We start from the raw sequence: 72089 nt of genomic DNA, 5'->3' as shown, positions 1-72089 counted from the left end.
AATATAGTAAGGTTGAATCAAATAAAGAATGAAGAAAAATTCGGATTTTAACATTACACTTCAATTAGGGGACGGATTAGTGCTTAATATTACTGGGACTGTCTAGACTCGGTTGTTATGGGAATAATTTGGCTACGGTGTCCCGCTGACCAGACATACTATATAGTGCGTGCAAAAAACTGAGGCGCTCCACAGGAAATGATGAAACATGACTCAGGAAACGACTTAATAAACAAACTCTCCTACTGCAGAATTCAGTCACACGCCAGTTATAACAAAAGGTCATATAGGTAGGCGTCTTAAAACATATACATGAGTGGTAAAATATACGTTAATTTGAATTTCTTTACCAAGTATAAGTGAACTAAATAATTAATATTAGTTTCAACACAGAGAAGTATATAGATCGACATTCATCCACGCAGTACTTATGATTTACCATACACTTGAAAATAATGAACAATATCAAGTTGATATTTCACATAAGAACCGAATATATTGAAGAACCGAATATATATTGAACATTATGACGATACAAGTTGAAATTAATAATGCAAGTTGATTAAAAAAGAACAGGTTAATAAAGTAATTAAACATTATATAACGAAGCTGGACGGAACAAGCTTTCAAGAATATTCATGTACCAAACTCTATTGTTAAAAGCAATATCGATTTCGCAAAATAATCAAATTAAAAAATTTCATTCAAATGAAGTACATAAAACCAAAAAGAAACGTCACATGCAAAAAACAAATATAACTCAGTACTCACTGCAGTAGGTGACAGAGAGCGCATTTTCTAGTCGACGAAAACGTGAAGTCACGGACAGACGGACGGTCAGGCAGACGGACATGACGAACACAATAGGGCATTTTTTTCAATAAATGAGAAAGTGCGCTAAAAATGTCTTCGTACTTAAAGAAAAAGAGATACACACAATTTAAAGCTGTAAAATAAGAAAACTCACCTGGTCCAATAACAGCAAGTTTAGGCTTGTTGCCGGGGCTGTTTTTCGATGACGCGGACGATGAGTTGACGTAACCGATTCTACTGGGGGACAGGGTGAAGTTAGGCCGGTCTCTCTGCGACACGGCTGACCGGCTCCGCAGAAGTTGCACGCAACGTTTGAAGGCACCACCTACGGTCCCTTGACTCGGCTGGTCAGTAGCTGTGATACCAGCATCAGCACCTCCCCTAATATTCTTTGGCTCCATAGAAGATTTCAGACGAGGGCCGTCGGACTCCGTCACGCATGTAAATTTCACGTGACTGCGAGGAGTCACCGAGATGGAATTACGATGGCGTCTGTCAGTCATGTCGGGAGTGACATTCGAGTTGCTGAGGATTCTTGCTGAATTGGGTTTAGGCCGCGTTAACGAGTGGTCGCTCTCAGATGTATCACTAGAGTTCGGTGCTGTGCTTGCTTCGCTGTCGACGTATTCTTTCCGTGCGATAGAATTTCTTCTGGTAGCTTCATAATTATTACTCGGGAAACAATCGGCTAGGCCATGGATGTTATTGAGAGGTGTGCATTCGATCACAAATGCATTAAGACTGTCTCCGTTTAAAATATTCTGTCGGGGGACAGATAAACTTGAACGCCTAAGAGCCTTGGGAGGTATACCTGGTTTTTTGTCAGGAGATTTTTCTGGAACATCGTATTTCTCATTCTCATCGCCAGGCAAACGCTCACTTCTACACGACTCTCGTTCTCGGTCAGCAATATATTTGTTTGTTTCTATATTTGTCTCGGACTTATTTTCATATGGGTGACCCACGGAATCAATAGAATTACAAGGAGCTCCTCTTGGGCCGGCAAAAGTTTTGCTTCGTTTTGTTATCTGGCCAAACTTCCTTAAATCTGGCCTAATTTTGATACCAAAAATCTGCCCATCGTTGCGGGATTTGGAACGGCGAACTTTGTCATTTGAATGAGCGAGGTCAACATTGCTGACGGGAGACACTCGACGAGGTGGTGTACAAGGGGAATGATTGATCGGAAGTTGAATGTCAGACTTTGAGTGGCGAATACGATGAACTGGGTTGGGCGATGACAGCTTGGAAAATTTTGAAGACGATTCCATTATTTGCGGCGAATAAGGGTCGTAAAAGGCTGGTGGCATGTTACTTGATTGATTTCGACACGAGCCAAGTAGGTTTTCGTTCGAATTGTTAATATTTTCGATGATTGTATCAAGACATGAAGAGGAAGACATGGATCCTTCAAGGCACGATGACACTTCCTGAAATCCCTCAGGTACTTGAGATTTCCGAGGAGACCTTAGAAAATTTTTGACTTCACATCTTCCAATATTTTCTGGTTTCAGGTCCGCACAACTTGCCCGCATTCGATCATCAGTAATTTTCTGCACACCAGTAGTGTAAATTTTAATTGTATTGGGTTCCAGGTTAAGTGATTTTGATTTTTTGAGTGGCGATTTGGAGGGAAGAATAGGAGAAACGTTAGGGCTGTTTATAATTATTCGAGCTGAATTCCCTTTCGTTGGAGAAGCAAAGTCGATAATTTTTCTGTTGTCTCTTTGAGATAAGTTTGAGGGCTTTTCAACCTCATTGTGGATATTTTTAACAGGCTCGCGGTAGTTAATGATTTGCAAAGTGACGCCATCGCTGTCATTAGAATCTGTCACTTCGCTCTCAGCATCACTGCCACTGTCGTAACATTGTACACTCTTATTTATTTTTTCTATACTTACATTTGTACGCGGAGTCATACTACCTCTGATTTGCTCAATTCCATTACGGATATTGAGAGACCTGACATGACTCGCACTTCGTTGGTTACCATCCATGTACACATCGTCAGCAAAACCTTGTTGTTTAACATCAAGCACGACATCCTTGTCCGTAATGTCACAACTACGCGAGTTTCTGTGCGTAGCAAAGTAGTTTCTCAGGTTACGTTCCCTATCAGTTAGAGCAGACACATCTTGTGAAATATCAACAACTTTACATTCACTGCTGGTGTCCGCGTACTTTTTCAGACATTCTGGTTTAGTGTCGCTGTTGAAGCTGGGTCGGTGCGAAAGAAGGACTGGCTTTTCGCAGTCACTTGCCACTTCTTTGCACCGGTTATTGTTGCCGGCAATGCGCCTCATGGATTTAAGTTTCAAGCGACGCTCCATGTCAGGATTATTTACCACCTCGTGCATTGACCCAAACAAAGTTCTAGCATATCACAGGAGTGTTCTGATTCACACCTGCTCAGTTAGTTCATTTCACAACCATTTCATGGCAGCAACATAGTTTGAAGTTATATTATTCAGTACAATACTTGAAAAATCTCACAGCACAATTGATCAATGTCTCCTGTAAAATATACGCATAGATAAAAAATTTACAAGCCTACAAAACAATGAAAAATTATTCTTATTTCAGAAATCATTCCACCACATTTCAAAACGATACTCGAGGCATTCACGTAGCAACATAAGATATGTATGGTCGAACGCATTTCATGGGTATTGTGAGCATATATTCAATATTATACAGGGTTATTATTAATAATGGACCCAATGTAATAAATTCGTATTTATTTCGGTTCAAATTCAAAATTTATTATTTATATTTATTTATTATTATAATTTATAGACCAGTGGAAAGAAAAAGTTTCGATTTTTTACTTTTATGTATATATAAATGGTCAACATGTCCCCTTATGCTACACGGCAAACATCAAAGCGGCTGCCTATAACTCGTCCCACACACAGGAAAGCATATCTTCTGAATATATCCCTAACGATCAGCAACTTAGGAAGTGACTGATTCAAAAATTGTTTGAGACAAAATACATTTCGCGTTTGAATAGGTGAAAAAAACTTCGAATCTTTCAATTTCAATTGGCGTATAAATTGTTAATTGTGAATTTACACTTATATAAATACGAATTTATTAAATTGGGTCCATCATTTAGAATAACCCAGTAGTTCTGCTCTCAACAGTGAATATACAAACGTATGTGCAGTACGTCTTTCAAGAATTCAAAAAGTACAAATGGTTATTATTAATAATGGACCCAATGTAATAAATTCGTATTTATTTAGGTTCAAATTTAAAATTTATTATTTATATTTATTTATTATTATAATTTGTAGACCAGTGGAAAGAAAAAGTTTCGATTTTTTACTTTTATGTATATAAATGGTCAATATGCCCCCTTGTGCTGCACGGCAAACATCAAAACGGCTGCCTATAACTCGTCCCACGAACGAGAAAGCATATCTTCTGCATATATCCCCAACGCTCAGAAACTTAGGAAGTGACAGATTCAAAAATGTTGAGACAAAATACAAATGAGACGCCGCCAAATTTCGCGTTTGAATAGGTTAAAAAACTTTGAATCTTTCTATTTCAATTGGAGTATAAATTGGTAATTGTGAATTTACACCTAAATGAATACGAATTTATTAAATTGGGTCCGTCATTTAGAATAACCCTGTAGTTCTGCTCTAAACAGTGAATATACAAACGTATGTGCAGTACGTCTTGTAAGAATTCAAAATGCACAAACGAAAGTACTCCAAAGGTCGCACGGATTTCTTAATTGGCGTTCCTGAATGTTATCCACAAAAACCAGCACTGTTATCGATCGTCCTTCAAATTAAATATCAATGGCGTAAAACAAAGCTGGTGATTAAGAGTTCTAATAGTTTATACTGAATGATTGAGGTATCGTTGACACGGACTGATAAGTGATAAATTATAAGACAATCGAGCACACGCGCATGCAGTAATGGTCGTTTGATTACGACCTTTAACATGAGACGATTACTTGCGGCTTATCAAGTATTTTGTTAACTTTGCCCTCACCGTTCGGTAAAAATAATTCCAACGATAAAATTTACGAGTAAACTTTCAAATCTTATTCCTCGCAAAGTAAGGGTCGAATGATAATAAATCAACTTCAAAGATTCACGATAAAATATAACAAATTAAATTTCTGCATGAAATACTAACGAATTCTACGGACTACTCCATTAGTACTCCAAGAAAACTACTTCTTCTTAAATTACATGAAAAAGTTTAATCCGGGAATCAGTGGGCAATTATAAGAATCTTTCTTGATATGATAACGGGAGTAAAATATGATTTATATAATTATTTATATTACAATATAATATGATTATTACCTACATTCTTATATATAATATGATTATAAACCGTTCCTCTAACACTGACTGATGAAGAAACTACGAACCGAATTTCAGCTTTCTAGCGCATCAGACTCGAACAAAGATTAAAGCATTGTCAAAATATATTTTTAGATAAAATATAATTTTCAGAATAATTGTCAAAAAAATAAATGGCATTATTAAACAGAAAAAATGTTTCGAAACGTTCCAAGAAAAACACACACGAAGTTGGATAACGATCTGCACAGCATTGAAGTCCGTACAACTTGGTACAAATTATCCGCATTTATTCATCTATCCTTCTGAAGTTGAAAATTAAGGACTAGGTCCCAAACAAATTGAAAAACATTTATGTCAATAAACCAGTTTCAAACTTGCGTCTCCAATGCAACGAAGATACCTAAGAGAATTCAACTTCCTCAAATTGAAAATGAAGAAAACACGAATCCAGAGTACTGCTTCTGAAGAGAAAGAGGGCAAGCTGTTTCACATTAAATTCAATGATAGAAAGCCGCTCAATTTTGTTCATTAAACTGAGGATGTAATAATGAAATGACGGTGCAAGGCGTCTGAAAATTGTTAATGAGTTCATCACATCCTGTCGAGACGATCCACAAATAAGATTACTGGGCCAAGTTCATTTTAAACTTGGCATCCGCGTATAAAAAAAATATAAACTTAAGGCATCCGCGTATAAAAAAATATAAACTTAATTGGCATCCGGACGTAAATTACGCTGCGAAATAATCATTGAATTTTTATAGCTGTGAAGATTCTATTATAAGATAATTTTTTACAGTACAATTGTACCCTGAACAAGCATGACATTCGTCAAAGCTTTGTGTTCATAAATTAAATCAATTTCACTGCATCGCACAATACTGATCAATTCAAACGGGAGTTAGAGAATGAATTAAGCTAGCCGTTGACGGCTGATTCTATTATAACACCAATAATAAATACAATAGAAGAGACCAATGGAAAAACGCGAGTAAACCAAATCAGTAATATTCAATTTATTTGGCAAATACATACATCGTTTAAAGAAATTAGTGAGACTCTATAATAAAGATGATCTTTTACACATGCGGGTCATCCTGATTCAGTTCGGCCCGGCACAATTACGTATCAGTGCTACTTGCAGAAATTGTGTCACTATTTGGACAATACGACCCATTCTTTTTCTGTGGAACATTTTTCGCTTCAAGACAAGCACAGAAATTCGCCTTAGGCTAAGTGTCTGGGAATGCTGACAAACAACTTGAATTTCTATCATTCAACCGAGACTCAATAAATAAATATTAAAATAAAATAAAAAAAAACGTTTCGGGAAGTGGGATCAGCAGAATGAGCAGCACACCCAGAAAAATGAGCATGTCATATTGTCCTAATAGTGACACAATTTCTGCAACTAGCACTGATACACCGTTATCCCAGGTCAAACTGCGTCAAGAAGAACCAAAAGTGAATCGCTATTTGGACAAGTCTCCCTCATTTCACTGGGTGCATGGATGCGGTACATATAAGGCGGGGACAGTTATGCCGAGGTCACGATGCAGGTTAACAGCCAGTCATTCGACTGCCGCTCTTTCATTGATTTACGACTGAAGGGCAGCAGTTGAACAGCTGCACACATGCTCGAGAGAGAAAGCCTACAGCTTTAGAGAAGTTCCCGACTTGAGGCTCGCACGCCAAAGATTCACGAGATGCGCCTGTACAATGCAGCTGCTCACGGCATGCATTGAAAGTTAGTCCGTATCATCTTTCATTACGTGCATTTCTGTGGTGCTTTGGTACACATAGAAGATTGTTTATTTTAAATGGCAGGATTTACTTGTTAACACACGTGCGATCGATGACCAGAGAATCAATCAATGCTTCTTTAACTTGAAAATGAATGTTTGTTGCATTCGAAACGTCGTTAATAAATAAGAATTACTTCCTGAAACTTGCCTTTTGATCTACCGTTCAACTGAAGAAAAGTTCCATTCACTGATAATAGAAATCAACGAATTCTCTGGTCATCGATCGCACGATAGAAGATTGTGTAGATGTATATTGAAGCAGGAGCTAGGTACTGATGCATTCAATTCATTTGAATGAGCTTATTCTGTAAAGAAGACAGCCAAATTGAATGAATCGAGAAATTTCTTACAGTACGTCGCTAAATGGTTTTTGAGGCCGATAATGACAGAGACAACATGTATTGATGATTTTATAATGTGAGATGCCGATGCAAAGGCAGTTACTTATCAAATCATACGAATGACTTGTTCTCCAAACTTGGTTGAAATATTGTTAAATACTTAGACGCTATAATGAGAAAGAAAATCATACTGAAAAATTTACAATTGAAAACTCAAACTTGTAGCGTATCTGGAGCCTCACGCTTTGAATAATCCGTGTATCAAGAGTCTCACGCTTTGAATAATACGCGTATCAAGCGTAACTCAAAATTCACATTGAATTGATGAAATTTAAGATGTACAATAAATAGTTCGAAATTTCCAAAACATGGATGCCATATGCATGTGCACCAATAATAGTAGGTCGTCTAGTAATGCAAATTCCTCTGCGAGTTAGTTAATTAGTTTCAGAATCATTCAACGCAACAATTTTTTCTACTTCAGCGCAGCGTCAGAGCGTACTACACAACCACGGTAATGGGAATCGAAAGGTAAAAACTAGGCGGCAATAATTGGGCACATAGAGGACTATGACTGACATCCATCAGAGTACCAAGGACAATGTCATCCATCAGACCACCTCAAGGGTAGCAGACACTTGAAGTGAACAGCCGTGATGAATTGAGAGACCCTGCGCATGAGATGGTGAGTTTAAAATGATCAGCGACGTCAGCGCGTGAGTCATTACGGTACTCAATTTTAGGAAGTCATCTGTACAGTGTATACATATACAGGTCGAGTACTGGACTGCAAATCAAGCGATGGGTTAATTGGTGCCGAAGCATAATTGAGAATTCAATCAACCCACACCTCATCAAGATCGAAAGAAACACAACAATTATTTATGAGTCTGCATAATGCTATCATACATATTCAGGTGTGTATCAATGATAATTTTTACTGCAACAGCAATGCATTGCGCACGATAATTTGATAGGAATAATGATAAGAATGTAAAACAACTCAATCAAATCAGATAAACTGTACATTGTCTCCACTCACTTAGAACATCATGACTTATTATTGAACTTGATACCATACATTTACATGCAACACCTAGCCTAAAATTATCTTTCATGTTAACACCTAGGAATGATATCAGAAATCTATTCACCAAATTAATGCTGCTGTATCGTAACGTTTTTTTACCTATTAACCGTAAACTATGAATGAAACCTTCGATATTTTAGAATTATTCGTAGCAAATCGTAGATTCATACACTTATCCGTCTCCAACTGAGATGAATTGAATACGAAGAACGTTAAAGAGATTCTCAGCGTCAATAAATCGTCACGATATAATGTGTTGGAGAAGAAAGCGTTTACGTGACGACCAGGCAGGCGTCAACCACCAGAGTACCGGCATTAAATGACTTTCCAACAGCTAGTGCAGTTGTCCAAACAAGTTAGAATCAAGGAAAATAGTTATGTACGAAGTTTCATCACTGGACGATCATCACGACAAGTTTTTATAAATATTTTAATTTTCTCTAGATAATACTCAATTGCACAAACCGTACAACCGTAAAAAGTGTAATCTGTTATTTTTTATAGTTGGACATATTCTTGGAGATGAATAATAACTTTGTTAATAATACATTTGCAATAATCCAAAAGAAAGAATCTAAACTATAATAATTAATAATTCTTCCGTTTACGTTGCTAATCGCATGACAAGCAAAAAGAAATTGTTACAGAGCCTCACATCGCACATGCACCAGTTCACGTCATATATCAGACAGCGTAATACAATTACTAAAGAGGAATCATGCATTACAATTACAAAAAAGAAATCGTGCATTACTTTTCCGCTACATGTACTAATGCGAGTTTTGATAATACGCCGCATGCCAGAAAGGAAATCGCCTTGCAGTGCGCAGCTCAAGACCAACGAAGACCATCGAGGATGAGAGCGCAAGACGTGTCAAACGCGTGCTTCTAGAGAGAAAATCTGGCGACAATTAAGTGATTTTGATGTGAAATTAATGAGGCGCTCATGTCAATTGGTGACCAGTATAATATCAGTGAAGGGGATATTGTGCACGCATGCATGCAAGCAACATTGAGGTTATCCACGCAACTCTCCAAAATCTGTGGAAAAAGTTCGACGGCGCATGTTTTTTTATTAACACCGCAGCAGGGAGCATCCGCCATATATGAGCACGAAGCGGGGCAAAAATTTATAAAAAAAAGTATTTAAGGCAAAAGGTGAAAAGATAATCTTCCATTAAATTTTGATACCGGTACTCGGATTGAAGCAATCAATAATGATGTACCTATCTAAATAGGCGAGACGGCAAGTATACTTACATGTCGGATAATTAAAAATTTTTGGATTATTTTCTAGTAAATTAATTTAAATCTCAACAAATGATAGTTATAATTTTTACTATAATAAAATATTTTAATTATAGTGATGCTAATATATATACGTGTATAATATATATGATAGCTAGCTATAAAATTCCCAGTTAAGTCATTCGCATAGAAGCAAAACGTAAACTCTGGCTTTAGATAAAGAGCTCAATGACTGGGATTTTTCTCCTCTGGCAAACTGAGACAAATGCACTTTCAGCTCCGCTGCGGCCACAGTGAAACAAAGAGCACTCGCAACATTCCAAAGAATCAATTGAAGAACAAAATGCAATGCAAACCACAGATCTCTTGTTCAACAACAAATGTCGACCAAACTTACATCATGACGTCGCAAAAAGTGGGCGAAACGTGCACACAGCACATCAACAGGGAGTCCTCTGCTTATATTGAAATGAGCTGCGTTCTTCAAAAATTGTATAATGGATTAATCGACAGAAAGGTGAAAGGCAACGTTTTCAATTTGATTAACCGCACCCACAAAGAACTTCTGAAAAGGCAGGTATTTGCAGTGGCAGGTACAATGAAGCACATGTTGACTTTCGAAGAGCAAATGAATCACTATGTCATTAATTGAAAGCTTTCTAGACAGAATATGCAATGGAAAGTTTCTGTTGACAATAATTGTGTGTTCTACAACAATTTCTAGAATTGTTTACATAAGTAGTAACGAAGATAAATGTGTCGAACTTGTAAAGAGGCTTTTTAAACACCAGTACAGGGAGTGCCCTTGCTCCTCACTCCAGAATTGCTTCCACTTTGCACAGGCCATGAACTAATTGTACATTAATTAGTTTTTCACTCTAGCCAAAGCAGCCCTTAAACGTTAGAAAAGTTTGCTAGGGGGAACAAAGGTAGCCACGTCGATTTGTTTCGGCGAGAAGGTGAACTTCTTGAAAGTGATCAGTAACTGACACGAGCTTTGCATTATAGCAAGAAAAAAATTGATGGATACGACGAGGTTCATCGCGAAGGCGGCTGATGAGAGGCTCATGTGGAGGTTCGGCCATCTAGGCCCATACTTTCAAAAAAAGTTAAGAGATCGTAAATTCATCAGCCAATCATTGACGGCCTTTCAAGCAAAATCCACCAATCATAGACAAGAAAATAGAGCGTAAGTACTTATATACGTTCACTTAGCGAGTTATGAAAGTACGGCCCCTGGGCACAAAATCGCTCACACGTACAAGGCATACTTGTCGTGAACATTATTAGCATTTCGAGTAAATAGACTTTTTGTTATCAGATCCACGCCAAAATGAAATGATATCGACTTAATAGGTATGATATGACTAAGACACGTAATAGTGCGAGTTGAACTGTAATTTTCTACCTGCTAGCTTAATTTCAAGACGTGAAGCGATTCATAGCGTAACGTGAAAAATAGCAGGTAAATACTGTTAAAAGAGGAACTATAATTGACAAACGTATATAATATATAAAAGTTTAGGTCTAATAGAAATAGGCCAAACAAGTTCTTGATCTAGCGCCATAGAAGGAAAGATAGACGGGAAACCGTCGTGATCGCAGCGCCAGTAAGGGAAACTCGAATTAAGGTCGACCGCGATCAATTTCCTGAATCGGAAAAATACGAGACTTCGAGCGCCAGGAAAACGTACAGCGATCCCAATCATGATCCAGCGTACGTATCAGCCATGCGATGCTCGCAGCGGCATTTTCAAGATAAGAACGGCAGTATTAAGAAACAGCGACCAGCATTAATGCGGCCACTGAGCACAGACACACCAACACCAGAACTTAGGAGCTGATTACTGTCATGCAATCACCGCCAAAACTGACCGCTATTCACGGCTCCACGGAAACTGTGTCGCGCATACAGGTCGCGTCTTCTCCGTGCTCGACTGCGCTGGCTACAACGGGCTGATGTTCAAAATTCATTGCTACTATTTCAGCCAAATAGCTACTATAGACACTCAGAATTTGAACTCAACGATTTGAACTCGGTAACTTTCAATACGAGAGTCTTCCTGTAATAACAATTAAGCTCATTTATTTATCGTCCATTTCGCCATCACAGGCAGAGATTGGCAGGGAGTTATCCGATAAAAACGATCGTAGCAGAAAAATTCAAGTAATATTACTTAATCATGTAACTGTGAAAACAAAAATAACAATAAGTTAGCAAATACCTCGCATCAAAACGAGTTTCGAAGCAAAATCGTCACGTATTTGTGTACAGGAACTACAAAAATCTGTAAAGTTTCGCTGCGCAATAAAGGAATTCAAGCGTCGAAAAATCTGCACAAGCTTAATCGGAGTCATCAGCCGACGAACGTTTATCGCGCCAGAGCTCACGAACTCAGTGCGAACTCGCGTATTATGCACCAACTGATAATAGCCTCGCTGAGCGCCGCTGTGGGGCTGTGCAGAGACTGTGATGAGCACAGCGATGAAGCGGTGATCATACAGAGACTGTGATGAGCACAGCAATGAAGCTGTGATAAAGAGTGACTGTGATGAGCTAGAGATTGACCAAAGATAATGCAGTGACTGTGATGAGCACAGCAATGAAGCTGTGATCAAACAGTGACTGTGATGAGCACAGAGTTGGAGCTGTGACCAGACAGTGACTGTGAGGAGAACAGCAATGGAGCTGTGATCAAACAGTGACTGTGGTGAGCACAACAATGAAGCTGTGATCAAACAGTGACTGTGATGAGCACAGCAATGAAGCTGTGATCATACAGTGACTGTGATGATCACAGCAATGGAGCTGTGATCAAACAGTGACTGTGATGAGCACAGCGTTGCAGCTGTGATCAGACAGTGACTGTGATGAGCACAGCAATGGAGCTGTGATCATACAGAGACTGTGATGAGCACAGCAATGAAGCTGTGATCAGACAGTGACTGTGATGAGCATAGCAATGAAGCTGTGATCAGACAGTGACTGTGATGAGCACAGCAATGAAGCTGTGATCAAACAGTGACTGTGATGAGCACAGCAATGGAGCTGTGATCAAACAGTGACTGTGATGAGCACAGCAATGGAGCTGTGATCAAACAGTGACTGTGATGAGCACAGCAATGGAGCTGTGATAAACAGTGACTGTGATGAGCTAGAGATTGACCAGAGATAATGCAGTGACTATGATGCGCTAGAGATGGGCAGTGACTAATAATTAGCTAGTGATTAGGCTCTAATATCGCGGAGACTTATAAACTAGAGAAGAGACTGTGATCACGAAGTGACTGTGATGTGAAGATGAGAAGTCTCTTCACATGGGGTAATTAAGAGGCATGGAAATGTAAAGGACTGTGTGAAGCACCAAATCTTTTGATCACTATTACAATCAAAGTTAATAGATATCTCAATCATTATAAAATCCAACGGAATGAATACATTAACGGAAATATGGAAAATTTCTAGGCAATTTTTACAGAACCTGAGACAGTGGCAAATCTTTCCATAACTATGATTGAGAAATAATTATAATTAAGCAGATATGGATCCTCAACGTCACGAGAAAAAGCCTGCACAAGACACTGAACTGGCGAGCAATGCGTAATATCAATTGATTATATAAAAGAATATACGATAAGGAACCCAAGGTGATAGAGCTATCAAATTGCCCTTATAATCAAACGTCATTAGATAATATCCAATTCCAAGAAGTTAGGTACGTACGGTGGTGGGCTCATTGTTTCCAACATAATTACATGGCTAAGTGATATTTTCGAAATTTTTTATGGTAAATAGCGTTCTCGCATTTCCAGTTAAGCCACACATTTTATAGGACGTTGCACAAAGAGATGCCCATTACAAGCGAACGTAACTCGCGTCGCCGGTACACACGGTGGCAGCGTCAACTTTTCCTTGCATAAAGTAATGCTAAATACATTGCGAACGAAACTCACTGCACCATTGCACACGGTCGGGAAGTTGACTCTTCATTGCATAAAGCGATGCTAAATACATCGAGACCTATGGCGTCATTGCACACGGTCGGGAAGTTAACTCTTCATTGCACAAAGCGATGCTAAATACATTGCGAACGTGACTCACTGCTTCATTACACAAGGTCGGGACGTTAACTCTTCATATTGCACTAAGCGATGCTAGATACATCGTGACTTATGGCGTCATTACACACGGTCGGGAAGTTGACTCTTCATTGCACAAAGCGATGCATAATACATTACGAACGTGACTCACTGCACCATTTCACCATTGCCAACGTGAGCCACTGCACCATTACACACGGTCGGGACGATGATCACCGATGCTTCACAGGTATGATGAGAGTGGGGATGACCCGGGCGTGGAGCAGAGCTTACCCAACACTTCGCAATATGCGGGATTCTTTGGAGCGCCGCACCACCACATCATGATATCGGCTTGACCCACTTAGAGGTTCAGTTTTGACTCATCGTCGTATCGGATAGCTCAAGAAAAACCTAACAAATCTCTGAATAATTTTTAAAAATCTCTAAATAAGAAATTTATACAAAATACGCATGAGCAATGAATAATTCCCGAGACTGCTCAAAAATGATCAGAGATTTAGAATTGATTTTTTAAACTTAATGCCCTACCTGGCTTTCAGTAACATCTGCTGGTGATTGATCGTATTCTTAGAAATCCTTACTATCTGCGTTAAGCTTATAGCACTATAGGTAATCATCCTGAACTTGAAAAGTGAAGGCATTATAGCACTGTTGACGTCCTCAACTGCATATTCTCTTTGTGTTCGATAGTATAGCCAGGGCATATGAATGCGCATTTTGTCCACCACCTATAAAACGACTAAAATATTCAGGAGGTACGTACGTACCCAAACGCGCATTCCGGAGACAGTGAGAGTTTGTGGAAAAATTCTAACGAGCCTATTATAGGTCGGCCTTGAGCTTCTGTGCCGCGACCCTAGCACCTGAGGGCCGCAGGGTTATCCGATTAACTAAGACATTATTCATGCGGTGAACTTCACAATAGCTTGGGATCATTAGAAAAAAATATCGGCTAACTAAACGGCATCAGTAATTAAAACGCACGTTTTGGCAATTAATGGAATGTTTACATAATTCCTTACTGCAAGTAAATTAGATGGAATAAAACACACCATTAGATAATTGATCGAATGTTCATAGATTTCCTTACTAGTAAAATGGATGGAATACGAGATAAAGTGTGTCATTAAAATAATAAAAGAAAAGTTTGTCAAAGATCAGTAGTAATTTGATTATAGGTATGCATCAAATAATATTTATCATAATTATTTTAGTGCTCAACATTAGGAGTTGAAGAAAAAAATCCCCAAATTAACAAAATGAAAAAAAAATTTGTTCGAACAAAGAAAATCTATAATTTAATCCCTAGTGGAGCCGACGGTTTCGTTTACTTAAATTGTAGGAAATATGAGGTAAGGAGCCATAATTTCTCGAACAAAAATACATTCAGAAAGACGTATTTTTGAAGCCCAAAAACCACAAATGGCAGCAAAAAAGACATGAGTTGTGGTTACTTGTAGATCGCACGAGGTCAGGAGCACGGTGGTGAGAATGGCTTAGGAAGGTTAATGCTAACGAAGCGATTATTGCCAAGATAACAAACTGAAAACAACACTTGTTAAAATAAAGCACCCATCACTGCATGCATCCAAGTGTGGGAGCGGCGCGTGTTATCTTTCGATTCTTGACACGCGATTGCACATATGCGCAGCGTGAACGAAGATAGAACACTCGCGCTTCATTTGCGTTCGGGGTCACATGAAAGTTTGTGATTAAAATTTTACGTATATTTTCAGGAGCACAAACAAGTGGGCCGACAGAGTATAAAATTTTACGTATATTTTCAGGAGCTCACTTAAGTGGGCCGACAGAGTAGGAGTATTTACTAGTTATAAAAAAAGCATAACTACGAAACACTAAAGTTTGAAATTTATAGTCGATTCCAGGCTTACAATTGTTTTGAAGTATACACTCGTTCTATTATTATTTAGCTTGCACTCCACTTGTAAAAAATTTAATAAAATTAAACTCATTAATTGTGCGGTGAGCACGCAAGTTAGCAGCAAGCGTCCGCAAGTTGGTAGCGAGCTCACATAAATTGGTAGCAAGCTCACATTAATTGGTACCCGTAGCAAGGATAAGCAAGTTGGTAGCAAGCTCACGTAAATTGGTAGCAAGGCTGAGCAAGTTGGTAGCAAGACGCCCGTAAGCTGGTAGCAAGCGCACGCAAGTTGGTAGCAATCGCACGCAAGTTGGTAGCAAGCGCACGCAAGTTGGCAACAAGCTCACATTAATTAGTAGCAAGCTCACATGAATTGTTAGCAAGCTCACATAAATTGGTAGCAAGGATAGCAAGTTGGTAGCAAGCTCACATAAATTAGTAGCAAGCCCATATAAATAGGTAGCAAGCTCAGATAAATTGGTAGCAAGCTCACATAAATTGGCAGCAAGCTCACATTAATTGGTAGCAAGGATAAGCAAGTTGCAGCAAGCGACGCTAGAGTGTGCCGGAGATCTCGAGCTGAGGAGTTACGCAAACGTCGATCAGTGGCGCTTGAGTCGCTATTATAGCTACTCGAGCGTCGCGCTCCGTTTAATCGCGCGACCTGCTGTTGCTCAGTATTTTCCTTCACTTCGATAAGAAAAGCACCATAAAGGTCACTGCGCAGGTATCAAATGATTTTTTGGGAGACTAAATATCACAAATGCAGTCCTTTTAACAAATAATAATTTAGATGAATTTTGGCTAAATGTTTGACTTTGGAATTACATTTGACTCACTACAACTACAATTAAATAAATTGAGTTATTTCGAAACAAATTTTGATATTAATGCATTTTTATACAAATTTTTATATCATAAAATACCTCTTACTTCCGACAGTTAGTAAATGTCAATAAATAAGAGGAAAAGACGCCTTGAAATGAGCCCATCGCAGGGAAGTGCGCTCGAAATGTTCTGTGCCGAACAGAACGCACATTAATCATCAGAGTAACTATACAACGGAGATACGAACACTCATAAATATTTATATTTTAAACTAAAATGTCGTTCAAAATGTGACCGGCTTCAAGTCCATTATAATGAAGTCAACATAGACGTTAAATAATATATATGCTGCTTATTTATCACATTAACCTCATTTTCAGCAAAACCACTTGAATATCACTAGGCCTCGCTAATTAATGTTCCTTGCTAATTACTTACATTTAACACTATTTGATCATCACCGGACCCCGCACAAATCTATCCCTAATTAAAATAAGAATAAAAGACACTAATATCACGAAGATAGTGAGTAGTTAACGGTAGGACCGAGTGCGCTAATTACTGGATCACTTATCCTTTCTTCTCAGGCCTCTGTTTCCGCGTCTGCTTTTCAGATCCACACGCAAATATCGGTGTAGCTGTATCTCCCTTAGTACTTCAGCACTAGGATTTCCGAAAAATTATTAACAATATCAACCATAAATAAAAATCGACCCCTATAATACAACGAAACCAATAGTTAATTAACTTACCAATTATTGCGCGCATCATCAAGCATTAATAAATCGGAAAGAATTGTCCCATGATTGAAAATGGGTTCCAATGAGTCATAATTAATTGTACTCCTCAATGTCATCAACAGCGATCGATCGTCATCGGCATTCCCGGAATGTCCACCACAAAGTCGTTATAACTGTTTCCTCTGTTGTATTGTGAGATAGCATCTAAACAACGAACATTTGCATGATCTTTCGCCGGCTTAATTACAGTATCTATTTTCGTGTGAATTTTATTTAGATGCATCTAAATGGGAGATATTTGTCAATAGGTAAAGTTTATATGAGCACATAGGGATAAATTATGTTGAAGGAGTTACAGTACGTCTTACTTCGTGTCTCGCAGCTTCTTTTTATTAGACAAATAATAAAAAAAAACTTCGATGAATAAAGTAAAATTTTTATTTCAATACGTAAAAAAGTTCAAATCATCCGCCAAGTAGTTGTTCTTAATGTATGAAGACATACCGTAATTAAAATAATATTTTTATGATGAAATACTATCGATAGTCGACACATTAATAATGATTAGAATATGATACATGTGCACACACCTAATTAATGCACTATTTAACCAATGAGGAATATTTATAAAAGATGTATATCGAAAATAAAGGAAGTGACGACATTGTCTTCAGCATAGAAGGAACGCCTATGAGCAAATTTCAATTGAGGGCCACACGAGACAGCCTCCCCAAAAGGTGCCAATTATAAGCCATAGCGATTGTTCAAGGGAAATGAGCGCGAGGTGTCAAAATTTCGAGAGCTTGAACGTGGCAATTAGAGCGAGAGGCGAGAGAGTGTTTAGCCTATTAACTTTGCGGTGAGGAATAATGAGCTGGTGCCACCCTTAATTTAATTGAGACCTAAAAACTCGTGACTCGTAGAGACAGGAACAGGATCTTGCGTTGAATATCATTGAAACCGTAGTGACCAACTGCTTCCATGGGCTCATTATATTCTTCTTCACAGTTAATGGCATTCAAGTTAAAAGAAACATTTGCAGAGATACAGAAGTTAAATCTGGATCGTTTAATCATATTTTGATTCATGTTAAGAGAAAGGCAGAGATACAGAATTTAAATGTTCCAACGTTTCATCATATTTTGACGCCACATTCTCAGGGTTGGAATTTTTGAACATCAACAGCAGTCGATGATTACAGAACATTCACAGCATTTGAACCAGTTTAACGCGGCACTCCACAACGACGCGGTTTCAGAGCGCGCTGAACCGCGCAGTACCTAGTTCCCTAGAACCACGTACATGCAGAAAAACTTGCGTCTGGCGTTAATTTGAACGCATAACCAGACACGTTCTACTGTCGAGAAAAACTTAGCTTCCTCTTCAAGATTCAGTGCAAGTAAAATGTTTCAGTAACTTGGAACGTAATAGTAAAAAACACAATTTCGTGAGCTTTTTTACAACAAAATTCTCACAATAATAGTTGATTAGGTTCGAAGTATCCCAAAAATTTCCTAAAATATTTAATTATGCATAAACTTTCAAAGCAGTCACGAGATATTTTGGTTGACGGGCAGAAAGTTGAAACAAATACATTTAATTTAGAAAAGTATGTTTTGTTCAAGTATGTTTTGTTATCAAAATTATGTTTTGTAATCAAGGCTTTAACGCTAATAAATTGACTGCCTTGCCAAGTCAAATTTTGAGCATGTATATATTAAATCTATTGCAATAAAAATTGCATTCATTTTCCACCAATAGACAATGATGACCAAACATTAATAAAATTCACAATTATAACTTGCACCATCATAATCGGAAATTAGATCCAACTCATCGTCAGCCAACATCCTACCATTTCATCGGTCACATAAATCCTGCACTTGATTTGTAAATAAGAGGAACATAGGGCAAACATTCAAGATTATACATAGAATTATTTGAAGTAAATCGATAACATTATTACATCACTAACATTAAAAAAATTTAAAGGGGATATGAATGTCCAGCAAAAAGAAACATCGCTGACGAGTAAGAATAAGAAGTAGTGCAGAGACATGCGTGGTCAATTGGACCTAGAATTACAGATTAGCTGCACTCAATTTAATGCTTTTTAAGAAGACGGACACACTCAGGTTACGCATGGATTGTTATGTTATCAATAATTTGAAATGAACTTTTTGCGGCTAATTAATTGGCTACTCTAGTGAAATGAATGCGAAAAAAATATAACTCAGTACTCACTGCAGTGAGTGACAGAGGTCGCATTTTCTCGTCGACGAAAACATGAAGTGACGGACGGACAGAAAGACGGACAGACGGACGTACATGGCGAGCACAATAGTGCATTTTTTTCATAAATGAGAAAATGCGCTAAAAAGCAAAAAAATGTAAATGATTAATAGACATGTTTATCATACACACAATTCGAAATGGAGGGAAAACAGAGCCGCCATCCACACACAACACAAATTTCAATTATATATACTGAAAATGGATAGTTCATGTTATCATACACACAATTCGAAATGGAGGGAAAACAGAGCCGCCATCCACACACAACACAAATTTTAAATTATACATACTGAAAATGGAGACTCAATGTCGATCATAATTCAATATATCTATTTGGTATCATAAAATTCAGCATTCGCAAGCCTGGAAGACACCAGATTTATGATTGAATATGAAAATTAAGTTAAAATAAAATGAATACGTACATAGTATCAAACAGCAATCGTTTCTGTAAAGTAAATCTGATCACCACAGAAATTACCTCTTAAAAGTCGACCTGAACCACGAGCTCAGGAAATCACCTCCAAAATGCAGGAAATAAAGCAAAACGGCCAGAGAATTGAACTTAAGTAGCAGCCATCGCGCCGCGCAAAGCAGCACGGTGGCGGTCAAACTTAGGCCGCAGTCGGCAGTTTTAGAGCGATCATAGCCGGCACCGCGGTCACTAATGCCGTGTTCAATATCCCGCAAACCTGAGGCCGCGATTTACAGAACATGTATAAACAAGGGGCTAGTTGATGCACAGCCGGTGTGCATCATAGAAAGCAACTCGCAGGTGATTCCTGAATAAAACGAGAGTAAACCATAGAACATATAGCTTCTATTGATTAAGGATTACGATTTTTAAGCACTCTGCATCAACTTGGATTTCCTATCTCTGTCTACGTCTACATTTAACGCAAACAATGTCAAGTCTCTTTGATTTTAGCAAACACGACATGTTCACAATGCTTTAAAGCGCGGCGATTCGTTTACTTTTTCAGCTACCATGTGCTGACGCAGCTTATTTTTGACAAAATTGCAGTAATAAAACTTTACACATTTCAAGATCTGAACGGTAGAATCATAATGAAAAAATATTTCCCTGCTAATACAGTCACGTTGAAACGTACCTGGTATTCATATAGTGTCAAAACATCGATGATAATAATAAAATGAAAAACTTTTTGTTCCAATAGAAATCATTTACTGGATAAGTTCGCAAATTAAACTCCGCATGTATGCTACATATGTATAAGGATATAATTCTTTCTATTCGCGATTTAAATTTACCTCTAAAAATGATATGAGCCTATGTCCGAATAATGTATTACTAGTCTTTAACCATAAGTCTCATTATAAAGTTGGACCGATAACTCGTTTAAAAGCAAGGAATGGGTATACCGGAGTAATGCATTCCCATTCATTTATCATTTATCCCAGTTTTGAAGTAGGAGCACGACTTTCCGCCCTGAGTAACGTTGAGGAGTATCGACTTCTGGCAATCATGGTAGGCCACATCAATCGAACAGGTATTGGTTTCCAATTGAACATGGCTTCGCATTTCAATACAATGTTAGCATTACCGGAAAGTAGCTGGATCATTTGAAAGTAGTCTATATTGAATGGCAAAAATAGTTCAGAGGAAGGACGAAGTACTAATGCTAATAGGTACATGAAAATTGTAATTAAACGGAAGAACATTTACCGAGCTTAATTTAATTTAACAAAATGAATAAATTTGAACCGAATTTTTAGCAAGAGAGTTGAATGGATGTTAAATAAATCAAGGCTGTGCAGCAGTGAAGGAAATAATTATATAATGTCTGGCGATACTGTATCAGTACACATTATTACTATATCGCTTAGCTATTGAAGCCAAAAAACATTTTTGGCTCAAAATTCAGGATAAATGAGTTGGGATATGAGTAATCTGGACCATATTATACGCGTAGAATAATAATTAACGGAGCTCGTTCACCCTTACAACTCGAGGTTGACTATATCATATTGGAGGTAAACCAATGAAAGTGAAAAAAATTTTGAACCAGTGTATCTCACACTAATAGACATAAGCACATCACATACACTCAAGGATGGAAGCAATCTATCATCAAAATAAATAATGACAACTAAGAAAAAGCAGCATTTATGATGTAATTTTATACAGAAATATTGTGCATTAAATAGGTTAATTAGGCCGAACGGTCAAGACCCACTTTCGGCAGTTCGGGATGAGATCGAACGCGATTTTTCTCACCCTACAAAGCATTTAGTTTCAATGACTGGAAGAATCAGAAGGCAGGCGTGATTGAGTGGCTTCAGTGCATAAGCATAGCATTGGAGACATGAGGGCTGCAGCAAGTCAATTGCACGTGAACACTTGAGCAAAGCATAACAGGTTCTCTCGATAATGGCAGGTAACATGGCTACTTACGTCGCGTACAGAAATTGTTTAGTCATGAACAAAAGCATTATTTCTACTAAGATTGATGCATGTCAGCAGGAAGCTGTCGATTTATACTCGGCAACAGCGCAAGCGTTTCCTGAATGATTGTGTTTGACTTCTCGAACAAAGAAGGTGATGGAAATGCATTGGTCGGTGCAAGTTGGTGCAGTGACAGAAGAATTGCAAGAAGTAATATCGTTAATGCAGTTACGCTTCAGCATCAAGATTTGAAAATCAATTCACGAGTTAAGGCTTAAAGTAACTGCAAACTCCAACTCAACAAACCGATACAACCGGTAAATTGCATACTATAACCACTGGCTTTATTACGGTCATATTTTCGGTATAGTCATATAGACTCCCAGATCCTAAAACACACCCGGTAGGAACAGTAGGTTATTACTGGTTAAACAACAATTAAATTGCGTTACATTCATCTTTAATAATTAACAAAGCTATTATTTGCATGGTTTTCAGCAGGAGAAATTTTTATTTAAAAGACATACGAGAAAAGCTACTTGGAAAAATGAAGATTTTTCGCTGGGGTACACGACCATCTTAATCAATTACGGTCATGAACTAAAAATTGGCCGCCCCAACAAGATCACGGGTTTACGATGCAAGATAAAGCAAGGCAGCTAGAAAAATGCCATGCATTTTACACCGCGATGAAGCCGGCGACGGTTAGGCTGCCCCAGCACAAAATTGAAGCGAGACGCGGATAACGTCACCGAGGCCACGACTATGAGCAACGTCGACTCGCTTCATAAAGAGGGGAAACTATAGAGAATTTGGATGAATTCATATTATAGATTCTGCGAAAATTTAGTTACATATTTTAAAATGTTATGGAAAGAAATTTGGCTTATAAAAGTTCATACCAGTCTATGCTATGGAATCTTACTTGGATCAATCTTCAGGGATTTCATTTAGGCGAGGCTAGGGAGAGATCATTTAGACTAGTATAGAAAATAACACAAACTTTGTCGTTATTTTATCACAGTATGTGTGTAGAATTAAAATGGTTTTACCGAAACAAAACAATAGAAAGATGATCCATGCTGGGTCAACCAATAATTATAATCCTAGATGGATTCGACTTAAGCATATCTTCGCTATAATCTCTACAGCGCAATTTTAAGTTAAAATACATGATTCTGCTGAGGTCAAATTTTACAGGGATGCTAAATTTAGTCACTAGCGCTGGGTGTACTACCAAATATATTTCGCATTATTTACTCCCTGCACAAATTCCATTGAGACGAGATGTTGGAGGTAGATAGATACAGAGAGACACGAAAATTTACTGAACATCATTGTAATGGGGTGAAAAATTCCTTAAATATTAAGGCGGTAATTGTTTGCCACCAATGCTTTGTGTGAACATTCTTAATCTGAGAAAAAGTGACACACGTCAAAGTCTGAGCCCTTCACAAAACCCACAAAGGTCAGGGTACAGCGTGGCTTAGCCTCATACCACATGAAAATCAAAGGAAAAATATGGTGACTGACATACAAATGTCAGGCGGCCATTGGTAACACGGACTTAGTTTCGATACTTGAGTTAGGTTCCGAGAGCGCAGTAGCACCTTATTAGCTCTACGGAGTAAGTGAGAAAATCACGATGCAAATGTGAACGAAACTCATTTTACAAGATTTACGATTGAGGTATATAGTAATAAATCTATGTACAATACAGTATTAGCATCCAATAACCATGCAGAGCAACGATCGAAGCCAGAACTGTGCTTACAGAGCCTGACAAAAGACAGCTGCCATTTTTCCTTCTTATCTCGTTTTCTCCGAGAGTTAATCCAATATTTGTCATATATCTCATCTAGGACTAGAAGTTCCCCAAATTTCTAGGATTACCCGAAAATTCCGGTAACGTTTCGTTTTTGGAACTTCGCTCGTAAATGAAAAAAATTTCATCACTTTTTTTTACTTTTTATAGATACTTATAATAAAATTGTATATATATTTAGTAAAATTAATAAATTATTGCAAAAATTTGCTAACTGAACAAGTTGAAACGTTACAACAGCATATGAATTCTAAAGCGGAAACGCATGTCTGGGGCGAGTCTTGCTTTTTACGGCTGGCCGAGACATATGGGGTGTAGGAGTTGGTCTAGGTCTCTGGGAGTTTGAGTTGCCTTTGTGCGGTTAAAAGTACGGCGGCATTCAGAGTCTAATGCGTGACAAGTGGTGTTGCCTCCAATAGGCCCAAGACATCCCTAAGAAATTAACCAAACAAGTAGGAGTAGCTCAGGCGGCGAGATTTACCGGCTTGAAAAATTGAGGCTCGCATTATTATTTTTTTTGTATCGCTACTTTAAATCCAGAAGCTGGATTTAAAGTAATGCCTAGGTCGTCTTAATTTATGTACACGATCTAGTAAATTTGATTCCACTGGGATCTAGAGTAGGGAAATAATATGAAGCCAACACTAAAAACAAAAGAAAACGTGTAAAGCTCAGAACGCACAGAGAGAACGAATCTTTAAACACTCAAGATAGGAATGGCAAACGAATTACTTGCAAAATATGGAATGGATTTACATCCTACCTACTCTTTAGTTTCTGGAGCCCCAGTGAAAATGATCAAATTCAATGAATTTGAGATTTACTTGATTATTAATGCCGAGTTAGAAATACTAGGCATAAATTAATGAGATAGAAATAGAAGCAAGCGTGAGCGATATGTTCGCTAAAAACCTAATTCGATCCTTTGTCTAGCGACGGCCACTCGCGTTACTATACCTACGGTACTTTTTGGCACGAATAACACTGACCAAGATTTCCGTATCTCAATACAAAGACTTAAATTATAGCCGCTGAGTATTCATAAATGAACACAAGGTAATAAAGGAACGTTAAACAACCAGGAGATTAGGTTAAGACAGCTACGATACACATCATTAGCTGTTGACTCACCACTTAACTTGAAATACTCTGCTAATGCTCACAACAAGTCACAACTTGATAACGAATCGAAACAACGGGATTGCGTGAATATATTTTAACTCACCCGAATTCAAATCAAGAGAAGTTAACAGAAATTCACAGAGACATGACTGTAATATAAACACGATCAATTACTGTCCATTAGCACCAAAGAGTTATGGTGTTAGGAAGAGGCAGCATTCCTGCTCATTGCTCACAGGTAGACAAATGTAACTAACACTATACTGAAACCGTTGTAAGAAAATGGAAACGCCACCTGTACTGGCATCGTAAAGCTATAAGACCAAGAACATAAAATGCTATATTATTTTGCTAGCTTTAACAGCTCACGTCGCGTAATCTAAGTTGAGCTCATAATAAAAAAAAATTAATATCGCCTTGTTAAAACGTGCATATATTGTAGTCGGGCATTCGAATAATGTCATTTAGGACGATGCGATGGCACCAGCAACGTGAAATCTGCTATGGAGTACCAATAGAAGTTAATGTTTAATAATTAATAACACAAACGCAGGAACGTCAGGAAGGCAGAGACTAGAATAAATTTGCGTACTAGGTAAAAAAATACTTGATTCGAGCTGGACACCAGGTTTAATTCAATATTTAATAATGAATGATCTTCAACACAGATCAACACACAACATTCAGTGAACCAAGAACACAAATGATGGAGAGCAAACAAGGTTTTACGGAGATACACTCATATACTTATTGTAGCCGCAGTTCGTATGAGTTGGTAACTTAATTCACAGAGCAACCTCTGCACTTCCGACTAGTACTCTGCCATTTTAGTAATAATTCTAAGATAGTTCGTCTTTATCCCTAGTCAACGGGATTGCGTGAATATATTTCAACTCACCCGAATTCAAATCAAGAGAAGTTAACAGAAATTCACAGAGACATGGCTGTAATATAAACACGAACAATCACTGTCCATTACGAGAAATACATCGCAATAACACCAATGAGTTATGGTGTTGGGAAGAGAAAGCATTCCTGCTCATCGCTCACACGTAGACAAGACGTAACAGTATCCTGAATCCTTAGTAAGGAAATGGAAACGCCACCCGTACTGGCACCGTAAAGCTAGTAAACTGAGAACATATAATGTCGTATTATTTTGCTGGCCAGCTTACAGCTCACGTCTATTAATCTAAGTTAATTAAGCTTATAAGAAAAAACTTGATATCGCCTTGTTAAAGCATGCATATATTGTAGGTGAGGCATTCGAATAATGTCATTTAGGTCAATGCGATGGCATCCGCCACGTGAAATACGTGATGGGTACCAAAAACAGTGATTATACATTGGCCGTGACACGATCGCAATAACGTCCCGAAGGCAGAGACTAGAATAATTTTGCAGGCTAGGTCGCAAAAAATACTTTATTCGAGCAAGTCAACGCGTTTAATTCCATATTTAACAATAAATTAGCTTCAACACCGATCAGCACACAACATTCAGTGAATAAAGAACACCAATGATGGAGAGCAAACGAGGTTTAAAGGAGATAAAACTCAAATAATTATTGTAGCCGCAGTTCGTATGAGTTGGTAATTTCATTCACAGAGCAACCTCTGCACTTCCGACTAGTACTCTGCCATTTTAGTAATAATTCTAAGATAGTTCGTCTTTATCATGAGACATTAATTTTGTTTAATTAATACTTTTATTCAAAGATAAACCCGGTAAATATACGATAATACGAATACTTACAACTTCTAGGCTACGTTTGAGAATCCAAACCATAACCGCATAATTGTCTGGGGTATTTTTCAGATGCACGACTGAGAGAGCGCTTGTATCCCACACTCATTAACGACGCTCTGCGCTAATTAGAGGACAAACAAGCTCATGAAATGAGTAACGACCGTGGCAAGAGAGATGATGTAGTATAAAGCCTACTCAGGCCTTCGTAACCCATGCGCAACGGGTTCAGAAGTTAAACTAGTAAATTAGCTCAAAGTTACTACATGTGTTGGTGACAAGCATGGCTTAATATACGAATTATTTCTAAACCGACTAATTAATCAGCTTCAGCGTCTTTGATACCACTAAAACCCAACAAAATCTTGAATTTCTATTTAAAAGACAATCACAATTGACTTAGTTTATTTCCACCACTTAATGTACAGACAGTAATTGACAATTGTCAACTTTTAATGCATCTTACATGTTCAATATTAGAATTATGGAACTGGAAATGACGCTCGATTAAATAAGTGGTATTTCTGACAACTTCGAAACGTTATAAAGAAAATCAAGTATCTACGTATTTTATACAATGGATTTAGCATCATGTACACTTACATAAACCGCCTAGGTATATAAATGTCCGCACAATAAGACGGTATCGTTGAGTGCGGAAGTTTGTTTTAATTGATAGGTGTTATTGTGCCACATACGGAACCAACTTGTGTGACATATTTGTAATATAGGTAACGAATGGCTATATGTACAGCAAGCAGCGCCAGGGCTCACGTGTACACAACAAAGCGTTATTGTGTATACATGAGTTACTAGACTCGCGTATGCTCCTACACACCAGTTCTACATCTGAGGAACCTAACGACCGACAAATTTTAATTTCATGCCTTGTGAGCTTACTCATATAAACCTATAATCAAACTGAGAGCAATATTGATAACTCGCGACAGCGCTACGGTATAATTTGTATGAATTGCCGGATCCCTCAAATTTGATAAGCCAAATTAAAAATTGTTGCAAATCTCTTGAATAAGTACCTAGCAAGAATAGTTGATGAATTCAAAATCTATAGGCAGCATACCTCGAAATTTCATTTAGAATAAAGAAATACAAGAATATTAAAAATATACTTTACCTTTCATCTAAAATTCAATTTATGTTTTAAAATAAATAATAATGATAAGTAGATTATCAATTGAGTAAATATAATTGTAAGAACATATGTTTCTCTCAATTTCGTAAATGAGAACATTTATACAATATCCTTGTTTTTAAGTACGAAATTTTCATCCAAGCTCCATAAATTAACACGACCTAGTATCCCGAATTCCCGGTTGAATAAATAAAATGCTCAATTAATCACCAATGCAGTAGTTGAACAGCCCGTGCAAACAGCAACTGATAAGAGCAGTCAATAAAAACATTTTTAAATCTAACTCACACAACCACAACTCATACCACGTGGTCCTAACTCACTAAATTATCATATAATTACCAGGTATGTACCAAACACTACGTACTATGGTTAGTCTAAAAGTACCACACGAGCCAAAAGGTACCACGGTAGTCAAAATATAACCACTAGTCAGAGCAAAACCGAACAATGTTAGTCAGAACATACCAAATTAGTAAGAATTTACACCACTAGTCAGAGCTGAACCATACAACGTTAGTCAGAACATACCAAGTTAGTCAGAATTTACACCACTAGTCAGAGCTGAACCGTACCGTACAACGTTAGTCAGAACATACCAAGTTAACTCGCGACAGCGCTACGGTATAATTTGTATGAATTGCCGGATCCCTCAAATTTAATAAGCCAAATTAAAAATTGTTGCAAATCTCTTGAATAAACAGCAACAATAGTTAACAAATTCAAAATCTAAAAGCAGATAGCATATCTCGAAATTTTGTTTAGAATCTAATTAAATACAGGAATACTAGAAATAAACTTTGCGTTTCAATCAAAATTCGCTTTATGTTTTAAAATCAATAATAATGATATGTATACTTACAGCAGTCGAATAGATTTCGTGTATCATTCCTACAATATCCTTGTATCGCAAACAGGAAATTTTCATCTAAACTCCACAAATTAACGCTACCTAGTAGGTAACTAGAATTCCCGGTTGAATAAATCAAATGCCGAATTCATCACCAATGCAGCAGTTGAACAGCCCGCGCACACAGCAACTGATTAAAGCAGTCAATAAAAATATGTTTAAATCCAACTCGCTAAACCACAACTCATACCATGTGGTCATAAGTCACCTAATTATCATATAATTACCAGATTTGTACCGAACTTCACATAAGGTACTATCGTTTTAGGGTTAGTCTAAAAGTACCACACGAGCCAAAGATATTACACGGTAGTCAAAATACTACCACCAGTCAGAGCAAAAGCGTACAACGTTTGTCAGAAAATACCAAATTAGTCAGAATTTACACCACTAGTCAAAATTGAACCGTACAACGTAAGTCAGAAAATACCAAATTAGTCAGAATTTACAACGTTAGTCAGAATTTACCACGTTAGTCAAACGTATCAAATTATTCAAAATGTACCACGCTAGTCGGACGTACCAAATTATTCAAAATGTACCACGCTAGTCAGACGTATCAAATTATTCAAAATGCACCACGCTAGTCAGACGTATGAAATTATTTAAAATGTACCACGCTAGTCAGAACGTCACATGTAAGATAAAACGTCACATGTTAGCTCCGGGTTCTGCTCCTTGATCTCATCGAGCCGGCTAGTAACAACACATAAAATGACAGAATCAGACGTTAGCCACGCCAGGCGCGGCTTCATCAAACAATACAGAAGAATCTCGCCTCTTTTGTCAAGCGAAGTATTTACAAGGGCTCTGCATCCAGCAGTTTATACTCGGTTATAACGATTGTTTAGACGCTGAGTGTTTGTGTAACCTCCATGTTTTAGCGTCATTTGATGCAAAATTATTGTTCTTTGAAACCTATATAAGTGCACAAGGAATTTAAAAACAAAGAAAACACTAAGCAAATCACCATATCGATATTGAAAATGTTTCGGAGTCCAGCTCCATTAGCAGTTTTAATAGCACTATAGCAGATTGATAATATAACTCATATAAGTACTAGGTACCTATATAAGTGCAACACATGGATAAACAATAAGTGTGTTATACGTACAATTATTGAATGGTTAATGGTTGGCATTTGAGAAACGATTTTTGGGATAATAGCTACTAACGCAAACGCTAACTGATGCGCTTACGAAGTCCAGTTTTCGTACAATATGGTAGAACAATGCACGCATAATTTCGACTAAATCTAAAAAAAAAACTGTCAGAAAACATAAGTCAGAAATGTGTGCCACGAACTGCACTCATTTGTTCTGAACTGTAGGACTTGTCTTAATTTCGATTGCGAACATACAAGTCTCAAATTATGACAGATGAACAAGTACAGCTAATTCGATACATGGAAGCGACGCAGTTCACCACAAGTTGAAATGACAATCACGTCACCAAGCAGCAGATGCATAGCATATCAATGCATAGGAATGAAAAAAAAGAACGACAAAATGAATACTAACATTCACGTTTTGAATTGTGACACTCACTAGCCTCCACAACAAAGCTAAACCAGTTGGTTGATCGAACATTTGCGAGACTCCAGCGGCTTTGCTTAGGGCACTACTTCCTGTGCCTAATCGACTCAGAAATAAACACCCGTCAAATATCACGAGCTTGAGAGTACTCGTTCAATCTTCACTCCAGGCTCGTCATGGCTTACAAACAAGATTTCATCCTGAACTGTATAAGCATCCTACACTCCACACCGAGAATAATTTCATGTGATAATTCAACAAATACACGACGATGATTCACAGCAATAAATAGGGAAGGGCAAACTCAAGGAAATCCCTGGGCAGGTAAGGCTACTCAGGGCTGCTACTACAGCTGCGCACATCAGACACAACCTCACACCTTAACAGCTCGAGCGACACTGACTGAAGCAGACTTTTTACTTTTATTCAGCGCACTGAAGCAGACTTTTATTCAGGGGTCCCGTCTGTCGTCACTCCCGCGGCGGCGTTCATAGTTGTGCTTGGTTGGCCCAAACAAGCGTGTCATTCATAAGCAGAATTTGTAGGAATAATCTGATGAAGTCAGCAGTATACACTTCCGTTTCGCGTTATTCGTTGAAGGTGCCATGCTAAACGTGCTTGCTTTGCTCCACAATGTCGGGTTGTTGTCCAGGTATGGCTATTATACGACACTCCCGTGACTTGCGTGATGATTGAGCTGATGTACTTAGAACTGGTTCTGGGGACCTTGATTTCATCTTGAAAAACAAAGGAAGGGCACCTGATTGTTGCGTTCAACAAGACTTAATGAATTATTGTTTTATAAAAAGCATCATATTTACCTAACGACTCTCCGCACATAAAATTAATGTTTTTTCTCATACTCGACAAGAATAGTTTAAACTGTTTAAACAATATAAATATTCAAGCAATTTCCGGCGCAATTAGCCATATTTTACTAAAAAATAAAAACTCACGTGAACCACATAAGATGTTGTAATTAGCGTCAAGAACAACACTTCCATAAATGAGCGTAGGTCCCAATATTGTTAAAGACATTTCCCTGAAGCAGAGAAAAAAATATATAAAATCAAAATTTGTAAATGATAACCGGAAATAATTGAAAAATTGGAAATCATTCCTTGATTTCAAGCACAATTCACGCGGATTAAAAACGGCCACTTCACAAATAGATTCTATAACAGAGTGACTGAAGCATAAATGCGATACAATAGAATGAAATATTTACAAGCAATTAAGTAACCGTGATAGTGCACTATTTATGAGCACGCCGTTATACCATACACACAACTTACATCATGTAAATAACTTGCAAAGACAATTCAAGGGGGAAGCTATGAATATTCAGCATATATACAGGAACGCTTAGCCAAATAAATTAATATAAAATGTATTGAATTACAACTTCTGCCAAATTATGCGTGCCATCGCGCACGAAATAATCAAAGAAAAGCGAAAAAATTAATAAAAGTGAGCGTTACAATGAAAAGAAGGGCAATTAAAGCATTGACGTGGATATAGTAATGAATATTTCGTTTAGTAATAGAATGCATGTATGTTATTATGATTCTAATTTTTTTTAAAGCATTTGCATGGTAGGTTTGGAGGACGAACAGTCTGATCCAAGTGACGTCATAGGCTAGCGATTTGACGTCCCTAAAATGAGTTACGTCTGAAACTTTAAGGCCGAAAATAGGTCAGAATGACCCACAAAAGGGCAAATTAGTCGAATAAGTGCATCGCTTTTTGGACAAGCGCTTGACTCGTCTAAGAGGGTCATTCAGACCCACATATTTCTCTCAGTGGCAGGAAGGAGGTAACTAAGGAGTATGACCTCCTGCATGGACGTACAAATAATTAGCTTAAATATAATGATTAGGCAAGAATAGATTGAGAAAATACACAGCAGAATTGCAGCACGAAAATGAGCCAGCAAGTTCATGCTCAACTCAAATGTGTAACTTAATACAACTGTGATACCTTATACACATTGTACTGCTTAGATATCCGAGCGAACGGATCGGACATAGTATTATATGTTGTTGAACATAATTTTATGAGTTAAGGTGAATAATACTATTCAAGGTCGTTTAAGGTACGCGATCATATTAAACCGAGGCAGCTTTCCAATACTTTTTCAATAAAAAATCACGAAACCACGATCGAGGACTTCACTAAGTCATCACTTGAACTATAAAAAGCTAGCAAATGTATATACGTAATGAAAACACCAATCTAATTAATTTGCAAGAACTGACTTTTCAGAAAAAAATAAACAACAAATTTCAGAATGTGGACAGTTCTCTCCTGCTCAGTAACGTTGTTCCGGGATGGGCATCCGGTTGCACATGGCTTTTTGTTATCACGGATACGAAGCTGACCTCGGCGAACAAAATTTTATTCACATGAATGCCATAGAATATGACACTGAAAGTAATTTACATCATCACCGAAGTTTAAAAAATAATTAAAATAATAATAATAAGTTTCTTTCATAAAACAAAAGGGAACTAAAGTGCTTTTGTCACCGACGAGATCAGATGTGGCGTCATAATCATGGCCAGAAAGCTTCTGACAATGGACGAGCTTCATGAGAAGAATTATGAGTCATCGCATGCATCAATGACGTCATGGAAGCGTGCGAGAGCGACGTGACCTCTCACAAGCGAGACTCGAGTAGTTATCTGTAGATATATTTAATCGCATTGTTTTAGCTTTTCAATGTTTAAGTTTAATTTTTGTGCATGTATCACGTTACAACATTCAATTTCAATGCATATCTCAATTTATATAAAGGTTATAGTTCATCTGGAATGACTGACGGTTGATCGTGCATATAACTTTCAAAAAATTTAAATGCCATGAATATTATTCACGGGGCGACCGTACTTAGCGAATTACAAATTTCGATGGTAAAAATAACTTAGTCTAGGTCCGTAACAAAGACGTCCCTAAAACATAAGGTGGACTCAACGAAGTGAAAAATAGTTACTAGTTTTTACAACTGCTGTATACTTTACAGTTGATGTGATTGAATGAGTCTTTTATCTTATAAAGAGCTATCAGTTTACTAAAAAACAACGGTCACGGTGGCACTAAGGCATAAAATCTTCACAACTCCAAGAAAATAAATCAAAAAGAAAAAATTCAAAAAATAAACAGCCAAAAACCAAGGTACTCCGACTGCTGGAATTCAGGATAAGTTTTCACCATAACCATTGCTCAAATATTCCATAGAAGAGATTAGTTGTAGTTGGAAGTGGTGATTGCGCCATGCAATTTATGTAGTACGAAGCAGACAGAGACATGAGCACAATGACAAGAAGGCTACTAATTGCTACCCTGCATTATAAAGTTATTGTTAAAAAGAATTTAAAGCCAGCAAAAGTTGCAAGGCTTTATTTTACAGTCAATATAAATTCTAAGATATTGGAGTCAATTAAATGCGCAACCAACGTCAACTTGAGGATCTATTTTCCATGTTTAACATTTCACTCAGCAGATGAAGCAGATCCAGAAAGTAACATCGGGCTGCATATATTCAGATATAGAATTATAGAAAAAAAGCAGAAAACTCGATTTCTCAACTACATCGCCTCGTTATTTGACATTCATCAGTTTAATACTCAGAAACTCGTTTGCATGATGACATGAATTTTTTCGACTAGCAGTTGAGTAGCAGCATCACTCTCACTGCAGCGAACAAAGAATTTCTCTGAAGTCGGCAGCAAAAAAAAAACACGGCCTTCTGAGGCCGAGGTGTTGAAGGAGAACGAGACGGCCGATATCTGGAGCAAACTTCGTTCAAGATGTGGGGAAAAAATGAGCAGACTCGATGCGCTGGGAGCCGGCAGAGAAGCTTCTGAATTCTCAGCTGGTCATATATACATGACCTTCTCTACGATCAGAGCAGTAATGGTTCCAACGATTAGTTGTACATAATTTCAATGGGAATGATCTCATACAACATTCCATTAACTTATTTCCAAGAATAACATTTAGGCAACTAATTTCTACGATCAGGATTATAGTTGCACATAACTTCAAATTTCAATGAAACGTCTATTCATGAAAAATAACAGTACCAGTTCCCAGCATTGTTATAATGCCTTACTACTGTTCTCCGCCTCATCGAGCCTCATCTAATCCATACAATTTTCCCCTACATTCGTAATATTATGGCCTTGAAGTCAGAAAAATTTACCTATCAAAATTTAGAATTTTAAATTAATTGTACAAGGCAGCCAAGACCAATAAAGTGAATTCGAAACAATGAGTTAGGAGTAACGACATCAATTCTATCACCGTTAAAACTTGTAAATTAAAGTTTCAATCAATTCTATCACCGTTAAAACTTGCAAAGTTTCATAAAATAAACGATCAAGGCATGTGGATTGTGGATACGGGCACGCAGCAAAGCTAGCAAGCACATTCAAGCAGTAGCGGAAATACTGCATGCATGGCGCCGTACAGTTCAACACAAAAATTCAGAGGTTGTCTGAATTCATGCAGCCTGTCCTTACAATATTAAACTATGTCAGCGTAAACTCGAAAATCTTTTATTCAAGCAGTGACATTGTATAGTCTTGAATCACGAAGTAAACACATCTTTTCAACAGCTACATGATTAAATAAAAATTCTAACAATTCAATTTCCCGATGAATCATTCTGAATTTCGTTAAATTGCCAAAAAAATCACTTATTTATGATAACGTGGAGGAATGATAACGCTATACAATTGACTACGAGTGATCAAATTTTATACACATTAATCAAACATGAGCAAAATGGTTTAGGATGAGTATCAAATTCAAGCAAATGCGTGTTATAATGTCGTGTGGTCTTAGAACTCGTTGTATAATTGAAATTACTAGAAGCAGATAGAAAAATATTTTAAAAATATCAACAAAGTCAAATAATTAGTTCCTGCAAGCAGGTTTTATTTTACCAACGAGTACCGGTATACAAATTGCAACGACTATCTCACTGAATAACTATCATAAAAATTATTTACAGTCATAAAATTAATATATTCGAATATTACATAAATCACGCATAATTTTATACATTTATAATATCGGCCTACAAATGATTCGAATATTTTTATATATTTATAATATCGGCCTAGCAACTAAAAGAGAATGCAGAAGAAATTCGAATATAGGAGAATGTGGCGTTAGTGTAAAGGGCAAGCCCCCTGCTGAGGGAAGATATACGAGGTAATCTTCATCCCCTAAGGTCAGAGGGGCGCTGACTATATTGGCAGGTTATCAGTTCTTATCAGGCTGCAGGCAAACTAATCAGCAGACGGTAAAGACAGCCAGGCGAGTATCATGCAAGCAAGCAAACTTCATGCAGGCAGTCTGGCTTCATGCAGACAGGAGGCAGAGTTTCATACAGACAGACGAGTTTCATGCAGACAGTCTGGCTTCATGCAGACATGGTTTCATGAAGACAGACAAGTTCGTATAGACATGCGGCAGAGTTTCATACAGACAGACGAGTTTCATGCAGACAGTCTGGCTTCATGCAGACTGGTTTCATGAAGACAGACAAGTTTCATGCGGGCAGGAGGCAGAGTTTCTTCCAGACAGACGAGTTTCATGCAACCAGTCTGGCTTCATGCAGACTGCGGTTTCATGAAGACTGACGAGTTTCATGCAGACTGGAGGCTAAGTTTCTTACAGACAGACGAGTTTAATGCAGACAGTCTGACTTCATGCAGACTTGTTTCATGAAGACAGACAAGTTTCATGCTGACTGGAGGCAGAGTTTCATACAGACAGACGAGTTTCATGCAGACAGTCTGACTTCATGCAGACTGGTTTCATGAAGACAGACAAGTTTCATGCAGACTGGAGGCGGTGTTTCATACAGACAGACGAGCTTCATGCAAACGGAAGAATTTTATGTTTTACGATGCCCGGAAAATGGTCCTCTGAGGCACGTTCGATAATAGTATGATCCACGCACGATATTACAACTTAATATAGGCTGTATTTATGCGACTGAGAGATAATCACTATTGTGTGATTCTAAAGTTCCTCTACTCGTTTGCCTACTAAACCTTTGCCTAAACCTTTTCAAAGATTAATACGGTTGGGTGGTGCATCTTCCATTGTACGATATTACAACTTAATATAGGCTTTATTTATGCGACTGAAAGATAATCACTATTGTGTGATTCTAAAGTTCCCCTACTCGTTTGCTTACTAAACCTTATTCCAAGATTAATACGGTTGTGTGGTGCACCTTCCATTGTTAATACCAGCTTTAACTATGTCTAGAAGCAAAGCCTTGCATCCGGTGACAATTCCGTAGCCAGACCATAAAACAAAAATTTGTTCCTATTTTTTATTATAAGCAAATTTACCTGAATTTATCTGAAATTCTTCTCCAGATTTACTCAAAATCTGTTATTTAAATGAACGCCGCTACTAATCCAAGTCGTGAATCGATCATCAAGATTGCGCTAATAACCAAAAACGGCAGACTATAACCACGGTATTCATCAATCATAGGTTACTAAATACACATTGATTTAAATTAAAAAACTATAGTTAATTATGGATGAATTGCGGGCTAGTTTAGCGATTCATATAATAACTAACGGGAAGATCATACATGATAGAATAAATGATGCAGCTAAAAAAATAAACGATGCTAAAGCAGTAAGAATGATGACACAATTATTTATTGAGAACGAGTTTATTGTATTGAAAACTTTTTCATGCATATGCCCGGCGACCTTGACACGGTCGACCCTTGCTGGGTTATTCTCAGCTCCGCTCGGTCGGCAGGGCTTGGTCCCGGACATATAAATCTACGACACATAGTAAAAAATATATAACTCAGTACTCACTGCAGTGAGTGACAGAAAGCGCATTTTCTCGTCGACGAAAACTTGAAGTCACGGACAGACGGACGGTCAGACGGACAGACGGACAGACGGACAGACAGACAGACGGACGGACGGACGGACATGGCGAGCACAATAGTGCATTTTTTCCATAAATGAGAAAATGCGCTAATAATCTCAATAACAGGGTAAACAAAAAACACATTAACGTGATAATACTATCTGATAAAGTAAGTACAAATTATAATGATTCTCACAGTACAACGGAATTAAATTAAATTCTTGTAATAATTTGAGTCACATATGCGCTGGTTAGATAGGGTGCATTAACCTTTTTTCACGTACATCAGAAATGTTATAATTTGGCAGGCGATTTATAGGTAAATGATAACGTAAAACTTTGCTACCATAATTGATAAATAATCTTTAAAGCGATATGAACATGAAAACAGAATATGAGATAAGTCGTATCATAACTACAATAAACAACGAAATAAAAGATAGCATCTAGCAGAAATGTAGCGTAGGAAATTTTTTATATTATAAAATGATAGGAAGATAAATAGAATTTAATCCGGAACATAATAGAACACCTACATGACACGACCGATACATTTTTATGATCACTAACAAATCGAATTTCAGAAACGAAATTTTTATCAAACTTCATTCAAACAACAGTTGAAATAGTTAGCATGGAGCGGTGTGGAATCATCAAGCATGCAGTGCAGCGCGCATTCGTGAGCAGCAAAAAGCCTGCTGGCTTGCAACGCTTCACAGAACAGGCATCTGAGGCATGGCACGATGAGGCAGCCTTGCAGCAGGATGTATAAACCCAGCGTCATTCAGGAATAATGTAAAGAAAATATTGTTGCGCATTAAATTTTTCACTGAAGAATGCGCAACAATATTTTTTCACTTTCACTTCGTCACTGAGAAAATGACGAAAAATGATGGTACGATTGACGCCATGAAACGAACTTTGTTTTTAGTGGAACTGCTGACGATAGAGACTGGCTGTTTATTCACGTGTATTTTGACAAGCTATACAGAAATCTATTTGGTTTAAGATCACATTTTCAGCCTTGTACCATAGAAGCGATGATTTACTTAATGAATATCCAAATTGATGTCATAATCTTATCTTGATAAATCACCTCGCAGTGTGGAACCGATGTCATAAAATTTTCATTACAAATGTTGCTTTAACCGCGAGAACGGAAATCCTGCATCATTGCACACTGGACAGTTACAGCGAAGAACATCAAGGCCCTCAGCTTGCATATAAATTATGATGTATTACGAAACATCTTGTGACAACAACTGGAAAATTATCTCGTTTATTACATGTTATGGAATTAATGAGACCAATTAAATTTTAATATTGAATAAGAAAACCAGAAGATTCAAGGCCTTTAATGTCAGATGCTACTCAAATTATTCCTATCAATGACATGTATATTGAAATACTTGGCATTTTCTGTTGGGAAACAAGTCGGCTAAGAGAAGAATGCCACGCTCCAATGCAGGTTCGCGACGCCCAGTGAATACGCAGTGTTGGAATCAATTAAAAAGAAGCTTGTTTTCTATGCACTCATCATGGAACTGATTCAGAAAAACACGAACGATGACTTCAATCTTTGCACATCCCTACAGGAGGCCATTATNGAACGCACATTAAAGGTTCGGATATAAACATAATACAGGGAGTATCAAGTTCGATTCCATTTGCACAATGAAACTTTCATAGCACATGGATAAGAAATAGCCAGCATGTTTGAGAATCATGTATGGAGAGACAGATTATTTTGTGATCCTTACGTTTACTGCACAAGATTAGCGCAGTCGCTTTGATCATAAAAGTCGAACTTTTACTAAACCATTTTTCTTCAATCACTTTGCCATGTACGAAAAAATTTTAGACAAAAGGTTTTTTAACCACCTCATAAATTATCGAGGCGCTTGGTTGAGTTCAGTGAATGACCTTTATATTTACAGAACATCAGTGTTGTAGGGCTATTGATAGTATCGATAGACTATTTCTATTGATGGTAGAATAACATTAAACATATAAGCAGAAACAGATGCATGAACGCTAGGTACGACGCCCCATGAAAGGATAATTACCGAGAATATATTTTAATTTAAATAACATTAAGTATGTTAGTCCTTTAGTTGACTAAACTGCATAACTAGAACTTGGATTTCAATTTGGAAAAGGGTAACAGAGAGGAAAAGAAAATTTCAGTGCAACGTACTCTAAGAAAACTAGAAAAATAGAGTCGCTGTTTATTATAAAAGTGACAACGATCTAGAGATAGACAAAAGAATTAGACTTATTGTGTGTTTCCACCAGAAACCTGTCACTTATAGTATACCTTTGTACTCATTGTAATCTTTAAAAAAATCATTGCTTCATTTTTAGTTAAAAACCCTTGTATGATTTATGAATTAATTGAGCAACAAAATTTAAAATTACTGTGAAAGCTAAAGCGCATAGTACAGTTCAAAAGCCAACCATACAATTCAACTCAATTGAAATTTGTACATTGAAGATACTCACCGAAGTATTATGGTTTTCAGCAGTTAGCGCGCCTTACCTGTAACGAAGAAAAGTTTGTACATAAAAAATATGAATAAATCAAGAGCAGAAAATTAGTATCAGGTTAAAGGGTTGAATTCATAGATGAACATAAAATGTGATTCTTTTATATATCAACAAATCATCAAATATGACGAAAAAAGTGAAAACAAACATGAAATTTAGATAACGCAAAGAACAGGAGCAAATACTTAATTCGGATCAGAAAAACTGAGAAAGAAAAAAATTGGAACACATAAGAGGGTGGAACACATTCAGTAATTTATGAAGAAATTTTCTCAGTGATTAATGTGGAGTTCTCGGTAATCAATTTTAAAATATATTAATTTGTTTATGCAGGTATAAAAATTTTGAGAAAAGAAACAATAGTCTCCCTTCGTACAGAAGAAGAAAATTGATGGAAAGCATGATCAAAGAAAATATGAACTTTTCATGTGTGACAATTTTATTCCGCATCGCAGGACTATAATCTGAAAATGAATTGAACGAATTACAGAGCATCAACACATAAATGTAACAAATTGGGTCAAGTTTTAGAGTAAAATATCATTTAATATCAGCAAGTTGTTTTAGATGCAAAAATAGCAGGAGCTACTTTTTCTAACAGTGATATAATATTGAAAAATATTTCTAAATATAATGTTGAGCTAGCAAAAAAGGCACAGAAAGCAATAATACAATTAGACCCATCTATTCCAACTAAAAACTACAAATTTATATACGCACTCATCCGATACAATGATCAGTATAGTGGGTAAATTGATAGCAATATTGAAGTTAATGTCCAGCGTAATAATGCATTAATGATTATTTATTAGTGTAAATAAGTCAATTAATATTTTTCGTGAGTCTTTGAAGTTAAAGAGGGTCGAATGGAAATGTTCCCTTAAATACACAATTTTATATTGAATCAGAGGCACAATGGTCAGGAAAATGAACTAAGAATCGTATAAATTAAATAAACGGGGTGCCGTGTGCACAAAATCAGCTTCATTACAATCATAATTGTCAATACGCTTTTCTGAGTCTTTATAGTGCGTTATAGACCAACACTTATTCAATATTCAAGATTTTAACAGTTTAATCACTAAATATACAGTTACACTAAACATTCAAAAAGCTGTTTAAATCTAACACACGAAAATATTAAAACCTAAGTAACGGTAAAACGACAACGGAGAATAAGAAAGAAAATTGATTTGGAATATCAATGGGAAAATAACAGATCTTATCCCACAACAGATTGAACATTCTTCGTGTGTTTTGATTTTTACTGCTGATTGTATTCAAATTCTCTAATATTTATTAAACAAATAATGGAGCTCGCCTGAGAAACGTTTTAAAGAAGATTTGATGTATTTACTTGGCGTTTTCTTTGCTTTAAAATTCTTAATGAACTCGCGATTGAAGCAAACTAATGATATAATTACTTATATACAAAGTAAATTCAAGTGGATATAGCTGATAATTTCTTTTCATCCCTTAAACTCCCGCCCAGTTGAGCCTCGGGGGTCCGGGGTGCAGGCTTCAAACCTGTAGCTGACTCGCGTCAGAGTGGTTCGACTCCACCTACTGGGCGGCCGTCTCAATGAATGCTACCGCATAATGGTGTCAAGAAATGAATTTTAGAAGACCTGATATGGACGTAAATAACGTAAAAATTAACTTTAGTTTTTGACACTTACACTGTTATCGGGATGATAGTGGCGCCATGTGTTCGAATCCTGTATAAATATGTCTGCTTTTTTCATAAGTATTAGAAACTTCATGACTGGATAAATCGAGTCTTGTGAATGAGTATTTCTTGGTTAAATTCGTTCTCCGTTTCCACGAGGCGTGAACACGCTAAATTCTTGGAACGGTTTACTTTCACGTTTAGTTTAGTTAGCTCAATAAATTTTCTGCGACGATGCGTTTCGTCACTGTCAGAAAACTACAATAGCAGGCTAACTGTTCTAAATGGCCGTTGTGTGACTGCTCAACAATTAATGCAAAGAATTGGGACCAGTATTATATATTTTTAATCTGCTTGTCAATGCATTTTAGTCGCATTCAAAACCTACGAGATTATATTCTCTACAATCATTCAATATTTGGATTTCCCCTTCACGGCTGCACAAGTTAAATTCAAGGCTTATTAATTATACTTATCGTATGACGCTGATTTCTATTTCATTCTTTGTGTTCTAAACCTGAAAAACATCAAAATGATTGGGCAATTTTGTTTATTACTTCATAAATAGTTTTTTCATGCTCAGATTTACAGTTTTTCCAACCAATATTTTCCCCCAAATCATATAAATAAAATGTACAATATGGTTTCTTAATTTGGGTCTTACTTTGTGTAGAATTCAGAATCCCACAAAATATTTCCTTAGAGACAAATAAAAATTCCAATAATATCCCTCACACTCAAAGTATACATACAACCACAATGAAATATAAATATTTAAATCTTTTGATAATGTCCAGACGCAATGTCTTTTTTTGCCCACTTTATAAATAAAGCCATCCTCTTATATTCACTCTGCACCATTGACGCACAAATTGTAGCAGCTTCTTGAACCTATCAGCTACTGTGGCCAGAGTTGAGGTATCTTTTCATATGCATAGGAGAAGCAAAAGCGTTGATAATAAATGAATAGCTTCAACTCGACCAATTTTTGTGACAAAATAAATAAATACATATTCCAGACATCGAAAGAAAGCAGCACCGAGTTAGTGGAGGCTAAATTCTGTAAAATTAATTATATTAATCTCTAAAACTTCACAAAGTATTTTTCATTTGAGCGGAATATCCTAGAGCTCAACAGAAAAGTATTACAAGGCCCGTTGTGCACACCAAACTCAAACGGTCTGATAAAGAATCTGTATCATAAACATGGAACGCTGACGCCCAAATGAACCGAAACATGTCGTGGGAAAATATCTTGCATAATTTCACGACTAACTACCTAGAGTGAGGGAAGTCATTCACAATGCAGCTTATTACTGTGTCTTAAGTTGTAGTCTTTGTTTTGTTTTTTACTCATTTATTTCAATGAAAAAATGAATCTAACAAAAAACTTTGGATAACCGATGGCAACAGCATAAACGAACGATGTGTAAAGGAAGGTGTGAGCTTTTTAGAATGCAAAGGCCTGCAAAGGTCTTAATTGAAAGGCCTGGGAAACTGCAAAATAATCAAAACATTTACTTTCAACTGAGAGGGTTTAGCCAGATAGAGAACATCGAAATCTAGGAACTGCACGACACAATTGGAATCTTGTTCTCTTGAGTGTCATGTTTGTAGGTGTGGTCATTTTATTAATTCTTAATCTTCAAAGTTAAAAAAACAATTCTAAATTATAATGTACAAAATTGAAGAAACAATACTAAATGATAATCTAAAATGTTCCAAATGAGGAGTATAAATACAATGTTGTAGACAAACCTCCATAAACTACTACCCACCTTGCCAGCTGTGCGGGAAGCAGTAGTCCTCTCTGAGCGAGCGTGTCTCAGCAAAGCTCATGTTGTCGCCATCACCGTCGTAGGGCGCGGAGTATGGGTCCTCCAGATCCTCTCCGCACTCACTAACCTCCTCCAGGAGGGTAGGTGGCTGGTGCGGTGCGTCGTAGCCACAATGACGGCGGAACGCGCGGGCGCCGCCATCCAAACGTACCCGTGGAGTGTCGTAAAATAGCGAGTCTTGCATCTGCGGAGACAGAATTATTGTTCCATCAGAAATTATTAATTGTTGTTCCATCATTAGAAATTATTAATTGTTGTTCCATCGTCAGAAATTACTAATTGTTCCATCGATGCTTGACGTGTCGGGAAAAGGTCAGGGTAAAACAGTACAAGATGATGGCTTGCTGACATTAGATGGCCCGTCCGGCGTCAAGAAGATGCGGATTAAGAGTCGAAAACGAGGGAATTAGAATTTTGCCTCCATGCCATTCGTAATTAGAATTAATAATTGGTGAATAAAATTTCACGAATTATGATCGGCGCGTCGTAGCCACAGTGACGGCGGAACGCTCGGGCGCCGCCATCCAAACGAACCCGTGGAGTGTCGTAAAATAGCGAGTCTTGCATCTGTGGAGACAAAATTGTTCCATTAGAAATTATCGATTGTTGTTCCAGCATTAGAAATTATTAATTGTTGTTCCATCATCAGAAATTACTAATTGTTCCTTCGATGCTTGACGTGTCGGGAAAAGGTCAGGGTAAAACAGTACAAGATGATGGCTTGCTGACATTAGATGGCCCGTCTTGGCGTCAAGAAGATGCGGATTAAGGGTCGAAAACGAGGGAATTAGAATTTTGCCTCCATGCTATTCGTAATTAGAAATTATAATTGGAGAATACAATTTCTGGAATTATTGTAAAATCATAGACAAAAACATCAACATCGAAAGATACCTCAACAGAAATAACTAAAAATAAAGTTTTTAAATTTTCAAGTATATAATTGGATGTGTGGTACATTAAAAAATGTGCCCAGCTGCACGCATAATTATTTTCGTAGGAAAAATTAGTCGCATTGCATTGAAGCTCAATTCTGCTTGATATTCATAACTAAGATGATCAAAGTGATGTCCGACACAGCACTTGCGGTTTACATTAGAGATTAAAAGAGCAGGTATGCAGCGGCAAATGAAGATGAATGGCGTCATCAACAGAGCAGACGTAAAGCCTGCGACCTGTTCTCTTAACAGACGACGAATGAAGCATTAACAGCTGCTGCTGCAGACCATGAAGCTTCTTGAAAACCGGATTGCGATTGCAAAGAAATATTCAGTGGTCACGGACGCTATTGAACGGTACTATGAAAGATCATGGGGGAGTCGGAGAATCTCATGGACATGAGCGTTCCATAATAAAGTGGTCGCTTGACGTGAAGCTCGATTCCAGGGCACAGAAAACGGAAAGTATATTATTTTGCATGAATGAAATCCGGTTGTTTAATTGGGATACACATAATTTGCTATATCAAACTAAAAATGCAATCGAACATAAATTTAGTTGTTTTACTAAAATTAATCTCTGCGAAATTCACATTTTCTTACGTTTGCGGTGCTTGGTTGAATTTACGTGCATTTATGCAACAAAAATTTTAAATACCTGGGATGATTTTTTCAATTAGAAGTTCGACATGAGATTGATCAGTTGGATAGTAATGGCTAGTGCTAGAGAATAACTGTGAGCTAGAAAACAGTTGAGGTTAAAAGTCGACTTTTGATGATATAGGTCCGATAATGCGCGGGGCGCTAACTCTGTAGATATGTTTTATGAAATATGTTCGAATAATTTGAAAACAATTAAACTGACCGACAGTTAAACGTTTTTCGACAAAATAGCATTCCCTATATTTTTCATGGAATATAAAGACGCATATATTATTTTTGTTTGTTGCTAATAACAGACGAAAGATAATTAATTTTATTCTTGACTGCATTCTTGCTTGTGTAATCCTGATGGCGTCACACATAATGCTGAGCTCACAATCAGGGGACGGGCACAGTTCCGGCATGGGTTAGGAGTTCCCCCTCCATCCCTTCGTTATTTCATTGCCACAGCATCTCAGTGTGAGAAAATATCTCATCTCGGGAGTACAGTCAGACGAGCAACTGAACTCGTGTTATGTGCGAGATAAAGATTGAACAAGACTGAATATTACTTTCATACGAGATCGTGGAACGGTATGAAATATCCTTTCTTGCAGCAAAATCAGTAATACTAAAATTACTTGAGAAATTTTTACCATTCAGAAAGCAAAATAAGACTGTTAACATAATTCAAACACCAAAAATAGTCTGATTTAAAAATATCACTTAAAATCAAAGAAAAAAGAGAATTGAGTGACCATCTCTCTGAAACATTCAGTTGAAGCACCGCCATCGGATATTTCTTTGACTTTATCAGAACGCGGAAGCGGCGAGCGGAGCCGGCGAATTTTTTGAGCGCGGTGACATGACATCGGCGGTAAAAATACCATCGTGACTGAGACTGCCAGGACTGCCGGGGCACAGCAAGCAGTCTTCAATCATGGCCATTTGAGGTACTTAGAAGCTACTCATTTTGTTCTATGCGGTAGAATAATTTCCTATTGAAGCGAACCAGGTTCGGCGAAGAAGAACAGATGAATGTTGGATGAACCTTGAATATTTTAGATGTATTTTATGTAATTTGGATTCAGCACACATCTTAAGATGGTTGTGCAAGATATATATTTCCAATCCATGGGCTACAATAGCTTAGAAAAATATATGAAGAATATAAGTCGACAGTTAGAAAGCTGCAACTAATGAGAAATAAGTGAATTACATTGAAGCTAATACAAAAATCCCGAAAATTTTTCGGAAATGCTAGGCTTCGAAAAAGTAATTCGTTATTTCAAGCACAAAGAACTTGGTACATTACGGGAAATTTATATTAACATTATATTTCTTCTTAAATAATATAGTTATATATTTATGAATACGTCAAGATACTAAAACAGCATTTAGAGTGGGACATATAATGTCCCACTCTAAATGAAATAAAGTACAGAAAATATAATGTCTGACGCTGCAGCGAAGGTCACGACTCGTCTTCACGGTTCAAGGCCGTGCGAGGGTAGAGGACAACAGCGATTAAGCGAGGGTGTGACTCGAGAATGCCAACGTGAGCCCGTGGAATGCAGAGGGATCACTAACGCGAAGCATTTAATTGAATTACATCCAAAGGAAGTCGTCAAAATTCTACTAGAGGTTTTGGATGCAAAGATATTAGGATTTATCCAAAAGAAACCAGCAAAATTGCGAGATTATCAAGATGATAGTAGAAGCAAAAAATAAAACAAAAATTAATGAATCCCTCGCTCTACAACAATGCTAGAATACTTAAAAAGTATGAGAAAGAAAAATATAAATATGCAGAGGACCCATTAATGCATGAAACTAAAATTAGCTGAAGGTTCAGAGAGAATTGATGCTAAAAAATAGTTGCATTGTTCTTAACTGAAATAAAATCCAGAAATTGTTTAATCGAGCAAGAATTTGGATTGATCACCATGGTTTGCAACCTTGAAAGTTTTATTATAAATAAAGTTTCTTTACTGGGCGTTCAGCGCCTGAACACTGATGCGAAATTACCACCTGTATCAGATAGAGAAACATATGTTTTTTTAAGGGAAGGTGTTCGATTAATTATGAGCAGAAGACGGAATATAATGTAATCTTAGTTATTCATATGTTAAGGAAAACCTGATGATTTACAGTTTGTCGATCTTTATATCATTATTGCAATGAGTGATGTGCACATAAAGTTTACTTTAGTGTCTCGCTGCGCTTGAATTGATAAATGTAGTAACAATTAATTCAGAACTATCGAGACCCGAAAATCATAAGACAATAATTTGATTGGAATACGAGAAACTCAATATCATTTAGTAATAAACTGAGAAATTGCAAAAATATTGAGAGTCGTGCATTTTTAGAATGCAGTAAGTGATAAAAATGTTTTCTTAAATAGTGATGTTAATAAGAAATATTACAGGCGACTACGCTTTCTGCGACATTAATCCATGAGCACATACGACAAAAGCATGCATGAAACGTAACTTCATGAATGCACCCAGGACGTACGACACGGATAAGACAAGACGCGTGTCGTGCAATAATCGTAACGGGAGCGCGCATCATAACATGGAGACATCAACCTACATTTGCGCGAGAGAAAACCACGCTGATTGTGTCGCACGAGATGACCTTCCATAACCGCGTACAATTCCTGGCGAGCTGTGAGCTAGAATTTCTTCTGAATGCATATGCTACGCTTCACCGAACTCTGGGAGAAAGCGTCATTGCTAATGTCTTGAAGGTAATCAGGACTTGATAGAGCCCAAATAATAGCTTCATAAAATCGAAATCAAGTAGCGCTTGAGCCCAAATAATGGCTTCATAAAATCGAAATAAAGTAGCCATTCTGTACATACACACATGATTTTGCAATAAAAGACCTAATTATTTCAAATCTGAAATCTCGTAAGTTGCGGTAAATGACAGAAATTTTATGTAGTTAAGTTAAATACATTTTGCGCGCACTATTGTCGACATGCCCGTGATAGCCATCGAGTTCTCTTGAAAATCGTGATCGCTTTTATTCTTACGAGTTCTGAGCGCTAACAGAAAAAATGTCATTCGATATCGGCATAACAAGGACAGGCTCATAGTAATAAAACAAATTTTTGTTAATCATTTCTCTTATATTTTCTCAATTTCAATTAATGATGGTTTGCAGAAGGATAAGTTTTGGAATATTCTAACGCTTTGAGAATTATTTCATCTACGTGGATGGTTAACCTGTGGATCGTTAAGTACATGGTATGAATAGATAAATTTTCCCTTTAACGCGATATTGTTCACCCAGAAAATGAATGGGTTATATATTGCCAAATACATAGTGACACACTTTCTGCATGTAGCACTGATACGTCCTTTTTCCGGGTAAAACTGAATCAGGATGGCCCACGCAAGGGCAAGAATGAAATAAGTGCATACTTACTGGGACAAAGTCTAACAATTTTTCTGAATGTTGCAGGGATGGATGATGCCACTACCGCAGTAGAAAGCGACAGTTAAGATCAGGAGAAAACCCACAAAAGGTCACGGACGACTCACAATAATTAAGATGCATCTGCCCCTCCCACCCCACTGCCCTCACAATGGGTGACATCAATTGCGTTGGCCAACAAACGTGAAACATCTTTCGGAAATTGAGTTTAAAATTTGCTGATAGGCATTTAAATTGATAAGCGAATTCTAGTAAATTTTTTTATTCAGTTGCAAGCCATTTAACTGACATAACAAACATTTGAATGATCTCATTATATTATATAATTCGAATCGTTTATTTTGAAACTGAATTCAAGCTTCCACTAGTTAAATAATTTTTAAAAATAATGGTCTCATTTTTTTCTGATGCAAAAGAAGCAAAAAAAAAAGACGTTTCGCAAAAGAAGAGGGCGAATTCAACCATGTATCACAACATAATACATTTATCAGCAAACAAAAAATAAAAAAGGCTAAAAGAGGGATCATTTCTCGCATATGAACTCTTCACCTGTGACCGCAAAACAAAAATCTTGATTTAACAAAAAGGTGAAGATCCAGGAAGGTAAAAATTCGAAAAAGTTTTCGCTTTGGAATAATGTACCATGATGATATTAAAATGAAATTTTCGACGTAAAAATGGAATATAAGAATATTCGAACAACGAAGTAAAGAATTTAAATTCAAAAGCAATCAGCTTTAATACACAGTACTTTATTACGTTGTTGAAGATATCTTCGTAAGAGATACATCACAAAAAAATTGCCTTCGTTTCAATGCAAGAAATATTCAAACAATATTACGGAAAAAATTTTTTACTGCAACGAATGCCAATACTCAGAACTTATTCAGATTCTGCTCTAAAATTTACAAGAAAATGGATGAATGAGAATAATAAAGAATAAGGGGCATATCTTGCTCGGGCCTCTCCACCACCACGATGGGTCAGCATGTCAACGCTCAACAATTCTATACGGCTGGATAAGAATGCGTCGCATGAGTTGTTTCGCTTCAAGTCCACGCTGGCAAAAAAGCTTCGTATATTTCCAGCGAGAAACTCAATGTTTGTAATACGAACATTTCGAGAGAACGACGAACAAAATTCGAGCCCTTGTACACTCGCATGTAATAGCAGAAGACAGCACGACTTGTCCATGAAATAAACTATAATAAGTGGTTTCAACTACATAGCAAACCAAGGAAATGCCGAGACTTAATTAATTAATATTAAACAAGGAAATAGTAATTACATTCAAAATAATATCTCGCTAGATAAATAAATATCTCACTAAAATTAAACTTTCAAAAAGGAAAAATTCCTAAATTTGAAAGCAGTACATTGTATATGAAGTACACCACAATAAAGGAATCGTCATGCATCAATGCAAATGAAATAGCAAGGGCACTTGGCTGATGTAGGGAGGGTGCTCGACAGGACCAACTGATGCGCCAACTCTAAAGGTTACATGGGAAGATGCGGCCAGTTTTTGTAGACCGGCGGGAAGGCCTGTAGCTGGAGATGACCCACGACCTAACTTGAAAGAACATTTTACGTTTCAGCGCGCACGCTTCCAAGATTTTCCGACTGATGATAGTAAATTAATATATGTACGAACACACATTTGAGCAATGTCAACAGGTCACATCAGAAAGTAATAAGCATATAGGTATATATTTCGAGCACATTCACTTCACGACACACAATTTAATCCGGCATGGAGTAAGCTCGAGACGTTCGTCAGCTATTTAATATTGACCGTGAAAGAACCTTAACAGATGCACTTAAATGGAAAACATTTCCTCTTTATTAGATTTCCATTAATGCAAGACAAAAACTTAAAAGATATGTTTACAAAAGTTAAACAAAATTATAACGCGCGGAAGCAAGCTCAAGGCCGGCGGTATGTCAGTCATGAAGGGATTTTATTACCATTACAGACTGTGACGTCGAGACGAACTCCGTTATTTGATGGCTAAGACATGGCCGGCGTGACTCCTTCACCGAGATGCGATGAGGAAGCTCGTTGTATCAAAATCTTCAACATTTGTCTCTACGTCCATGATGAATACAGAGAGATTTTTCCAATTCAAGTATAATAATTAGTGCATGCAAATATTTCCTATTTCTATTAAAACTTTTAACGTTGCTTTTTTTAATTAGTTACAGAAGTCATGACCAAATTTGGCGACAAAAAAAAAGTTAAAAATTAAGATGGTATTTTACCGATTTACTTTTGGATGATCTCGAACGTGACGTTGCGAGTTGGTTTGGAAATTTAAAAAGAAAACTCATAAACTTTGAAGTAATGGTGATTTTAAAACAATAGAAATGAAATACGATGAGGTCCCAAGCATGATTGCTTCTCTTTACTATATTCCAGCGGCAGCTGTATACCAGCTGGAACATATTTATAAATATGTTAATTATGTCCAAATTCCTTCATTATAAGCGAAATCTTCAAAGTAAATAATAATATTCAAGGGAATGTAGTGGGAGCTTTCAGATTCACAGCGCTTGCGCAGATCTAAAAAAAATTTCCGCACGACTAACTGGCAAAGTATGAATTAACCAATTCAACTACGATTTTTTATCTTAAAACTTACTTTAATTTCATTTTCTTTACTGCTAAGAACGTATCAGCAACCTACGGGGTTTTCTTCAGAAGGGACTTAAAACTTACTTCAATCTAATTTTCTTTACTCCTAAGAAATCCCTACGGGATTTTCCTCAGTAGGGATTGCGAGTTCGATCCTCTAACGTATCTGCGGTTCATTAGAAGCTGTTACCGAGGTAAGTGGAGGAGCAGGCGAGCGGAAACAACGTTAACGTAATAACGGAACAACGGATGATGAATGAAGATTGCGAAGGAATAATCTCCATTTGTATATAACACGCGGAATAAACAAAGATCTATGACGGTGAGAGTTCGAGAAGAACATAAAACGATACGTGCGGGAAGAATAAAAAAAGATACGCGTAACTAACGTCATTACTGCGTACAGCTTCGATGCGTACGTCTTTAGTACGTGCGTTAGGTATAATGATGCGCAGTGACATCTTGAAACTTGGCTTCCGTTGACGCAATATTCCTTCTCTTCGAATCGATCCCGAGTAACAAGCGAGAGAAACGAGGGTCACAAACGGAAGAATCGTAAAATCTTAGGCGCTCCTGCGGTCTGAAATTATAATTATTAAAGAAGGCGTTAAATTTAGCAGTAGAGTTATTCAATGATATAAAATCTAAGTTCCAGTTTAGGTAATAAACGTGTGATTCTACTCCAAGAAACTTCAGGTGATTTAATTGTATTAAAATATTAATCCACTTGATTTAAACTTTTCACTTCCATGAAAATTTACAACGTTTTCACCCCATTCACAACGTTTTCACATCGGATTTCTACGACGTTGGAAGCTTATTAAAAATGAAATAAAATGCGGTTCGATAAAATTCGGTAAATTCAATAAATATTTAATGATGTTTATTGTCATCGTTCACTGACGCCGGCGCGTATATAGTGATTCTTTTTTACTAATATCAATATGCAAGTCAGCAGTTAAACTCAATCAGACCTAGAAATATCAGTTTCGTTGATAATAAAATTCTCACGAAAATTTTTAAAAATTGAGCAGTAGAATGTAAACAGACATATCGTATTAATGAGAACATTAATGAAAATGGAATAAACGACAGACTGGCAGAGCAGTAGAGACCAACCGCAAAGGGAGAAGCAGCCGGGAGTGAGAAGCGTTGGTTCTCAGCCGGAATTCACACAGCGTTGGTCACGTAACGCTGCTGTGGTTCTCACACACATCGCAGATTTAATGCAGTTTATCGGGATCGTTGCGAGAAGAGACCGAGACGAAACGCAACCTTAACACAGAGCGAACGAAAAAAAAAAACAGTGGCAGAAGTAAAGCATGGAAGCAACAAATTTCTCAAGTTTAATTGTGTTTCATAACGCCGTTTCCAGGATTTATACAGAGCGTATCTCTGCGTGAATCGTTTAATGAGGTAAATGAAGCCCCACTTAAGCAACACACGATCGCTCCCCGATTAAATAGACGTGTAAGCAACGGCGCTCGTCATATGGTAGGGTTATGCTTCAGTAAAGCAGATAAATAATGCAATGGTTAAAAGAAATGTAGACAGTACAGTATTGAGGAAGACACACACACATATATATATATAAATTATCTGGAAGAGCTTCACTCACCCAACAGTATTGCAAAATTAACTTGATGCATTTAACTGTCTTGGATATAGGAATATACACGGGCCAGCATGCAGCATCACCTCATAAAAGTGTCATGCCCAAGGAAATGTGTCTCATGTTCAGATACTCTTGTTTTGCTTTGTGTTAATCGTCTCGAAAATTTTGTGCTCGAAAATGCTGACCGCAAGCTTAACAGTACTACGACAAATTTCAATAAGGGATGCAGGCGAATAAAACTAATTGGCATTTCCGATTTAACTTTTGCATTCGCCTCAAACATCGACTCGATCATTGTGCTTGATTAATACGATAACGTTTCGAGGTCAGTTACATCGTAAAGTAAGCTCGACACATCTAAACCACTGCATGTCTTTACTGAAGTTCATTTAACAAATTAGCCAGAAAAAGCGAAATAATAATAATTCATCAGACTAAAAAAATGGCTAAGATGATCTGCTTGAGCGTTCTTATAACAAGGAATTCAAGTTATCCGATAAAGTTAACTGTATAATGTATTCGTTAGCAATGTAAACAAATTCACGCTAGATGTGAACAGATATTTAATTGCAATATATTCACAGCGCATAAATTACGGAATCGTTAGCACCATTAACAAACATACGCAGTTAACATACATTATAAGCATATAAGGAGCATCGGCCGGTATATTGAAGGAACGGGCTGTGAATTGACGCTCGGAAGCGATTTTCTCTGACTATTGTCTTCCGGTTATTGTCCCTTAACTTCTCTATTGTTAAATGTTAAGATAACATGTAATTATCATTATTATTATTATGCTGACCGATGAAGCAATAAAATAATTACTTTGTTATAACGAATATGCCGTACGTCCAGGGGCCATTCTTTCAAAACTCGCTAAGTGAACGTAAGTACTTACGCTCTATTTTCTTGTCTATGATTGGTGGATTTTGCTTGAAAGGCCGTCAATGATTGGCTGATGAACTTACGATCTCTAAACTTTTTTGAGAGTATAGGTCTAGGTGTATATAATTTATCGCAAACATGTCTGTTTTGTTGCACATGTTAGTTCAGTGCTTGTTGTATGGATTGATTGAAACTTATTGTTGTCAATATTAAGCAAATTCACGCTCCAGCATGCAGAAAATTTTAAGCTTCACCACGTAAAGGTTCTACTGCATCATATAATAGGTTTTGCTGCACGCAGCCGTTCAGTTAGATAACAAAAATGAGTGGTGTTTAATAACAACGCGGAATGAAAAAGATAGAGCTGGAGCCACATAATGTTAAATTTATTGAATGAGAAATTTTGGTTATTGCAGGGCAGTTTAATAAAACGCGCGAAAAAACAATATTATTAAAGTTAAATCTTTAGGAGCGAAGCATGCTGCATGATAAAGATTGAAATAAATAAGGTGATAAGTAGTGCACATGAGGGGCATTTTTCTCACACTCGCCGAACACAGTATTAATAAATATTTTTTTATTATTAAATTACATGCAGTGTATCACATACGAATATTTAAACCATAAGGATCGCGTAATTAATTTCGACGGATTTTAGCAGAACGCGTCCGAGAAATGGTTCTGTGAAGTAACCCATGTTAGCGAAAGAATAGCGAAAAAAGGCTGAATTTGCAGAATGTGTATATAGAAAGAAATATGTATAAGAATACATACATGCAGAATATGTATAAGAAAAACAGACTGCGAATAAAAGCATGAAAATAACTTTATTTTATTTGATGATGGTTGCCGCGAAGATTAAGTTTATAGCAAACGCCAGGTATAGAAAGGAAAATATATAGAGACATAACGCGTGAGAAACGTATAAATCGTAAGGCGATAACGACTGAGAATTTCAATACCCATGCATGCAGCATTCTAAAACGATAGGTACCTTAGATAATACGGAATCACGTTGTAGTGAAGGATTTGTGCTACGATTGCAATACAGTTCGTTGTGCTATGATCGAATTAATAGCTGAAAAACAATAGCGCACCAAGATGGATTTGCACTTGTAATAAATTACAAGCAAATAATAATGATGAATACAAAAATCCAAACATAATCTAATTGTACTCCAAGTATACCCACTTCTGTAGTGACAAAATCAAATGAATCGCTGAGATAACAATGGCCACCACGCGTCGTCTGGAAGGATGATAAGTATTACCATCATAGAGGCTTGTTGCCAAGTTCCTGCTATTGTAATGGATGTTATTATGACGAGAGAGAAACTTCGCACAACCGCCTGATCACGGAACAATTCTGCAGGCGCGGTAAGGAATCCGTTGCTGCACGAAGGACAGATTTCGTGATAACAAAGCGAGAAACAGGAAACATTTTTGCAATCGAAAGCATGTGATAAATATACCTTATAAAGGAAGACAAAAAATGTACCGGATCAACCTTTTGATGAAATAATGCGGGCGATAAATACTTATGAAATATATAGAAAAAACTTACGGACTTATACTAAGTTACTGAAATTTCTTTCTTTATTTACTTTTAGTCTTTATTTCTAAGAGTTTCAAACTTGAAGGCTTAATAAATTTTGGGCAGCTTTTATAGGCTTCATTAACTTCTTTAGTCAGGGAGCAGCACGAGATTTGATCGTTGTGAAATTTCATGTTTCTTTGCAGTCACATTCAAAAATAGAGATTACAAGACTTATTTTTAATGAAATGACTTACAATATTTAATAGATCTATAGAATCGGATATTGTTTCGCGTTTCAAGGCTAATCCCTAGTATGATTTCCTCCATAGCAATGCTTTAACGCTGTAAAGTTCCTTGACACAACAACACCACGCAACGTCTACCATTTACGTGCTGTACGGTAAGACAAGGCATGCGATGTTGGTTACTGTGAAGAAGATGAGAGGCTTCTGAGGCTGATAGAGGCGCGTCATTATCATGGATGATGATGGGTGTGTCTGTGGCAACTTGTGCATGATGCTAGCAAACACGTTTCAATTTTTTCCACTAGAACCAAACTGCGATATGTAGCTATAGGCTACGCACAATAGCCTGCGTACTACACACTAGGAAAAATTTGTAAATTTCGTCAAAAATAATTCGTATTGTTTATACTTCACATACTACGTAGATTTCAATTACAGTAGACAAGCCATAACGCCGGTTTGACCGAGATTTTAAAATCAATAAATTTAATCAGATGTGATTAAATTTATGGATTTTAAAATCTCAGCCAAACTACCGCCTATTCGACAAGCGTTTATGGGCGACGATTCATTCCGATCTAATTGTATTCAATTACTTACCGAGACTATCATTATGTCAAAAAAACATACAATTTCAGTTACATATAGTAGAGTTAGTATGAGGTAACAGGCTGCCTAAATTAGATCACTTATGGAGAAAGCTGTGCAAAATGACGTCCCTATAGGAAACGTTCCAACACCGACTGTGACGCTGCAACTCTGAATGTGGCTGTCACAATTCACTGCAATTACAGAACACTTTCAACTCTTGTTAATGAGACAATACACGGCGCTCATATACATTAACTCGCTTTCGTACTTAAAATGAACAGCGTGTCTATCGGCGAATCTAACACTTATTAACAAGTGAAAATTGGGCGAAGCAAATTCTGTTCACTTTAAATGCGTCACCAAACTTTGGTGAGAAGACTTGAGAATGCAACAGGGGTGACTTACGTAGCAACAATACAAATTAAATTTGACACCAGAGCTTTTGACACTAATTTATATGCACTCAGTTTACTCTGTAATAGAATTTAAGATTGTGAGCCGATTAACGCCACCATGCATGCGATAATCAGTTACAAAAGGAACAACAGTTTTGTTCAGGGTTACAACTGATCATCACTGTCATGTTTTACCATCACGTGTTAGCGTGAATGTCTAATAATGATACCATCTTAGTTGAGACAGTCCCTAGTAATTTTTATATTTTCAAAGGAACCTTATAATTTTTAATCTAGAACACATAAGGCTTATTAGTTTTTTGTGTGAGCAGAGGCAGTAAATGTGAAATTTACTGTTAGGGGTAATTCGTTGTTAGAGAAATTATGCTCCACTCAAAAAATATTTGCGATTCATTCGTTTTCTGATTTTTCGGGGATTCTCATAAGGTTTAGGCAAGAATGTATTGAAATTTCGCACCCATTGACAATTGATACTAAATTAGATAACAAGGTGGCTAAAATTGGAGCAAAAACCCAAGATCAACAACTCAACGAAGATGGATGGGAGTTTACTAGATAAATTCCGAGACACTTTGGGGACAATTGTTGGAACACGTGCCTCAGATACACATCATGAGATAAAACTAATTATGGTACACAATTAATGAAAATCATCCTTTAATCAGGACCGAAATCCGCTAATGTTCATGAAAATAGCCAATAGGCGTGCACTGCAGTAGATCGCTCAACTATAAGAACGATGGAAATATCAACGGTCATATCAACGGTGATCAACGGTCATCAACGGTCATATCAATGGTTATCAACGGTCATCAACGGTCATATCAACGAGGCTTTACAGCACCCAAGCAATGCTTGGGGTGCTTCACCGCAGAAATTGCCGATCGAGGGCGACATCCGGCTATGGGCACTCCGACTTATCCACAAGACTTATAATCCTTCCGCGTTGCAGGACTTGCTTGGATTAGTACAGACAACCTCACAGAAATGCAGTTACTATAAGGCGGCTATAATTCCAGTGCATTACATTTAGTTGTGTACAATTGCCACGCATCCTTCCAACATGAGTGAGGAGGCTGGGGAAGACAAGGCCACCCCTGCATCCCCTATAAAGGTCACTTGTTCACGCCACAGCGTCCCCGAAGTGCGAGGTCAGTTTTATGCCCGAGAAATATGCATCATAAACAGTTAATTTTACTATGCGTTAAGCTCTATAGAATGCTCTGCACGAGGATAACTTCAAATGATTTGAGATTTTTGTTTCGCTTGAAAATTACAGCAAGCAATTCAGGTTTTGCATTATCATTTGAACTTTTTCCATAAATAAATATGAATAACAGTTTAAATAATAAAAAGAATGTTGCGCACACACTAAAAAATTTAAACAACAGTGAGAATACGAGGAAATTACCTTGGGAGTAGCGTTGGGCGAGGACAAGTTTCTGATTTTGGCTCTCGGGATGAAGTGTCTTGAAATTCTCTTGGCAGGTGAACTGGACGCTCTTGCTGAGGTGTAGCACAACGAGCTGCGCTTACAAACGAACAATGGACTGCTGCTGCTGCTGCAGCTCGAAGTCTTCTGCAGCGACTTAGATACGCCAACTTTATTACGGCTCAGTGACGGAGATTTGTTACCATTGCAATAGAAGCTTCCTTTAGAACCTGGCCTTGGAGAGTCAGAACGCCATGAACTGTGCGCTTCTGTTCTGCTTTCAGAATCAGAATCCCAACGAACTTCCAGTTTTGAGTTCAACCTTGTGTCTGACTTGCTCAGTTTTAAGGCGGATTTCAAATTGGATGGGTTACTCTTAGTGTCTGAATGAATTTCTAACTTGACGGAGGATTTCAGTTTGGTAAGATTTCCGAAGCTTTTGGCGGCTTTAAGATTTGAATGTCTGTGGATAGAATCACGAAGAACTCCCGATTTACTGGCTTCAAATAGGCTTAACTTCTGGCTGGAAGCCATGAAAGACTTCTTCCTCAACGTAGCCACTTCTTCATTGGTCAAGTAATCCACCTCAGGAATCACAGGTTTCTTGACATATCCATAGAGTGTCTCAACTTTTTGGTCCAGGACCAAACTCTTGCGGTAGTCGCCGTTTCTTCGGATTTCCTGTTTTTGTTGAAGATGCGCGGACGCCGTGGCTCTGAAATTAACTCTGGGCGCCGCTAGGTCACGATTGGTGAGGTAAGCATCACTTCGCTGCATGAAGAGCCGTTCTTGACGTCGGAAGCTATCACTTCGACGGGGTAGCCCCAGTTTTTTCGTGACCCCCTCGCCATAAGATTTATGTACCCGGGCCGACCCCCGCACAACGGGACGGTCCTCTTTGTTTACCCGGACCGACCCCCGCACGACGGGACGGTCCTCTTTGTGTACCCGGGCCGACCCTCGAACAACGGGACGGTCCTCTTTGTGTACCCGGGCCGGCCCTCGCACGAGGGGACGGTCCTCTTTGCTGCTGTCAAAACGGAGCTCTAAACTGCTCGCGTGCAGAGGGGCCATGGTTATACTTTCTGCATCGGAGAATTGTTTCAGTGAAGAATTAATTACTCATTTCACGCATCAATGATTTCTTGGCTTTGTCCGCGATCAGGACTTAACCCCGATGCACCACTAGAATTTTCGCTGCATTAATTTTCAAGTCTGCCATAAAGGCAGAAATAAAATAGAAACCATTCTTGTGGAATTGTTCTTTAGTCATTACACTTAAATCATCATTTCATGTGCATTTCTAGCCATTTTCCTAGGCCAAAAATGTGCGGATCAAAAGAAAGAAAAAGTACCCTTTACACGTCATCAAACGTGAGCCACATGGTCACACTTCCTTATTTCTTGTCACCGCAGGTCACATTTGATCAAACTAAAAAAAAATCACGGAAATGTGCAGGCAATTATTCGCGACCTGTAAGCCTCTAGGTGTCGTTTCATAGTTCAATATGTTCCTGTATGGAGTAAATGAAAAATATATTTCAAAAATCGCTCTTCAAAAAATGTACGATAGTTTTCCTGTGCCTTGAAACGTTCACAATTTGGTGAACGAGCTCGTTTAAGTTCTTAGCACTCGAACAAACCAACGAAATTTCATGCAAATTCTGGGTTTAACATTTCAATGCGTGGCATGGAAGTAATTATATACAGCGCAACCAACCCTCACACAAAAGCTCTGTGGGACGAAATACCAGTTTTCCAGTTCTCTAGGGAATGGAATAAGTTATGCATTATTACCTTTGTAATTAGGTGATATTTGTGGAAGAGAGTACGCCTATAAAAGAGTACCTCTATGAAGTGCGCGTAAGTAAATAGAAGTGAATTAAGGGACTAGCGATGCATTTAGAAAGAAACTAAACAACACGAAACTTCAAAGACATTTTACTTTCATTATTAAATAAAAAAGTTGTTAAATCAAATAAAAAAAAAAAAAACATCAACGTATGTATCTGAACTTTGCTAATAGGTCAGTACAAAACAAAATTGCCCCAAAAATACATTTTGAAACGCAGTTCCAATTTATGTTCTGGTTTAACTAATACACTCAAAAGATTCATCATAATATTCCGACTTGAACGTCCAAAAATTGAACATGCTTCAATTATGAACAGGGATAGAATTAATAAGTCTGCAATTCCAATGAGAGAAGTACGAACACAATTACTTTAAATATTAAAAGCAATTTTAAATTCCCTTCATACATTCAAAAGAATTGATTTAAAATGAAAGGTGCTGCAGTAAAAAAATATATATATACAACAAAACAGATTAGATTTTTTTAACTCTGCATGCTCCTGCATCAAAGTCAGAGACGCTAGCTACAGTGGTCAGAAACAAAAGACAATTCATTAAGCAAAAATTTTTTTTTTTAATTCTTCGAATGATGATCAAATAAATTTTGCTATCTTACGCGCTTTCAGTAAAAGTTATAATATATGAGATGACCCCACAGTGCGAAGGTCTCACTCAATCTTCAGCTATTGTGCGGTCGCCATTGTTAAGGTACAATCTACAATTGCTCCCGCAGAGGTCATCTGCAAGAGGCAGTTCAAAAATAACAAGCTATTGTCCTGTCCAACCATTGTCAACAACAAGGGTGCCAAAAATAAAATGTATGGCTACTTTCAACAAAACAGCAGCCAAATAAAAGTGTTAAACTCTTTTTATTTATACTGTTTAAGCGTTTGCATAAGCGCGATCGAAGATCTAACATCAATTAGAGTCGGAGAGCCGAGAAAATTATTCTCAGAGAGTATTGATAGTTTCGGCCACAATGACCAGTTTTGTCCGAGTGCAGCGAGCATGTGACTATAAAGCACCATAGTCAACAAATAAATCATGGTATATGCAGGAGAACTTTGTTCAATGGAGCAGTTCTTAGACGGTTGTCGTTCGGGACAAAATGACACAAGGTGACCGCGATGCGAACATGTGACTATAAAGCACCATAATCAACAAATAAATAATGGTATATGCAGGAGAACTTTGTTCAATGGAGCAGTTCTCTGAGGCGGTTGTCGTTCGGGACAAAATGACACAAGGTGACCGCGGTGCGAACATGTGACTATAAAGCACCATATATAGTCAACAAATAAATAATGGTATATGTAGGAGAACTTTGTTCAATGGAGCAGCTCTCCGAGGCGGTTGTCGTTCGGGACAAAATGACACAAGGTGACCGCGGTGCGTGAAAAAATTGATTGTCCGGAACGGCAATCAATCTTGCACTGCAGGCGAACCAAACGAAAACGAGAACAACCAGCAACAGTAACGAAATTAAAAGCAAATACAAGAGAAAATAATTACTCTCGAAAAACCCAGCTAAGACAGATATCTGTCCGAATGACAACAATATGAGAGTTTTATGATGATTGGTGCTTACTGGAAACGATAACAAATTATTAACCTTCTTTTCTTACCATTCACTATAACGTATTTGAGTTCATAAAAAATTGTACAAGCACAACTAAATAAATCTAAGTTTGCAGCGATTATAAACATGGTGTTAAATAATTGAAATTCCACCTTTTGGAACGATTTGTTTGGAAGAAGTTCGATTTAATTAACGAGAATTAAAGATGATAGTGCAATAATGAATCGTTGGTGATCCAAGCCACACACAGTTCTAGGTGACAGCTACACGTGGGAAAAAAAACTAATCTTTATTTTAAACGATAGTCCTATTCATTGAGTTCAGAAATTAATAGAGATCCTGGAAACTCTAATTTCTCGAGAAAAGTAACCGGAACATTTCCGAGACACGCGACATAATAATAAAGCAAATATATCTCAAGGTAAGCCAAACGAATATAAACTTAGTAAGTGAACTTGACATTAAGAGACCACATCGTAACTCATGCTATGGCTGCGCGGTGAGAAAAACACATATCAGAGCAGTGAAGGGTCGAGAAATATAACAAGTATAATAGACCGTAGCAGCCACGACAGCTGCAAGAATAATAATTAAACTGTCAAGAAACGGAAAAATTATTGCATACTAGCTTGTCCAGAAGCAATATCAGAAAAAATATTAAAGTATGTGGGGTGCAATATCTGGAAGTCAAATAGTGTGCTGGCTCATAGGAAACTGTGACTGCAGGACAGCGTATTTCTATGATCAATTATTTTGGGCTGAGAGCGGAGCACCCACATGCAGGATGCGGTTACACGGCTGCAGTTTGCCTGCTCCACACAATGACCTTGTGGAACTGAGACAACTTCAAACTTCTTCTCAAATAACTGAAAATCAGATAACTGACAAATAATTTGTTTATACTAGTCTCACAAACTATGAAGAAGCAAGCGAGGCGGAAAAGAGCTACCAAAAATATTTTTTATTGACCACTGGCGACCCGTAAATTGCTGATGGCAAGCTGAAGATATTACACAGCATTTTAACCAGAATCAGTTCGAATTTCTGGGTTTTAACACATGAAACCAGAGGGACGATGGAACTATAGTGTCTTCATAAAGATATGTAATTTCCAAAAGCTAAGGCTGCTAATTAGGTACAGGACAATGATGGTTGCACGTTATTCATAAAAATCAAATATCACAAGAACAAAAATATATGATAACACCAAATTAGATGATAAAATTGAAATAAAAATTACATTGCGCATAGAGTCAAACGTTTCAAACTCCAGACGTATTAAGCTTGTATTAACTAAAAAGGTGTTTCCGTAATTCCAAATCCAGAAGAAATTAAGCCTTGGAATTAATTTCATCTTGAGCACCACAACCCATGAAAAATCAACCAATGAGACCAGAACCCAAGAGTCCGTTCGACATCGAGGCATCGGCAAGTAAAAATTATGTGATCCCTTCCCGTGACTGCGTAAAATAAAGCCAGCCTGGCCACAAGTCGCACGAAATTTTCCCTCAACGGACGACTGGACATCTTGGAAGAAATTCTAGCCACCAATGACAACGAACACGGCCTGAGAAATTCAGAGCCAGGCCTGCAAATATTTTTAAAATAATGAAGAAGTTCTAAGAACTAAAAATACTTAAAATTTTGTAAAAACCTCTAGTTGATAAAATTAAGATTAATCTTTGAAAATATTGTAATATTTAAAGAACGCAAAAACAGCAAATTCCCTACAAAATACAACGAAAATTTTAATTTATTTTTTATTTTTCGCAGGCTGTAATAATTTTTCGAATGAACTATGCATAGCAGGTAATTCCAATTTATATGGAACAGATTAATCTTTCGCGGCAGCGATTAATTCAATAGTTTATCGTCGAACTACACAAGATTACACGTCGAATTCTGACTAGATAGCCGAGTCATTTTTTTTAAAGTGAAAATAATCTGTATAAAACATTCATGTAGTTTGAAAACAAATTTAATTCATAGGATCAACAACTCATTGTAATATAACGAGCAAATCATGCTTATTGACGTTATTCCAATGCGACAAAAAAAACTGGCATGAATTTCAATGCGACAAAAAAAACTGGCATGAATTTCAATCCGACAAAATAAAAATAAAAACTTGCATGCATTTCAATGCGACAAAAATAAAAATAAAAAACAGGCATGCAGGAGCTGGTCGCATGATACACGCAAGTCATTGCGATCAAATCGTCGCTCCCCACATGCAATGATTGTGTCCTTCATTATATGGATAGACCTCAAAAAGCTGATGGTGTGTATGCAAACGCCAGCATGACACGCTGCAATGGACAGTCTTGCGTCAGGTACAAGGTGGCAATCAGGAGGCGATCTTGTACTACTCAATGATCACAGGGTTTAGAGAGCGAGAAGCCTGCACATTTGTTTGCATACGGCGGAACCTACTCAAAGTATGGCTTTAACATTTGTTTGTATACGTCAGAAAAACACTCAAAGTATGGCTTTAGTGTTGCATATACAAGGAAAAACACTCGTATTTTAACGTAAAAACTTACTTCGCTATGAGAAATAATTCGCAAATTACGATGTACGGTTATGGAAATCATCATTATGTCCATAACGATTTCTGGTAAAACCTCAACCAGTTTTTTTTCTGTTCTTCTCATAAAATCAGTTCCAGAAAAATATTCATCCTTCAAAAATGCTCACAATCGTTCACAATCGTTATCCTGAATTCATGTTTATATATGTATCGATTTACGAGTGCAAATGAGAGAATTAAAGCAAACTTGGAAATGCTAGGAGCATCAAATTAAATTGAATCCACTCAATTTCTCTCTGAGATCTCATCAAGTGCATGAGAGCTCCAATTCATTGCATTAATAAACCTTCGCTTCTTTCACGCGGAAGATTCGCTCAATAATTGAACACCAAAACCTAATTGAATCTTCCGACGAACGCAAGCGACACCTGGAACGAATGCGGTGTATTATATAGCCGTAACGATACGCCGGCTTTGCAGTCACGAAACGATAAAATAAAAAGAATTCCCATCATGACCACAGGATATAAAAAAAAATATGAAGCGAGTTTGAGTTTGTCTTGCCTAGAGAAATACGAGAAACTCGGTCCAGGTCGAAGACCAAAACTAGTTACACGCAACCTGCAGTCATGAGCAGTGCAAGAGTACCAACGATGACATCGTAATGGACAGGTGCTGATCTTCACAACGAAGCTTTAGTCACTCTATGTCAAGAAATGATGATTCACTGAACGTTATACAATATTTTTATGTCATGTCTCTCGCTTTTGAATGCCATTGTCAGAATCACGATTCGTTACGGTTTAAAGTCATAGCTCAATTTACAAGCCAGATTAGCAGAAGCAAATTCTTTAAATTTAACTAACTGCATTTCTTTTCAGAATTTTCTCCTATGGTCACGACCAGAAAATGCCAGAAGCATTATATTATTCAGAATAATTTGTTCAACTAATTGGGGCCAAATTAACAAATTGGGGCCAAACAATCGGAGCCGAAAAGTTGAATTTCGCTGCAATTTATCCATGGAATATACCAAGTCCATTCGAGGCTAAATAGAAGAATTCAATTTCAAATTTTAATAAACTAAATGAAGAGTTTAAATTTAAGACTAGCTGGCCATTTTCATTTGGTCATACCTAACATTTATCATTCACAATTTACTTATCTCCTCGTTCCATTGAAACGGTCGCAAGCATCAACTTTTTACTATCCAATCATTCCTTGTTTGAGGTAGAAACGTAACTGTTAATATACGCAGAAGTAAACGAGTGTGCGGCCAAGTGGAAATACAAGTAGGTGAGGATCCATCCAGGTAGAGGTAGAAGTAGGTGACTGTGCCGCTAAGTAGTAGTAGAAGTAGGAGAGTGTGCCTCCATGTAGAGGTAGAAGTAGAGTGCGTCGCCAGGCGGAGGCGGAATCAGCTGAGTGTATCTTCGTTTGAAGGTATCAAAAGGTATCTTCGTTTGAAGGGTAATAAAGAAACTACAGGAGTAAGAGTAGGTGACTGGGCCGCTAAGTAGAGGTATAAGTAGGTGAGTGTGCATATAACTCAGCCCTGAACAGACGTTCTGGCCGAGCGTTTAGAGCGTGCACTGAACACGTCAATGCGTGCTTCATGAGACGAGAAATTCCTACTGTGCATTTGTCAATGTTGAGACAATTTCAGCCTGGCTTGAAGCTCATAAGTGTTACAGGAGGCAGTGATACTTTACGCGCGCTAAAATATCATTAGTGAAATGTTAGATCAATAGTTTGACACTAATTTTAAAGTCGCGAAATCCTCAATTAAGTTTAACTCATCTTACAAGATAAAAGCCTGAAAAATGCTACAATGTAATTCTATGTGATTGCGATTAAAACGGAAAAAAGTAATAATGGCTCTAAACTTTAAATTATTATTTTCTTTCGTTCTACAGGAGCGGTGAATCATGCTACTATAGATTCTAGGTATCAGTAATGTAGCTTTAACAAATTCTGGAAGCCAACAGATATTTCATAAATATGAATGAATGTTTTTCAAAAAATTAGAAGACTCCTCAATCTTTACACTAAGCGGCCTCAGTTTGTAACGCGCTCAATGACAATTGGCGAGTTACAGGTTTGTCAATCCTCCACTAAGAAACAAATGTCCACAACAATAGATACCAAAACACCATATCTGAACTGCCGGAGCATAAATTATAGGTACAAATATTTATTATCACTGAAACGAATCTATGGATTTCGTCATGAAGTTGATTTTGCATGTAAGATACTCCACGCTGACTCGAAATTTATCTTTTCCTGAATAAAGTTCAAATAAATAAAAACGAAATAAACCGTTTGAGAGAAATTATTTCACGCAAATATCAACATGTGTGAGTTGAGACGCGCATACCCGTTATTTACAAGTCCTGAGCCCCAATGGTACGAGGGGGAGAGGGCGGTTCAAAAAACAGCTCCGCCGTTTCCGCACCAAGGCCTATTGAGGTCAGCGTGCCCCAAAACAAAGCAGCCCCCAACCAGGCGAAGCACATTGAAACAATATTGAAACATCGTTAATTCAACCAACCACACTCAGAGTTTGATTAAGCCATCCTCACCAACATCGGCCCAGCAAAAGAGCTACGGTCGTTCTCAGCGCGTGTTGTGCGTAAGATAGTGTGTCGATATTTGGACAAACTGACCCACTAACTTTTCGAATGACGACGTTCAATTCAACGTTGATTCAACGTCAGATTCTGGTTGGGGACAAATGCTCGTTGTAGAGAACCCGCAACTCTCGAAAAGGAACAAGAATAAGTGTGTCAGCCATGCCGCTGCAGCATCAGGGCAATAGAAGCCGTCGAATCAGGTCTCACACTTTCAAAACTCGCTAAGTGAACGTAAGTACTTACGTTCTATTTTCTTGTCTATGATTGGTGGATTTTGCTTGAAATGCCGTCAATGATTGACTGATGAACTTACGATCTCTTAACTTTTTTTGAAAGTATATGTCCAGGCCGTATAGCACAGGTCGCTAAGTCAACGTAAGTACTTACGTTCTATTTTCTTGTCTATAATTGGTGGATTTTGCTTGAAAGGCCATCAATGATTGGCTGATGAACTTACGATCTCTTAACTTTTTTGAAAGAATGGAATCAGGTCAATATCTGGCAATGGAAGCTTCCTGCGTCGCTCTCGCGCGCTACGAGAGACGCCCGCTTGGCGCTTGTTGGGGTCACGAGCGGTAACCTCTTCACAGCAATCCTCTAATTTCTGAGCACTTAAATAATACAACTAATTACTGCAGGAGGCACTTCTACAAACTGGAGTGTATGGGTGGCCTTTTTTAATTGTTGATTATTATTTCTGTAACGAGAATAAGATAATGCAAACACTTCAGATATTAATATAATGACTTTCAGAGCATTACCAAACGAAATATTTCTTACCCAATTCAACATTTCATGTAAGATACAATGAAACAATCGGATAATAAATCAATAGCCGTAAGAATTGGTCACCAATATATTGGTCACATTGAAATTTACGATCCGATTGTCTCTACGAAGTGAAATTTTCAGCTCGAGCCTCATCTTGATCTTTCAGCTCGACCAATTTGATGAGTTGAGCTAAAATATAATTTAAAAAATTCGTAAACCACATACATCAATTTAAATGCATCTTTTCGAGTTAACTCAAAACGTACAACCATTCATGTCGCTCCTTTTGGCATAAAAGACTCGGCAAATGAGAGCTACAAACTCACATTATATCAATTTAAATGAATCTTTTCGAGTTAACTCATAATGTACAACCATTCATGTCGCTCCTTTTGGCATAAAAGACTCAGCAAATGAGAGCTACAAACCTCCGTACAGCAACGGGTCCTACAAAGCCGAACAAAACGAAGATTTTCTTACAAAACACAGCCGTGCTAATCTCGGAAGCGGATCGCTCATGCTGAACTGTGACCTTGTCCGTTACGTGAAGATTGAAGGGAAATGAAGAACACGGACCATATTAAGCCAGATGATGATGTCGAAAAGAACATCCAGAATTCTTTTTATTCGAGAAAAAGTGGCATCCGGAGCGCAACAGAAGACTTATAGTTCGTTTTGAAGCCGTTAGCCAAGCAAGTCAAACGACACAATGGTTCATGTTAGGAATTTTCCTCCCGTTCTCGTTTTAATATTTCGTTACTAAGCAGATGATATAAATTCACATGATTCGACATTTTCTTCATGTGTACTTGGAATTAGAAAAAGCAGAATGAAAAATACACTTTAAGCTTGTTCAGCAAATTTAAAGATTAAACGTCTAAATATACACAGTATCCGCTATTTAGAAAATCTCTTGAGATTGAATAATCGTGGCTTGAATTGCTCTTACAATCGTTCATGAAAGTTACATCTAAGTTATTACATCCCAACTCAGTAAATGAAATCTAACTAAGTCTCAGTAAAAACACCGAAATGCAGACAAAACACAGAAAAATTACTATATATTTGACCTAGAGCCTCACTAAACAAAGGGGCTATCAGAACTCATTATCAATTACTTATCAGTGAACAGAGTTTGGGCCCTGGATGTAACGGTGTTACGGGAAGCAGGCGTTCAGCGGCAGGCGGAAGTTAGCAGGGAAGTTTAACCTGTTAATTGGATGCGCGCACTGATATCCTCGAGCTGGTTTTGCCGATGCCGTGATAAGTGATGACACATATTAATCTTTCTTTGTATGCAAGTGACTGAATTATTGTGATTTAACATTTGTTATGTTAAGATATATTAAATCGTAAAAGTTCGAATTACCCTGAAGAGAGTACAAAATTTTACAAATGTTACAAAATCAAATTTGAGTTCAAAGCTGATAGAACAAACAGAATAACGAAAACTTTCAAAATTGTATAGTGAAATCAACGAGAAATTGGTAAACAATACAGAATATAGAACTTTTATAAAAACAAACACGTATTTACCAGGGTAAAGATGCATATAGACATGCATGGCACTGAAGAAATATTAAAATGAAAGGAGCGAAATAAGCGGAGAACAAATTCCATTTGCAAATATTTCGGTTTTTCTTAAATGTCTCCATCAGTTAACTCGTATTCGCTGTAATTAATTGTGCAGCATTCCAAGCGCAGTCTCTGCGCAAATGTCAAGGAATAATGACCGAATTTTTGTCACACAAGAAACATGAATGCAAACGGGACTATGTGTGTCACTGGAAAGTGGCTCACACGGAGGCCAGCATTTTAATTAGTGCAAAGAATTTTGACTCTTCTGATTTAATTTTTGGTTAAATCTTTAGATATAACAGCCACGAAATTATGGCATTCGTTTATCTCAATCACAGTGTGGATTCAACAAGAAAATGACGAGCATTAGGGCAATGAAACACCCGTCCCACGGTAATAGAACATGGGATTAAACTTGGAAAAATGTTTTGATTATCATAACCTATCCATTCGCGAAAATCTTCATAATAATTAAACGCTCCTTATCACATTAATCCATTCGATTTTTTCCATATTATGGGCATAAGGCTATGTATGAACTTTTTAATTGCACATACGACATGAATATTTATGACATCATTGCCTAGTTATGACGTAATTGCTTGTTTACGCTATCATCAGTTTGAGAATTAATGACTGTAACGAAAGCTTACAGCGCACCGAAATGTCTAATCTGCATAAAGTATTGTAACTGCATCGGTTCACGGACCCACCAATATAGTGACGCCGGAGGTACCGATCAACGAGTATTTCAAACGAAAGCTTGGAGTGGAAAATTGGAAGATATTTATATAAACCCGAAAAAATGGTAATGCATTATCTAGTTCAATATACAGAATTACGAAATTTGCCCCACATGAGAAATTAAATATGATAACGTTCAGCTATTTCTTGCAACTGGAATTCCAGACCAATTCATGCAAATCACTGAAGCTGATCTCATCAATATTGACGGCTGATGTAAAAATTATTATAAACGCGCGGATTTTTGCGAATAGAGGCCCTGGTATAGCGAAGAGGTTCTCTCCACTTCCGAGATGCTGGCTGGTCGGGGTTACCGACCGTGGAATTGAGCGGCCACAAAGGTTAATAACAAAGAAACGTTACATGAATTAACATTCCATGTAGCTCGAGCAGCTACGTCAGCGTAGAGGTATACATATGGAGTGAACATTATATTCCTTTATATATATAGGGATGGCAGGCATAAAAGATGCGACGGATTTTCTAACTCGCACGGATAACTGGGCTATTCGAATTAAGAGACATTGTTCTTGTTTTTATCGAGAGAGCATCGAGACTCCGAAAGATGAGTGAATTGGCGAGATAAAAAATGCAAATCTCGTAAAATTGCAAATAAAAAAAATGAGCCTTTACACGCAAATAGTCTAAAATGCAAAAATTATAAAATATTAAAATTCAATGCCTAGAATTTATTCTTTTGGTTATGCGGTGATGACAGCACCAGAAGTTTGAGCATAAAGAACTCGGTCAGCTGGAAGGCCTATAATCGCGTGAGAGCAACAACCAGGCCGAACATCAGCGGCCTGATTAGTCTTCAGACAAGACATGCAGAACACACGGCAGGCCACCAAAGCGTGTTGGTGACACGCTTGTGACAAGAACACGCACGCGTGTTCACGTGAGCCACGAGTGTCGTAACGCACGTTACGGAAGCAGGATCAACACGTCAGGCTGAAGTGATGCAGGTGACGACATCAGAAGATGTTTGACTGTTGCACGAAGAGAAATCTTAGATCGTCAATGGTGAAGTTATAATTATAAAATGCCAAGCAAAATATGGTTAATATTCAACGTATTTTGGCTCGTTAAGATTAAATTCGAAATATTTTTACAACTAGGAATAGATGACCATATATTGGCATCTGATGCCGTTGGAACTTATTCCCAATTGGTTACATTTTCCACCCCTCCGTAGTAATCAACATTACATAATACAAAAACCACGACACACTCAAGACAGTTAGGTTTGGTATTCGGTACCGATCCAAATATATAATAATGTATTGAAGAAAACCATGGTGGCGAATTATAACGCTATGCACTTGCTCGCCTACGCACAGGTCAAAGGTGAGGCCGCTTAGGTCGCGGCCGTATTTCAATTTGTGCAACTTGCTCAGCTTCATGGGAGCTGCCAAAGACAAACGAAACATCAGTTTGGAACAGCTGTAGGGCTCAGGCGATGAAACAAGACATTCCCTTCGCCGCAACACAATCGACGAATGAACCAATTCCGGTAGTGGGACAACGAACCATGCAAAGAACTGTCAACGAACCAAGCAGACACAGCAGAGCGTACTTGCAGCGTAAAATAGGACCGAATTTCATGCGAGTTCCATGACTATAATCTAAATCAACCCTTATAGATAAATGATGCAATCCGTTGACCATTATTTTTTAATTAACATTCCGCCTATATTTTAAAATTTAATTGTAAAAAAGGAAATTTAATTCGAGGTAAATATTCAAGCCGAAATAGCGACGCAAGTTGAGACCAGTGCTCAAGAGTTCGAAAAAAATATATATATACATCATCATTTTCCAAAGAACTCAAGAACCATTTTCCCAAATATTTCAAATTTTCAAAAATTGTTTGGTCAGTCATTACCAATCCCAATATTTCCTTCCGGCAAAGAGTTGTTATGATACAAAAAATTCAACCAAACTTGGTTGATGCAAAAATTCAACCAAGCTCGTATCAGTTCACTATTGTCCCGTAAGATCGACAACCTCCCATGAATAGACTCAATGTTACAAAGAATGATTGGCGTGCCGCTAATAAGGTAGCGTAATCCCTCATATAATAACGACACTGAATAACAATGCATAGACGTATTATATTATTACTCTATCGCAGGGATTTCCTTCCACATAAAATTTGAATGTAAAAAAATTCTGCAAACTCTGTTCCAATCAATAGCAAAATGAGCTCACTGAAAGAATAATAAACAATAAGTTATATAATAATAATCCTAAACGTCTCAGAGGAGCCAAATTAAATTTAAATACGAAAGCTCTAACTTTAGTTCAGTACCGAAAAAGGTGTATTAATTTTGAAAATTACATAAATCAAGCTTGAAAAATCCTACAATATCTTCAATAAAATCATTTCTTTTCAACTTGTGCACGTATATATATGATGGACATGCGTTGAATGCTTCACAAATGATATGAATTACAAAAAATGGTATACTCAGGTCTGCAAAATGCCATTCACGCACTTCTATGAAGTGAACACGAAGTTAATTTATAAAGAACAGTCTAGCAGGTAAACGTTGAAAACACAATTTTTATACGACTGCTTATTGTGTTGGTAATATTTAAGAAATATAAGTTTATATATGTGAGTAAAAATATTGCGTAAGGTAGCCTCATGTACACGTATGAAATATACGAATTGAAGTTAAATTTGTTTCCGAAGCATTTAAAGGACGTTCAAAACAGAACCAACTAGCCGATCTTACTATAGTTAGGATCTTACACCATTTCCATTAAATCACACAACACTACGGCAACAAAATGAATACATTCAACTGATGTGCCGGCTGAGCGAGCCTGAACGCACACCTTCACCGGCCAT

At 37.4% G+C, this 72089-nt stretch overlaps 2 protein-coding genes and 1 non-coding gene across 3 annotated transcripts; 1 reads left to right on the top strand and 2 right to left on the bottom strand.

Moving 5' to 3' along the window:
* Positions 1-967: 967 nt before the first annotated feature.
* Positions 968-3306, bottom strand: LOC125178452 (the record flags this gene model as incomplete). Its single annotated transcript, XM_047882193.1, has 1 exon — positions 968-3306. A coding segment is annotated over exon 1 (2203 nt), but the record flags the coding sequence as incomplete, so codon positions are not given.
* Positions 3307-19960: 16654 nt separating this feature from the next.
* Positions 19961-58617, bottom strand: LOC125178453. The gene is made up of 4 exons (XM_047882194.1): positions 57523-58617; positions 43640-43723; positions 43097-43340; positions 19961-20175 (listed from the first exon to the last, which is right to left on the bottom strand). Exons 1-4 carry the CDS (start codon positions 58615-58617, stop codon positions 19961-19963), a joined length of 1638 nt encoding a protein of 545 aa, XP_047738150.1.
* On the top strand, positions 41136-41222 carry Trnastop-uca. The gene has a single exon. It is a non-coding gene; the product is annotated as a tRNA-Sec (tRNA).
* Positions 58618-72089: the final 13472 nt, after the last annotated feature.

The sequence above is a fragment of the Hyalella azteca genome, unplaced genomic scaffold, assembly GCF_000764305.2.
Source record: "Hyalella azteca isolate HAZT.00-mixed unplaced genomic scaffold, Hazt_2.0.2 contig9865, whole genome shotgun sequence".
In the NCBI taxonomy this organism is placed as follows: Eukaryota; Metazoa; Arthropoda; class Malacostraca; order Amphipoda; family Hyalellidae; genus Hyalella; species Hyalella azteca.
The sequence above is the reverse complement of the archived record's forward strand: the minus strand, read 5'-3'. Positions and strand labels throughout refer to the sequence as shown.

What these genes read in the sequence shown, in the direction of transcription:
- LOC125178453 (XM_047882194.1), bottom strand. Translation starts at nt 58,617, where the DNA reads ATGGCCCCTCTGCACGCGAGCAGTTTAGAGCTCCGTTTTGACAGCAGC. An exon ending in CGCCCAACGCTACTCCCAAG is followed by an intron (nt 43,724 to 57,522) that starts GTAATTTCCTCG and finishes TTGTCTCCACAG; the next exon opens with ATGCAAGACTCGCTATTTTA. An exon ending in GCCGTCACTGTGGCTACGAC is followed by an intron (nt 43,341 to 43,639) that starts GCGCCGATCATA and finishes CTGTCTCCGCAG; the next exon opens with ATGCAAGACTCGCTATTTTA.